The sequence below is a fragment of the Ochotona princeps genome, chromosome X (assembly GCF_030435755.1).
Source record: "Ochotona princeps isolate mOchPri1 chromosome X, mOchPri1.hap1, whole genome shotgun sequence".
Taxonomy (NCBI): Eukaryota; Metazoa; Chordata; class Mammalia; order Lagomorpha; family Ochotonidae; genus Ochotona; species Ochotona princeps.
In genome coordinates this window covers 43,599,659-43,671,747 of record NC_080865.1, presented here as the reverse complement: position 1 = coordinate 43,671,747, position 72,089 = coordinate 43,599,659, and the positions used below count along the sequence as shown (strand labels likewise).

The 72,089-nt window shown below is 44.2% G+C and overlaps 2 protein-coding genes across 2 annotated transcripts; one reads left to right on the top strand and one right to left on the bottom strand.

The window, feature by feature from the left end:
• Positions 1–46,715: 46,715 nt before the first annotated feature.
• Positions 46,716–47,490, bottom strand: ZCCHC13 (zinc finger CCHC-type containing 13). Its single transcript, XM_012929125.3, has one exon. It carries the CDS (start codon positions 47,380–47,382, stop codon positions 46,870–46,872), a length of 513 nt encoding a protein of 170 aa, XP_012784579.2. The 5' UTR covers positions 47,383–47,490; the 3' UTR covers positions 46,716–46,869.
• Positions 47,491–49,017: 1,527 nt separating this feature from the next.
• LOC101521498 (rho GTPase-activating protein 19-like) lies at positions 49,018–52,499 on the top strand. Its single transcript, XM_036497895.2, is given in 2 exon segments — positions 49,018–49,085; positions 50,662–52,499. Coding segments are annotated over 2 exon segments (1,518 nt in total). The 3' UTR covers positions 52,112–52,499.
• Positions 52,500–72,089: the final 19,590 nt, after the last annotated feature.

Here is a 72,089-nt window from a genome sequence, read left to right as displayed (position 1 = left end):
ATTTTTTCTTTTCATAGCACTCTAATTTTTCCTTTCACATTTTAAAACAATATATTTATTTTCTTATTTGTTTGAAAGGCAGACAAACAGAGAGAAGCATGCAGAGAGAATCTTGCATCCACGTGTTCACCCCCCAAATGGCCGCACACCTGGTGCTAGGCCAAGCCAAAGCCAGGAGCCTTCAACTCTGTCAGCATCTCCTATGTGCGTAGCAGGACAACCCAAGCATTTAAAGCATCTTAGATTGCCTTCTCCGGGACATTACCAGGGAGCTGGATCAGAAAGAGAGCAACTGGGACCCTAGCTGATCTAGAATAGCTTAACATGCTGTGGCACAAGGCCAACCCCAGCAATGTAATTATTTGCCAAAATTCAAGAAGGGTCTTTTCAGTTTGTCAGAGTACGCAACTGGAAGCATGAGTTATATTATAAAAACTTGGGCTGGAGAGTCCTATGTGAGAAGGATGTATATATCAAATATAACCAGACACTTTCGAGGAACTGAGATTTATAAAAGGCAATATCTGTAAAGTTCCTTGGAGGAACCAGTGTGGTACTTGACTTATAGACTTATCATCCTTACAGCTAAGAAAGGAGGGTCAGATCCCAAGAACCTCAGGATCTTTGGGCAACGTCAAGAAGAGAAGTATTTCCTGAATCTATAGACACCATATGAAATCTAATGACAAGGGCCCGGCAGCGTGGCCTAGTGGCTAAAGTCCTCTCCTTGAAAGCCCCGGGATGCCATATGGACACCGGTTCTAATCCCGGCAGCTCCACTTCCCATCCAGCTCCCTGCTTGTGGCCTGGGAAAGCAGTCAAGGACAGCCCAATGCATTGAGACACTGCACCCGCATTTGGGGGACCCGGAAGAGGTTCCTGGTTCCCAGCTTCGGATGGGCGCGCATCGACCCGTTGCGGCTCACTTGGGGAGTGAATCATCGGACGGAAGATCTTCCTCTCTGTCTCTCCTCCTCTGTGTATATCTGGCTGTAATAAAATGAATAAATCTTAAAAAAAAGAAATTAAAAATAAATAAAATTAAAATAAAAGAAATCTAATGACAAGAGTGTGGCGTGGCTTAATAGCCTTCAGAGACCTTTCAAAGTACACTCTCAGGTTCTTTTTGAAAATTCCAGCAGGATGGGATTGGCATTTGGCCTAGTGGTGAAGGCACTGCTTGAAACACCACATATCAGAGTGTTCAGGTTCAAATCGTGGCTGGACTCCCATTCCTGCATTCTGCTCATGTGCATCTTGACAGCACTTGATGACTCACGTAGCTGAATTCTTGCCTCCCTGATGGGATTATACTCCTAGCTCCCAAATGCTTTGGGCCGTGGCAAGTATTTGGGGGAACTGAAACAGCAGATGACAGCTCTCTATCTTTCAGTTGTTGAAATAAAATCAATTAATTCAAAAACATGGACACATGACCTCGTAGTTAACGCACTAGTTGAGAAACATCGAGAGGTACCTGGGTTCAGTGCCTGGCTCTGTCGCAGAGCAACAAGAAAACCTAGCTGGAATCATTGCTGTAGAATCCCTGATCCAGGTGCACTTGGCAGATGCCCAGAAAACAATCACAGACAGTGGGAGTAGTACAAGAAAGAGATATTCATTGCAAAGTGTGGAGTAAGAGCCCGGTAGCTATTGCTTCATTTCCAGCCACTAACACCTCCCCCCACCCATACACCACCCTACTAAGGAATTAGGGGTAAAGGTTTTTTACAGATTGAAATTGGGGATGAGTGGTATGTGATTAACTCATGTCCAAGTTCCTGGTTATTCAATAGCAATTGTGACTTTCCCTTGATTGGTCAATGATGCCCTGCTCCTTATACACTTTATGATAGGTAGGCTCCACTTGGTCTGGGCTTACTTGAAGATAGCAGTTTGGTTCTGCAGGGACCTGAAATTTCCCTACACAAATAATCCCAGGACAGCACTGGCCATCAAGGCTCTTATCTACTGGAAAAGCAAGTGACTCCTTGAGAGCAGTTATTAAAACCTTGTAATAATGCAGCTGGAACTCTCTCAAGCCACTGAATTTCACTTGATGAAGGACAGTGAAGGATGGCTTGAACTTAGGAAGACAGGCAAGCAGCTGGACCCTGCCTTTACATTACGCTGGTTCTAGCTCAAGACTGTGGGAGGCAATGGTCAGGGTTTCAGTAGTTAGGTTCCTGGCACTCACATGGGAGAGCTGATCTGAGCTCCTGGCACCCATTGCTCAGCTTCAGCCTGACCCAGTCCTGATCATGGACTCAGTCCTGATCGGGGCAGTCATTTTCAGTGTACTCAAACAGATGGGAATAACCCTCTCCTCTCAGTCTCTCTCTGTCTCTGTCTTTCTGTTTCAAACTTTTAAAAAAAATTTCAGGAGCCTGGTGCCGTGGCCTAGCAGCAAAAGTCCTTGCCTTGAACGTGTCAGGATCCCATATGGGCACCGGTTCTAATCCCGGCTGCTCCACTTCCCATCCAGCTCCCTGCTTGTGGCCTGGGAAAGCAGTCGAGGAAAGCCCAAAGCCTTGGGACCCTGCACCCATGTGGGAGACCCAGAAGAGGTTCCTGGCTCCTGGCTTCAGATTGGTGCAGCACCGGCTGTTCAGCTCACTTGGGGAGTGAATCATTGGACGTAAGATCTTTCTCTCTGTCTCTCCTCCTCTCTGTATATCTAACTTTGCAATATATATATATATATATATATATATATTTTTTTTTTTTTTTTTTTTTTTAAAGTTCAAGAACATGCATTGTGCCTCAGTGGGTTAAGCTGCCACTGCTGTCATTCGGATCCAGCTCCCTGCTGACGCATTGGCCTCTGCTACCCATATGGAAACCCAGGATGGAATTCTTGGCTCCTGACTTCATCTTGACTGAGACCTGGATGTGTAGGCAACTGAACAGCTGGGAGTCAACCAGTGAACAATCTCTCTCTCCCTCTCTCTGTCTCACTCCATCTCTCTCTATCTCACTCTCTTTGTCATTCTGCCTTTCCAATACACAAATCTTTTAAAAAAAATTTTTTAATTCCAGGAAAGCGAACAAAAGGTCAGTGTGGTGAATTACGAATCTTGCTGTATTTAACTAAATAAATCAGACCAGATTTAACAAGACCAGACTCATTTCATAAGCAAGCATCAAAAGAAGGGTTTCTAGAGAGAACTTTATGTCTCACTGAACTATAGTTATTACACTATCATCCTGTTCATTCCTTTGAGCTGTTTTTCACTTCTTGGTAAATGACATTTAATGTTCCACTTTGTTCTCTTCCATAATCTGGACTAAATCCTGCCATTGCTGCATGCTTTGCTAATCCTTACCAACTTATCAACACTATTTTTCTCTAATAGTTGTCTGCAAATCTTCAAATTAACATTTGCGATTTTTCTCCTTCTCCTGACTTGGCTTGACTGAGAACTAAAACCTGACCTCCCAAATTTTTATTGGAGACAACACATTTAGCTGCTGCCTGCAGCTTCTACATCCCATATAGGAGCACAAATTGAAGTTCTGGCTGCACCACTTCCCATTCAGTCCTCAACTAATGTGTCTGGGAAGGCAGCAGATGATGGTCTAAGTGTTCAGCCCCTGTTACCCACATGGGAGACCTTAAAGAAGCTGCTGCCTCTTGGCTTCAGCCTAGCCCAGCCTTGGCAATTGCTACCCTCTGGGGAATGAATCTAAAGATGCAAGATTCTCTCTCCCCCCTTTATGTAACTATGACTTTTACATAAACGAATGAAAAAAAAAAATAGGGGCCAGCATTACTGAGTAAAGCCATTGCCTGTGGTACCAACATCCTATATGGGCACAGGTTCGAGTCCCAGCTGCTCCACTTCTGATCCATCTCCCTGATAATGCACCAAGGAAAGCAATGAAAGATGGCCCAGGTGCTTGGGCCCTTGAAACCATGTAGGAGACCTGGAAGAAGCTCCTAGATCCTAGCTTTGGTGTGACCCAGCCCCAACTGTTGTGGCCATTTGGGAAGTGAGGATCTAAGCTCTCCCTGCCTTCCTCTCTCTGTCTCTCTCCCTCTATAACTCTGCCTTTCAAATAAAATAAAATAAATCTTGGGGTTGGCCTGATGACTCAGCAGGCTAATCCCCCTCCTGCCAGTGCCAGCATCCCATATGGGCTGAGCCCATGATGGACATCCTGTCCCAGATGCTCCACTTTTGATCCAGCTCCCTGCTAATGGTCTGGAAAAGCAGTGGAGGATGGCTCAGCTCTGAGATGCCTGCACCCACATGGGAGACCTGGAAGAAGCTCCAAGTTCCCAGCTTCGGATTGGTTTATATCCAGCTGTTTGTGGCCATTTGGCAAGTGAACCAGCAGGCAGAAGATCTGTCTCTCCTTTTTGTAAATCTGCCTTTCAAATAAAAATAATTCTTAAAAAACAAAATAAATTTTTTTTTAAAGATTTATTTTTATTACAAAGTCAGATATACAGAGGAGCGGAGACAGAGAGGAAGATCTTCCCTCCGATGATTCACTCTCCAAGTGAGCCGCAACAGGCTGGTGCTGCGCCGATCCGAAGCCGGGAACCAGGAACCTGTTCCGGGTCTCCCACGTGGGTGCAGGGTCCCAAGGCTTTGGGCCGTCCTTGACTGCTTTCCCAGGCCACAAGCAGGGAGCTGGATGGGAAGCGGAGCTGCTGGGATTAGAACCGGCGCCCATATGGGATCCTGGGGCATTCAAGGCGAGGACTTTAGCCACTAGGCCACGCCGCCGGGCCCTAAAATAAATATTTTTAAAAATAAAGAATCATTATGATCTGAAGCCATATGCTTCCATGCCCTACTCTAGGAAATAATTATGGCTGTGAAACTGATATCTGTACCATCATCAAACTTTCAAACTGCAAACCAGTAAACCATCACACTGCAAAACCTGTCTTCACTTCATAATCTAAAGATGCTCTGAGACCAATGCCTACAAATCCTGTCAGCTAAATGCTCTCTGCACTCAGGAACTGGGTTACAGTCCACTACAACCATTAGTCTTGCTTCCCATGGAGATTCCGCCTCACTTGAATAGTTGATGTCACATCATCCAGAACTCCACTACCACATCTCAGCAAGTCATTAAACTTGTCCTTAATGAGCAAAAGGCAATAGTATGACAAAAAGGACCTGTATAGTTTATAGAAAAGAAATACTTCTTTCCTTGAACAAGAGGAAAAATTGACAAAGATAGTCTCCTTGGCCAAACATTACTCAGATACCTCCAGGTCCTCTTTTCAACTAAGCCTCAAACTTGGGCTTTAGGATGGGTCCTTTTTGGCCTGCATTAACCAATTTTAGCAACAATCCTGCTAATTCAGTTTACAGAGAATCTTTCTATCCCCTAGTGTCTGATCACCTGGCCCTGTCTTCAAGAAGAAATATGTGAGATCAGTTTAATAAGAATTCCCTACCTTTGATGTCTCCTCCTAGTAATTTTCCAAACACCGCCTTGTCCCCTACCCCATGTATATCCCCACTCCTTGTGTTTCAGTGTGAGCCCAGTATTATACTGAGGGCTCATTTCTCCTATTGTAACAGTTCCTAAATAAAATCATTTAGTGTTTTAACTACTGTTCGGTTTAAATGGTCTCTAATAGCACATGTGGTCAACCACATCCTTCAATAATCCTTAGTAAGATTAGATTAAATAGGGCCCGGCGCGATAGCATAGCAGTTAAAGTCCTCGGCTTGAATGCACCCAGGATCCCATATGGGCGCCGGTTCTAATCCTAGAGGCCCTGCTTCCCATCCAGCTCCCTGCCTGTGGCCTGGGAATGCAGTCTTGGATGGCCCAAGACTTTGGAACCCTGCACCCATGTGGGAGACTTGGAGGAGTCTCCTGGCTTCAGATTGGCTCAGCTCCAGCTGTTGCAGCCGCTTGGGGAGTGAACCATTGGACGGAAGATCTTCCTCTCTCTCTTACCTCCTCTCTGTATATCCGCCTTTCCAATAAAAAATAAATAAAATAAAATCTTTAAAGAAAGATTAAATACACTTTTCCAGAAGAATATGATTTTTAAAAGTCCGCTCCAAGATAGTCTATCACATGGTCATGCTGTGATTTATTGTAACACTATTTGCTCTTGTTGATAGTGATGTAGTTTCAAATGTTTTATTATGAACAACATTATGGCAACCATTTTACCCATAACACATGGTACACATTTTCATTTTCCTTAGGTTACCTGAACATAGATGCTCATGAAGATGAATATTTCATTTAAAAAGACATTTATTCAAAGTTATGGTCAGTCTACTAACTACATTTAGCAATTGAGAGCAACAGTGAAAACACACACACATTAAAACCATTTTGGGGGCCACTGTGATAATTCAGTTGATGAACTTACTTCCTACAATGCCAGCATCCCTTATTGGGGCACTGGTTCAAATCCCACATGCCCCACTTCTGATCCAGCTCCCAGCTAATGCTCCTCAGAAGGCATCAGCAGATGGCCCAAGTATTTAGGCACATGCCACCCATGTGGAAGATCAGGATAGTGTTCTGGGTTCCTGGTTTCAGCCTGGCCCAGCCCTGGCCTTTGGGACCATTTGGGTAGCAAATCAACAAATGAAAAATCTCTCTAATACATATATTGCCCTCTCCATCTCTCTTTTCTCTGCCTTTCAAATAAACGAATGAACTTTGAAAAAATTTTTTTTTTGTTGGAATGTTATATACTCAGTCACAAACACAATGCTTGTTTTTTGTATTTTGTTTTTGCCTATACATATGGATATTGGTCTTCTTTGTAGTAGTATCTAAGCCGTGCTACCAAAGTGCTTGAGTGAATTCATATCTGTTGAAACTATAGCTTCCCTGTCACTCCTCTGGCTCTCCTCTGCTGCTAAGCTTTGTTTCCCAGCAGTAATTTAAACTTTCTGCCACTGTCCTGGCTACTGCTGCTAGAATCACCATGGCTGCCTTGTTTGAATGGTTTGGCAAGATTTTTACCTGAAATGTGATGAGGTGCAGCTGTTTGATAGCTAGAATTCCCACCCCACCCCCCATAGCGATGGTCAGGCCTGCCAGGTTAATTGACAACACAGTGTGGAAACATCCCCAGGCTCAGCACGTGCCCTACCCATCCTATCGTCTCCACACCATTGAGTTAATTGACTGTGTAGAAACAGGTTCTGGTAGCTCCCCACACATCCCACCACTCCTGCCTACTGTGCTGATTGGAGGATGAGAACTTAAAAACACCTGACATGGGCAGTTCAGCTTAAACAATAAAGACTTACAACTCTATATTTGTGTCCGGTGTGATGTCTCTAATTTTCTGCAGCATAAACACCATAGAGGCCAGAGCTTCTTTCATCCAGAGTTTCCTCTCTTTACGGGTTCAACATTTGAAAATCGAGGACAGGCATTTGGCAAGATCAAGATGTGCACCCTGGATGGCTCCAATCTGGCCCAAGTCCACACTGCTATAGGCATTTGGATGAACCAGTGGAAACTGTTGAAACAACAATCACCATAGCTTTAACAACCTCCAAAATTCTTTCATCATTGCCAAGTAAGTGTAGTCATATCCATAGCATTTATATCCACCAATACGTTGGCTGTTATCAATGCCACGATGATCACTGAAGGTTCCTCCACAATCAAAGTTGTTATTGCCACCACAACCACTTTCATATCCACTACCACAGAAGCCTTTGGCATCACTTAAACCTCTTGCGGAACTAAAGCACTGGCCATCTGTTCCTCTGAGAGGATTTTTGTAAGTTGTGACTCTGCACCACACAGTACTGCTGAATGACGGGCATCCTTACCGATAGAGTCATGGTCATCCAAGGTCACAAAAGCAAAGCCATTCTTCTCGCCACTGATGAAGTCAATTATGATTTTAATCACCTTAGCTTTCCCATATTGCTCAAAAGAATCTCTAAGGTACTGTTTTTCAGTTTCTTCTTTAAATGCCACCAATGAAATCCATTTCAGAGTTAAGTGGGCACCTGATCTGTGATAATTTTCCCTTGAGATGCCTCTATTCAGCTCCACAATTATTCCATTCACATTACATGCCATTGTATTCATAGCCGCATCTACCTCCTCCATAGTGACAAGCATGACAAACCCACTTGACATTTGAACCTCATTATCACACAGTCTGTGAGCATCCACATTGCTCAGAAGGGCTCCTCAGCTGCTCAAGGGTTATTTCAAAGCTCAACCTTCAAGTCAGCATCTGGCACAGAGAATAAGACATCACTTGGGACACATACGCCTCTGTGGTTTAGTCACAGCTTCACTCCCAATTGCAGCTTTCGACTAATGTTCAGGCTGGGAGGCAGCAGGTGATGACTCAAGCACTTGAATCCTTGCCATCCTTGCCATCCGTGAAATCTAACCCCCACACAAGTGCTTTGAATGCAGATGCAAGATGCCATCAGGTCCCAGTCTTCCAGCTTCCCACCATTAAAGTGTCTTGACCCTTCCTTTATGATTACTAATTAACCACTTACTAAAATTAACTCACTGAATTGAGTGGCCCAGTTGTACCTACAATATTCTGACCACCAAAATCACATGATTTGTCTAACAATTAACATCGTGATGGTTGGTATTCTTGCAAGAGGTTTCCTTTGAGAGAATTCCAGGCCCAGAGAAGAAAGCACCACCTGTATGCAAACTGATTGAAACCCACTTTTCTGGCATCAAGAACATGGTAAATGCGGACCAATGAAGAATGGTCATAAGCACCACAAACCAACCAGGATCCTGGACACCCACCATATACACACCTCCCATTCCAATTCCAATCCATAAGAACTATCACACCCAAACCCTTTGCCAGCCTGGCAATTAGTCAATAGCTACCTGGCTTCTTGCTCTGCCCATTGCCATAAAACCTCTTGTACCTTTTCCTTGTCTGTGAATGGTTTTACTGCACATCAAGTAAGCAGGTTCAGTTTTGGATGTTCTATAGCAATTCTTCCAACCAGTTTCGAGTAAGTTTCGCTGTTTCACCCACACAGGGGGCTGATTTAGTCCTGGGGTCCAGGCTTCGATTTGATTCAGCCCTGGCTGCCTCACACATTTGAAGAATGAACTAGTGGGAGATCTGACTATATTTCTCTCTCTCTTAAAATTAATTACATTTTTAAGAGCCTCATCCTGCCAATGAAGCCTTTGCACAACTGTTAGGGTTTTTATTCTTTTTTTTTTTTTTAAGATTCTTTTTTATTATTATTGGAAATGACGATCTACAGAGAAAAGGAGAGACAAAGAGAAAGATCTTCCATCCTTTTGTTAGTCACTCCCCAAGTGACCACAATGGTGAGCTGATCGGTAAGCCAAGAGCCTCTTCCGGGTCTCCCACACTGGTGCAGGGTCCCAATGCATTGGGCCGTCCTCAACTGCTTTCCCAAGCTACAAGGAGGGAGCTGGATGGGGAGTGGAGCTGCCTGGATATGAACCGGTGCCCATATGGGATCCTGGTGGATACAAAGCAAGGATTTAGCTGCTATCACACCGGGGCCAATTGTTAGGGCTCTTAAGGAGACTGTTGAGAAGAGAGATGATGCTCCCTCGGTAACATCCATGGGCAGAAAGGTAAGATGAATTTTTTAAAATTTCATATTAATACACTCCCTTCTGGAAAAACTGTACTGGTCTATTTTTCCAAGAGCAGTGACTAAGAAGACTTGTTTTACCAAACATATGCATACTGATATGTTTCATTAAGAGAAAAATTATCAAATTTTTGATGGGAGAAAATGAGAGAATGAAGCTGTACTAGTTGGAGCTAATGTCATTGAAACGTTTGGCATGTTCCATGAAATCCTACATAGAGTGGAACTGAAGTGGTTGCCTCTGGCTCTGCAGCCAGAATTACAAAGCACTTGCTAAGGGTAAGGGAGGAATGAAGCTTTCAGTCAGCGCTGCCTGCCGCTGTTATCTAAGTGGATAAAGAGCAGCCTCAAGTCCTTCAACAGGCGGTTGTGTGCTCCTGGAAATGGAGGGCAAAAATGAGCTCTAAATGCTCCCTATCCTGAGGGCAAATCCTGCCCAGGCTTGTCTGGAAAGAACAAGTGGCTCAGACTCACCAGAGGGACCTCGGGCCTTTCCTGGGGTTTCACAAAGGAGCAGTATTAGCATTCATTAGTGCTCTAATCAGCATCTGAATGGCCAGTCTCACTCCAGGTCTTTAGATTGAGCACCTGGTGCATATTCACTAACCACCTGCATCCTACAGCAAAGCTTGAAGGCTGAGCTCCTGGGCATCCAAATCCTGCCTTCTCTCCCTTCCCCCTCCAGCCAACTCAGGAAATAGGTTTTAATCCGAGAGGCTCCTGTTGCTTAGCAACGAGAGCCCCTGCTCCTAGCAACCAGGCGCCCCAAAGATGCTGCAGAAGGAGTGGGCTGTCTGGGCCCTGTTGCTTCTCAGTATCTGATTGCTGTCCTCTCTGACACATGTTTATATTCGAAGGCTATGGGCTCTCTCAGATGCCAGGTCCTAAAAGACTGATAGTGGGGTAGCTCCCTGGCCTCACCCTGATCCTGCCCACCTTCTAGATCCCCTTCCTGCCTGGTATGAGGCAGCTGGAGACCACAACAGGTCTTAGCTTCAGGAAATGACAGGGTGGGTGGACCAGGATCCATTCACCAGAGGAGGGCAATTCCCTGTGGAGTGGGGGTTGGGGAATCTCTGTTAATTCCAGCCTATTTGAGCCTGAAGATGTTACCTACCCAAAACTGAGGGCCTTCTTTCTGGTGAGTTCTAAGTAAAACACTAGAAGATGTCACCGAAAAGAAATTTATTCACAGCAAGTAAGAAGTTCATGGGAATAATTTCCACAGTTGCATCTCCAAGAACAGGAGAAATGGATATCTTTAATTTTGGGGGAAATGAATATATAAAAGCGGAATTCCATGTCATCACATGTAGCAGTGGATATAAGTTCATGTAGGCCAGGGGCAGTTCAGAAATCTGTTTCAACAAAAGTTTGTGTTTACATGGTAATAAAGTTTTTAAGCTTCTCCTAGGGGAAAGATCTTGGCTACCTTTTAACTATCTGCATAGGTACTGGTATTGCTCTTGGGGTAAGGGTTCTGGTCATTTGGCCAGGAACTAGTGTTGCATCCACTCGACCACTAAAACAGAACGTTACATTCATCAGTGTCAGTCACAACAATGTTTCATTATAAATTAGAGGCTGATTGGCCAGCCTGGACCAACACCCCTTATGGGAGTGCAGTCCCAAACAGCACATTCACAGGTTTTTTAGAGGGGCAATCCATAATAGCTTAAAAAGAGGCAATCCACAATAGCCTGCAAGGTGAGCAGGGAAATAACACACATTCCTTACCTATCTCTGCTGGACAGATAATGTTTGGCTCTTCTCTGGTCCAGCAATTAAGGTAACCACCCACTTAATTACTTGGAGCCACCTGTAAGATAACCAGATTTGGGCATTGATTCCTGAAAATGGGGGCCCATCGGTGCTAAAGGTCACATAGGCCCTTTGGCCTGCAAGCTCACATAGTTTCTTAGTAGCAATGAGCCATGTTTACTCCATCTTGTTTTCAATTCTACACTGGGTGGCTAGTGGCCACATTTTTCCCTGGAATATGACTGAAAGACAGGTTTATGCCTTTATGGTCTTGAAATAGAAGTGAGTCATGACAAAGAACTTCTTGGGCTTTAGTGGCATTTAACCTGCGACAAAGCAGGGGTGACTTACCCAGACAGGATAAAGCGACCTCCTGAAGCTTTAGCCCTTTGGGGAGCACCTTGTGGGCCTGGAGCAACACCACCATGCTGGGGCTCCTCAAAATAGTCCCCACCTATGACACCACCAGACACCACTGCGCACTAGATCTGTTGCCTCCTGACCCCAAGGGCAGTGAGCAGATTTTCCCCTGGATGAGCTACTCTGCTAGAACTTTAAAATGTAAGACTTCAAAAGTATGCAGGAGAGGCCTGTCCAGAGTTCTGACTCTGTGAACAGGTACTAATTGGTATTGTAGGGACAGAAAGGGGGGTGGTCCCATTCCCACTTATTACAAAGCTATTGTTAACATTTTGATTAAAAAAAAAAAACACCAAGAAGGGAAAAACATTGAAAAATTAATCATGGCCCTGGCATGGTAGCCTAATGTTTAAATCCTCACCCTGCACATGCCGGGATCCCATATGGGTGCAGGTTTGTGTACTAGCTGCTCTGCTTCTTATTCAGTTCCCAATGTATATGAGAGCTGGGCCTGGGGGCAGGCTGGGCTTGTGGGTATGCTAGGCTGGTCCAGGTTGCAGCACCCACCGATTGGCACAAAAACCAGGGCTTGGGGTGGGACTGAACCCACTGGCATGTGTGTTGGCTGGTGCAGGGAACTAATCCTGACCCTGCACCAACTGATGCACATGACAGTAAGATCTGAGGACCTCCTAGGTGATGTTTCTTAAGGGGGTTCCCCAACTAGACATGTGGTCCAACTCCAGAGCTACTGTTGCATGACTAGGCCACCCTAGTTGCTGATCTCATTCAAAAATGGAGAGCATACCCAGATGAGCACAAGAAGAAAAGAAAGCCAACAGAAGACTTTGAGTACCTCATCAAAAGATGGAAAGAACAGGGCCCAACACAATAGTCTGGTGGCTCAAGTCTTCGCCTTGCATGTGCCAGGATCCCATATGGGCGCGAGTTCTAATTCTGGCAGCCCTGCTTCTCATCCAGCTCCCTGCTTGTGGCCTGGGAAAGCAGTCGAGGACGGCCCAAAGTCCTGGGTTCCTGCACCCACATGGGAGACCCAAATGAAGTTCCAGGCTGATGGTTTTCAATTGGCTATGCTCCAGCTGTTGCAGCTGTCTGGGAGTGAGTCAACAAACAAAAGATCTTCCTCTTTGCCTCTCCTCCTCTCTGTGTATCTGACTTTGCAATAAAAATAAATAAATCTTTAAAAAAAAAAAGATGGAAAGAACAACAGTTTGAACAACACTTCAGGCCAGGCACCCAAGTCTGTCACTACAATAAAGAAGACAAAGAGAGCCAACATGCCTTAGAAAGAATTTTGCAAATTTGGTGTAATAAAGGCAGTAGCTTTTCAAAACAATTAAGACCAGTCAAATGACACCTTTAAAAACAAAACAAAACAAAATTCTCAGTAAGATGTGTGGTAAGGCTTCAAGGAAACCCAGTAGTCATAGCTTTAGCTGACAGACAAATCAAGTGGGTGCCCAACATACCACAGAAGCAATTATATGGCAGCAATTTTCTAACCCTAAGACCCAGGCAAGATTGTTCATTACATGAGAGTACTTCTAACCACTCCTGGAAAAGTAAAATGACAAGATAAATTTAGTTTGGTGCAAATCATAATATGAAATACATGCATAATATTTTCAAACACATATTTTCCATGAACCTTTTCAACATTGCTTCCTCTGAATGCATGTCAAATAATTTTATACCCAAATAAACTTACCTTGTTTTTTTTTTTTTTAAAGATTTATTCATTTTATTACAGCCAGATATACACAGAGGAGGAGAGACAGAGAGGAAGATCTTCCGTCCGATGATTCACTCCCCAAGTGACCGCAACGGGCCGATGCGCGCCGATCCGAAGCTGGGAACCTGGAACCTCTTCCGGGTCTCCCACGCGGGTGCAGGGTCCCAATGCATTGGGCCGTCCTCAACTGCTTTCCCAGGCCACAAGCAGGGAGCTGGATGGGAAGTGGAGCTGCCAGGATTAGAACCGGCGCCCATATGGGATCCCGGGGCTTTCAAGGCGAGGACTTTAGCCGCTAGGCCACGCCGCCGGGCCCAATAAACTTACCTTGTAAGTTCATTTTCCAAGAGCTTTTTGAAGCTCCCTCAACTCAAATGATGATAACAGAAAATATTTTTATTTTACTATTTTTTTGTATAAAGTTTTAATTCTGGGCCCTTTACAAAAGATAAGATTCATTTATTCATTTGAAAGACAGAGTGGCAGAGCAAGGCAGAAACATGGAGAGAAAGAATCTTTCATCCATGGGTTTACTCCCTAAATTACTGCAATAGCTGAGTTGGGCCAAGCAGAAGCCAGAAGCCTAGAACTCCCTTTGGGTCTCCCAGGCAAGTGGCAGGGAACCAAGTATTCAAGGCATCCTCCACCACTTTTCCAGGTGCATTAACAGGAAGAAATATTGGAAGGGGTCTCGCAGGGACTAGAGCTGGCAACCCATTATGGTATGCAGGCATCCCAAGTGGTTGCTTAACATGTTGCACCACAATCAACTATTTTTAAAAGGATTTATGTATTCTTATTTGCAATGCAGATTTACAGAAAGAGAAGGAGAGACACACAGAGAGAAATCTTCCATCCATTTGCTTACTCCCCAATTGACTGCAATGGCCAGAGCTAAGCCTATCCAAAGTCAGAAGCCAGGAGCTTCTTCTGGGTCTCTCCCAAGGAGTTCAGTCACTTTCCATTGCTTTTCCAACCCATAAGCGGTGAGCTGGACCGGAAGTGAAAGAGCCAGAACTTGAACAGGCACCCATATGGGATGCCAGCACCACAGACAGAAGCTTAGCCTACCTAATACGCCACAGTGCCGGCCCCAACAACGAATTATTTTTAAATCACTTTTATTTAACAAAGATGATTTCTAACCACATGAGAGAATTGGATTTGTTGTATTTTCCTTCAGTTATGCAACTTTTCTCTTGATGAGGATGTATATTCTAGGCTTACTCTGACAGCTGTATTAAAACAGCCACTCTCTAGCACAGCCCTAGTTCAGGTGTGACAGTGACGCTAGACAGGGAGAGGCTGAAAACAGATGGCAAAGAACAAAAACACATACAATTTTCCTACAGAATTTTACATGGAAATACACAGATGAGTCTGCCAGCAGATTGAATAATTGGTCGCCTGTCACTTCAGCTTGTTTCTTGGCTGGATTGCTAAACTCAGGGCCAAGTTTTAGACCGGAGAGAGATTCATCCATAACCTTGGGACTGTGTAAAGCAGAGACAGGGTCCTCCAAAGACGATCAGGCATATCATTTTGGTATTCCTCAAAGGGTCTCAGCATAACAACAGGGCGAATGGGCAAGAGCATATAAGAAAGCTTAGGTAAGAGGAGCCAGTGTGGGAGACTTAAAATTTCCCCCAAAAGCAGCTGCATCTCCAGGGGGTTGAGGAATGAATTCAGTGGACTGAGAAGTCTTTCTGGGGGAACTGGAATCCAGCAAAACAGAATACACAGGCCTTTAAAACATTTGTAGTTTGATCATCACATTTCGATTAAGCTGCTTCTTAAACAAAAAACTTTTTTAAAAAAAGTTTTATTTATTTAAAAGACATCCTTGGGCTCGGTGGCATGGCCTAGTGGCTAAGGTCCTCGCCTTGATCCCATATGGCCGCTGGTTCTAATCCCGGCAGCTTCACTTCCTCTCTATCTCTCCTCCTCTCAGTATATCTGACTTTGCAATAAAAATAAAAAAAAAATAAATAAATAAAAATAAAAATAAAAATAAAAAAAGACTCTCCAAGCACCTGATGTTGTCACCCCTCGCTTTATAAACAAAAAAAAAAAAAAAAAAAAAAGACATCCTTTTATCTCTCCCCTTACCCAAGATACAGAAAAAAAAAATGTGGAAACAATGGCCTTACCCACTTTCCTGTAGCCCCTGACCCTTTGTGCCCTAATCAACTATGTAAAAATTACCAAAATAAAATAATTACAAAAAAAAAAGGCATCTGAACATGGCACAGTACTGGAAATTATTCACTATTGCTCATGAAGTAACATTGATCTAAGTTGTAACTGAATAATTATAAATGAGAACCTGTAAATGATTGCTGGAAAAACTTATGAAATAGGGGCTCGGCAGCGTGGCCTAGTGGCTAAGGTCCTCGCCTTGATCCCATATGGCCGCTGGTTCTAATCCCGGCAGCTCCACTTCCTCTCTATCTCTCCTCCTCTCAGTACATCTGACTTTGTAATAAAAATAAAATAAATCTTTAAAAAAAAAACTTATGAAATAAATCCATGACTGATTTTTCAAGATTTCCCAGAAATCAACAGAGAAATTAGGGAAAGAGCAAGAGAAATTGATGGAAAATGCTGTGCCCATATGCTTGAATGAAGGCACAGAACACATTGAAGGCCCTTGAGAAGTTTTAAAAAATGAAAATTCAGGGCCCGGTGGCGTGGCCTAGTGGCTAAAGCCCTCGCCTTGAATGCCCCGGGATCCCATAGGGGCGCCAGTTCTAATCCCGGCAGCTCCACTTCCCATCCAGCTCCCTGCTGTGGCCTAGGAAAGCAGTCGAGGACAGCCCAATGCATTGGGACCCTGCACCCATGTGAGAGACCTGGAAGAGGTTCCAGGTTCCCAGCTTCGGATCGGCACGCACTGGCCGTTGTGGTCGTTTGGGGAGTGAATCATCGGATGGAAGATCTTCCTCTCTGTCTCTCCTCCTCTCTGTATATCTGACTTTGTAATAAAATAAATACATCTTTAAAAAAATAAATAAATAAATGAAAATTCAGAATAACTTTTTTAAAGATTTGTGTTTATTTATATGAAAGGCAGAATTACAGAGATCTTCCATCCACTGGTTCACTTCCCAAATGGCTGTAATGGCTGGAGATGCGCTAGTATCAAGCCAGGAACTCAAGAGTTTCTCCAGGGCTCCAACATGGACACAGGACCCAAGAACTTGGGCCATCCTCTGCTTCTTTCCTGGGTGCTTTAACAGGGAGCTGGATCTGTAGTGTAGCAAGTGAGACTCAAAATGGCACCCCTATGGAATATCAGAGCTACAGTCAGCATCTTGATTAGCTAAGCCACAAAAGTGGCCCCGGCAAGAACTTTTTGAGTCATCTACAGAGGATGACGATGAAGAAACTAAAACAGGGAGTGGGTATTGTGATGCAACAGGTTAAAACACTGCTTGGAATACCCACGTGACTTCTGCATGCAATCCAACTTCCTGCTAATGTGTTTTGGAGGCAACAGATAATTGCTTAAGCACATGCATTTCATTGGCTTTGGCTTGGCCCAGACTCAATTGCTTGAGGAAATTTGACTGAATAAAGCAATAGATGGAAAATTTTTCTTTCTGTCTCTTGCTCTGTGTACTGTGTCTATCAAACAAAACTTTAAAACAAGATATCATCAATGTGAACATTACCAAAATTTCCTAACATTTTCTTCTTTTGTTTTGCCTTTCATTGTTTCAAAGGGAGAGAAAAACAGAAATGCAGAGAGAGAGAATGAAAGCAAGATGGATCTTCCCCAAATGCCTATGTCCGCATGAGACTGGGTCAGACTGAAGCCAGGACCCCAAAAACTCAATCCAAGCCTCTCACATGGGTGACAATGATACTTGAGCTATTGGTGCTACCACCTAAGGCATGTATTAGTAGGAAGTGGGAATTGAGAAGGAAACTGGGAGTCAATCCTAGGCACTCAGATATGGCACACCTGTGTCCCAAGAGAGGTCATCACTGCTACCCCGGTGCTGGACTCAGCTCTGCTTAGAGCCTTCTTAGCCCCTCAACTGAATAATTTTTTCCAGGAACAGAAAATGCATTTCTATAATAAAGTCGTAAAACTCTTTAAAAGAATAATTTATTTATTTGAAAGGCAGAGTGACAGAGAGGGAGGGGGAGAGAGAAAGAAAGTGAAGAGAGAGAGAGAGAGAGAAAGATCTCTTATCTGCTAGTTCATTCTATAAATGGTCTCAATAATCAGGGCTGGCCCAGGATTAAGCCAGCAGCCAGGAATTCTACCTTGATCTCCCACACGGGTGTCAGGGGCCTAAGAGTTTGGACTATCTTCCTCTGGCTTACCAGGCACATTAGCAGGGACAGAGGATACTGACATTAAAAGCTGCAACTTAACCCCATAAAACAATGTGGGCCCCTAGGTCTTAAATATTTTAAAGCTGTCTATTACACGGAGAGGTAGGAGGCAGAGAGGAAAATTGGAGCAATATTTTTAGAGTTTTTCGTTGGCTTTGAGGGAAAGGGGTTCTGATTTATATGACCTGCCTTCAGGAAGAGGAATTCTGGTTACTATGGCTTACCTCCAAAGAGAAAGGGTGGGGAGGAAGATCAGAAGGGCTGCAGAACATGGAAGAGGAATTTTGCATCCGAGTCTGCTTCTGAGGCCTTCCATTTCCTGTTCTGAGCTCTGATGGTGTCTCGTTAATCACAGATCTCCACGACCTTGGCAGGAGGTACAGTTGCATCATTGTCCCCATCTCCTCACTGGGGATTCAAGTTCTGACACTGGGGCTGTCCCCCAGAAGTAAACCATGGGAAATGAAGGGGGCACAGGTCCCTAATACCCACTGGGAACCCCCACCATAACCATTCCTCCTCTGCACTACACTCTAGGCAGGAACAAGCCTTCCTGGACACAGACTCTTCCCTCTCGCTCCTTATCCCCTTCTCTCTCCCAAGAGCCAGGCTTTTGGCTTAGGCCTTCCGTTGCTTGGCAACAAGATCTGTAGCCTGGGCTGCCAAGAGCCTAAGAACTGATGGGGTTGCAATGAGGGCGCCAGAGCACTGACTCCAGACACAAGCTGCCAGCAGGAACAGAGCCACCGTCCCTGAGTGCGGCCCCGCTGTGTTCCTGTAAGGGAAGTGTCTGGTCATGCGACAAGCAGGTTCACCCCCCTGGGACTCCAGTCACCGCAGTGGTCTGAGGAGTAGATGAGCTAATAGGCAGTTAGGTCGGGGCCCTGTTGGAATGCGAAAATGGCCGGCTTCTCCCAAGAAGCTGCCTTTCGGAAGACGAACTAGGGATCCCAGTGCTCCGAGGTGCCAGTTGCACAAGAACACAGAGACAGTCACTCGCCCTCTCTTCTGATGACTTTTGCTTTATCCTGGGCAGGCTGGGCAGAACGGCAGTTCCAGCTCTGGGTTTTGTCCCTCACTCTGGTTGTCAGCTACCACTCTGCTCTTCCCCTGAACTGTGCTTAGAAGACCCCACTTTGACCACTGTCTCCCTTGTTCGCAGACCAGTTTCTCCCCTTTCTTCCACCAGTCTCCCTTTCTTAGAGACCCCTCCTGGCTGCTGGGACAGGAAGTTTCTGACATAAATAAATCTTGCTTCACTCACTTGTCCCGTCCACTTGGAATTCCTAGTATGTGAGACAAGAACCGAGGCCGCCTTTGTCACCATTTCCTGTTAGCAGTGGGACAGCAGGGTGTCAGCACCCAAGTCCAGGCGCTGATCCCCAAAGTGTTGAGCAGGCTGCAAGGGTCGCGCAACATGGAGAGGAGCAATTGTGCAATAGGCTGACTCCTTGCCTTCAACTAGCCTCGCCGCCCCCTTTTGCAACAAGCCCTGGGAACTTGCCCAGAATGACTCTGAGCCAGGCTGGAGAGTGTGGGCAACCCCCTCAGGACCCCCTCTTTCCTGGTGGTGGAAGCAGGGGAGGGGAGGGAGTAGGGAGAGCTGCAGGGGCTGGGGGTGAGAGATGGTGACAGGGAAAGCCAGTCCCCTGAGGAACAGAGTGGAGGTTTGAATTAAAACCAGATCCCCCAGTGAGCTCCTGGGGCCTCCTGGTAGAAGACAGGGCATGCACACTTACTCCCACACTCATTCCTACACTCATACATACACACGGCCCACTGAAGAGGTCAGAAGCATGCGTGACGCCTAGCTGCTGAACTTGGACTATAGCTTGACCCCCACTCAGCAGCCAGTGACTGCACAGACAGTGACTGAGTTGCTGGGGGCTGAGGGGTAGGTGGGAGGCACAGGGCCCCAGTGCCTGCAGCCTGGCCAGAGAGGCAGAGGCTCCAGAGCAGAGTCCAACCCAGCAAGCTCACCAGGGCTAAGGCACCGCTGGGGTGATGGCTGTGGGCACCCAGCAGGGCCTTCCTCAGGTCAGAGCCAGTGCGGTGCTGCAGCCACTGCCCTGGCTTCTGCAGGAGCCTCTGCTGAATGCTGGGGGAAGGTGGCCTTGGGCTGCCACGAGTCCCCCTGGTTAGTTCAGGAACTCAAGGATGTGAGTGACCCCCGGGCGTTCTTTGTCATCTCAGCCAGAATTGAGCAGCTTCTGAGACTCGGAGGAGAGGCTCCTCTTCATCATGCCAGGAGTTCTCTGCATAGAGGGGTGGACCCCCAAATCTCCCTGATGAGGCTTCCGTGGCTCCTCCAAGCAGAAGCTGCACAGGCTCTGGATGCCCTTTCTCTTGCTTGCTCCAGTGATGAGAGGTGTGTACTGTGGGTCTTCAGAAATGTCACAGGTTCAAGTGTTTTGAAAAAAGTTCTGATGCTGAGGACCTAAATGTTTCCTGCCTTAAACTTGTGTCTGCTGTTTAACTGCCACTGACCTTGACAGACAACATAAAATTTCATGAGCATGGCACTTTGTACAGCCCTGCTGCTCTTATCCCATATGTGTGTCAGGACAGGGGTCATGGGGAGGACGTGATACTGAAAGGAAATTGATGAGGTGGGGGAGAAGCAAAGGAAAATGTCTGTTGACTCTAAAATAATTATAGAGATCTAGAAGCTTCCATATGCTGGTTCATTTCCTAAATGCTCAGAATGGCTGAGGCTGTGCCAGAATCCTGGCACTCACAAACGATTTCCTACACGGGTCATTTCTTGTTGCATCCCACGGTGTACATTACAAGGAAACTGAAATCAGCAGCTGAAGTAGAGTCATGACTCGGGCTCTAGCACTAAGATATAGGATATGGAATTCCTAAGTGGTGCCTTTTCTACTAGGCCAAAGAGAGATATAGCGTCCCTTTCCTGTGGCTTCTGTCTTTACTGAGCTCAATGAAACACTATATAGTTTAAGTAAAAATTTCTAAGGAAAACTAAGGCTTAATTAATGCTTTGCCATAAACCAGTCATTCAATAATATTTTTATTATCTTTAAAGATTTATTTATTTTTATTGAAAAGTGAGATATACAGAGGAGGAAAAATAGAGAGGAAGATCTTCTGTCCGCTGATTCACTCCCCAAGCAGCCACAATGGTTGGAGCCAGGAGCCTTTTCCGGGTCTCCCGTGTGGGTGCAGGGTCCCAAGGCTTTGGGCCATCTTCCACTGCTTTCCCAGGGAAGAGCAGGAATCTGGATGGGAAGCGGGGCTACCGGGACACTAATCGGTGCCCATATGGGATTTCAGTACATGCAAGGCAAGGACTTTATCTGCTAGGTTAATGCATGGGACCCAATATATATATATATATATTTTTTTTTAAATGTATTCAGTTGTAGGCCCAGAGCAATGGCCTAATGGGTGAATCCTCGCTTTGCATGCTCCAGTATCTGATATGGGTGCCAGTTTGTGTCCCAGCTGCTCAACTTCTCTTCCAGCTCCCTGTGTGTGAAGGCAGTAGAGTACTGGACCAAAGCCTTGGGACTCTGCACCTGTGTGGGAGACCCAGAAAAATCTGGCTCCTGGCTTCAGATCGGTTCAACTCTGGCTGTTGTGGCCACTTGGGGAGTGAACCAGCAGACAGAAGATTTATTCCTCTCTCTTCTTCCTTTCTGTAAATCTACCTTGCCAATGAAAATAAATATATATATTTTTAAAAGATGTATTTTTTTTTCATTGGCAAGGCAGATTTAAAGATAGGAGAAAGGGGGGCCTGGCTTTGTAGCCTAGTGGCTAAAGCTTTGTAAGTGCCAGGATCCTATATGGTCACCGGTTCTAATCCCGGTGGCCCTGCTTCCCATCTAGCTCCCTGCTTGAGGCCTGGGAAAGCAGTCGAGGATGACCCAACGCCTTGGGACCCTACGTCCATGTCGGAGACACAGAAGAGGCTCCTGGCTCCTGGCTTTAGATAGGCTCAGCTCTAGTTGTTGGGGCCAGTTGGGGGTTAACCAGCAGTCAGAAGACCTTTTGCCTCTCCTCCTCTCTGTATATCTGACTTTCCAATAAAAATAAAATAAATCATAAAAAAGATTGGAGAGATTAATATCATCCATCTGTTGGTTTTTACGCCAAATGGCTATAACAGCTGGAGCTGAGTCAATCCATAGCTTCAGGAGCCAGGAGCTTTTTCCAGGTTTGCCCTGCAGAGCCAGGGTCCCAAGGCTTTGCGCCTTCCTCTGCTGCCTTTCCAGGTCATAAGCAGGGAGCTAAATTAGATTTGGAGTGACTGGTATGTGATCCTGTACTCGTATGGGATGCTGGTGCTGCAGTTACAAGATTCACCTGTGGGCTTGGCGGCGTGGCCTGGTGGCTAAGGTCCTCGCCTTGATCCCATATGGCTGCTGGTTCTAATCCCGGCAGCTCCACTTCCTCTCTATCTCTCCTCCTCTCAGTATATCTGACTTTGTAATAAAAATAAAGTAAATCTTTAAAAAAAAAAAAAAAAAAAAAAAAAAGATTCACCTGTAAACCACTACACTGCTTTCTTTCACCTTGCCCCTCAACATAATTTTTAATTCAAAAGAAACCAAGGGACTCTGCCCCAATAGTGCAAAGCTCAGTAGATAGAACATTCCATCTCCCATTATAGGCCATTCAGTACCCTACCTTGGTCAGAAAATTGCAAAATGGGAAAATATTTTGGTTAGTAAAAGATCTGAGATGTATAAATAAAACTGAGGGAGGTGAGGTTCTGTGGTACAACAGGTTAAGCTGCCACTTCGGAAACCCACAATCCATTTTAAAGAGCCTGGATGGAGTACTAGTTCCTCTTCTTCAGACCTGGCAGGCTGAAGCCAAGAGCTGGGAGTTTCATCTAGGTCTGTCACACAGGTAGAAGAGGCCCAAGTATTTGTGCCTTTTTCTCTTGCTTTTCCAAGGCTATTAAGTAAGGAGCTGGATTGGAAGTGAGGTATCCTGGAATTGAACAGGAGCCCATAGGGGATGCTGATGTCACAGGCAGTGGCTTTACCCATTATGCCACCATGCTAGCTCCACTGAATGATGTTTTTTAAAACTCTAAGGGTTGTCTCTACTCATCCCCATCCTTGATCTTGCCAATTACTGTCTGCTATTCCCTTGTTTATGTATGTATGAATGAGAAGGTTGAGGCCTTGGAATATTATCCCAGATGCAGAATGGATCCCTGAAATATTATAACTTGGCTTGAGGCACAGTAGCTAGGTTATACACCCTTGTTTTTGAGCTGTGGCTGTACCCACCAAACTCATCCAAGCTTAGTATTAGGTCATCTACTTAGCATAAATGTTTCTTATACTGTGAAGATACTACTGCTTAATGAGAACACCCAGCATGTTTCTATTTCTTGATTTAACTCCTTTTCTTTTTTCTTTCTTTCTTTCTTTCTTTCTTTCTTTCTTTCTTTGTTTGTTTCTTTCTCTTATTGGAAAGGTAGATATACACAGAGGAGGAGAGAAAGAAAGGAAGATCTTCCCTCCGATGATTCACTCCCCAAGTGACCTGAACTGCCGGTGCTGCACCAATCCGAAGCCAGGAGCCAGGAACTTCCTCCAGGTCTTCCACGGGGGTGCAGGGTCCCAAGGTGTTGGGCCGTCCTCCACTGCTTTCCCAGGCCTCAAGCAGGGAGCTGGATGGGAAGCAGGACCACCGGGATTAGAACCTGTGACCATATAGGATCCTGGCGCATTCAAAGGCGAGGACTTTAGCTGCTAGGTCACTGCGCCAGGCCCTTGACTTAACTCTTTCATGAAATTTTTTCTTTGCCTCCTCTCACATCACCCATACATCACTGTCAAAACTTTAGCCTTGCCACCTCACTGCTGCCTACCGAGCACTGTTATGATAGTGTCACACTATCTCATTATCTTATCCTAAGTTAGATCTGTCAGAAGGTCCTTTCTCCCAAATTGACCTCATTCTTTGTGTCCCTGACTCCTATCTCTGAAGAAGGAATGAAACATTTCAAGCAGGATATGCTATCACTGACCAACACAAACCTTTTGAATATCAAGTACTGACAAATGTTAAGACAACCTAGGTGGCCAAATTAGTTGTTCCTATTTGGACTTGCATAAGGTCATTGGAAATGAAGGTTAACATTTATATTGATAGCTGCTAAGCTTTTGGGGGTAGCATATGATTTATACATGTTATAGAAATAGAAGATTCATACAGACACGTGACATCCAGTCTATAATGGACCCTAAATAGCAAAATTTCTAGAATTTCTACCCCCAGCAGATTAGTATTATTAAAACTAAAACGGGGAGTAGCATTGTGACACAGTAGATTAAGCCCCTGCTTGCACTACTGGGATCCCATATCAGAGGACCAGTTTGAGTTCCAGCTACCTCACTTTCAATCCATCTTCCTGCTAATCACAGCGAAAGGGAGCAGAAGATATTATGACTGCTTGGGCTCCTGTCACTCACACGGGAGACTCAGATGGAGACTCAGATGGGAGACCCCTGGATCCTGACTGCTGTAGCAACTGAGAAATGAACCAGTGAATGGAAGGTTCTCTGTCTTTACCCTGCCCTATGTCTTTCACATAAATAAACTTTTTAATAACCAAGAAAAGGCAATATAATGCTAATCTTCCATTCCATTCATTTCTTTTATATATATATATATATTTTTTTAATTAATTACATTGCATTATGTGGCACAGTTTCATAGGCTCTGGGATTCCCCCAACCCCTCCCCGTACCCTCCCCCCATGGTGGATTCCTCCACCTTGTTGCTGTATTACAATTCAGATTCAGTCAAGATTCTTACATTGCAAGCGTATACCAATCATAGGGTCCAGCATCTTATTGTCCAGATAAATTCAATGGTTTCTTGGGGAGACCATCTCTGGTCTGAAGGCAGAGCTGGCAGAATATCATCTCAATCAATTAAAAGCCACAACATAACATCAACAACAATTTACAACATTATGGAATTAATTGACATGGTATTGAGTAACCAATATGTTTTTAAAAATGCAAGTTCTTTTTTTTTTATAAAGATTTATTTATTTTGTTTACAAAGTCAGATATACAGAGAGGAGGAGAGACAGAAGAAGATCTTCCGTCCAATGACTCACTCCCCAAGTGAGCTGCAATGGCCGGTGCTGAGCCGATCCGAAGCCGGGAACCAGGAACCTCTTCCAGGTCTCCCACACGGGTGCAGGGTCCCAAGGCTTTGGGCCATCCTCCACTGCTTTCCCAGGCCACAAGCAGGGAGCTGGATGGGAAGTGAAGCTGCCGGGACTAGAACCAGTGCCCACTTGGGATCCCGGGGCGTTCAAGGCGAGGACATTAGCCACTAGGCCACGCCGCCGGGCCCTAAAAATGCAAGTTTTTAACCACATCCTGTGACTACTTCATTGACATTGCAATTTTTATTTATACACAGAACCGGCTTCGATACACCTTAAAATGGCTATAGGGTACTATTCAGCTGTCTCGTGTCTATTTTCATTTTAGTATTTAGCAGTTTATAGTGTTGAAGCATAATTTTGCTGAACTTAGCAGATTTTAGGATAGTCTAAACTGGCTTATAACTCTAACAAGGCATATGTCAACAGTTTAGGTGCAGAACAGTTTTAGAAGGGGTGTGCAGAGAAATCTTCAATACCTTAGTGAGGAGTAACTAATCTTTGTGTCCTATCTAGTAAGGCATATGTGAGTCCACGCTGACCGTTTCCTGTCTGATTCTAAGCTTTCCTTGTTGTTCTCTGTCTATCTATTCTAATTTGTGTGTGTGTGTGTGTGTGTGTGTGTGTGTGTGTGTGTGTGTGTGTTTGGCGGGGGGCATTCCATTCATTTCTTCAACAGATATGTATTGAGTGCTTGCCACAGTTAGGCATCGTTCCGGGTGCTAGAGTAAAACAGTGAATAAAAATATAGAAAAATTTCCACCCACATAGATCTTGCCTCCTAAAGGAGGAAAACAGATACTAAATAAACCAACAGGAATTCACAGTATGTTGCTAGAATGGGAGGTAGGTGCATTTCTCCTTTATATAGTAGTATGAAGGAACACATATTTGAGAAATCAGCATTTGAGAAGAAACTGGAAGAAAATGAGGGAAAAGTGTTCCAGTAGAAGGGACAAAAAAGAGTGTTGTGAGAAGAGCCAAGAAGGAGGATTGTGTGTGCATGTAGCAAGGTGAGAGGGGGTTAGAATGTTGGAAGATGGGCCCAGCATGATGGATCTATGGCTAAATCCTCACACTGCAAACACCAGGAACCCATATAGGTGGACGTTCATGTCCCAGCTGCTGCATTTTCCATCCAGCTCCCTGCTTAATGCACTGAGAAAACAGTGGAGGACGGCCCAAAGTCTTGGGACCTTGCACCCACATGAGAGAGCTGAAAGATACTCCTGGCTCCTGATGAGCTGAGCTTTGGCCATTTTGGTCATTTGCAGATAGAAAATCTTTCTCTCACTTTCTCTCTGTAAATCTGATCTGCCTTTCTAATAAAAATAAATAAACCTTAAAAAAAATGTTAGAAGATGATTGAAGACAGGTTAGTGGAATGAGTCAGTGCACATATGTACAGTATTTTTGGCCATGAGAAAAACCCTTTTACTCACAGGGAAATGGTAAACTATTGTGGAGTTTCAAAAGAGGTGTAAAATTAGGTGATCTTGTCATTAGCTGAATCAGACAGGAATTGTGCCCAAAATTTGCCTGTTTTGCAGCAAGGACAGAATCTTTGAGATCACTCAGAATGCCACAGCCATGAGACATTTCTTGATGATCTGCTTCATAACAGACATATTAGTTACTGCCATTTCTGGATCAGCGGGTCATCTTCACTTGTGAGGGCATCTAGGCCAGTATTATAATTTAGATTCTAGCCCCGAGTCCTGTGCTTTTCCTATTATGCTACATAATCTTTCATTGTCATTGCCAGCAAGGAGAGGATAAAATAGTGGACTAAGAGAACATTAAAGTACTGGAATTGCAGCTTGTCAGAATAATACTTTAAAAAAAAAAAAAGGGTAGGGGAAGAGAAATTGCAGGAAAAGGTGGTAATTTTATTATCCTCTGTGAAGTATAGGACTTACTGGAGACCCAATATAAGAAATGATGATATTAAAGATATAATAATGTAAAAGATGAACATCTTTAGGAATTTGAAAGTCCTGGTGAGGAAACCAAATGATTCACTGGCACCTTACTTCTTGCAGTTTGAAGTTGAAAATCAGGGACAGGCCAAGGTAAAAACTTTCACTCAGAATTTGAATTAATGTTGGGAACTAGTATCTTCCTTGCTTATAGGAAGAAGGTAAAAAAAAAAATCTCCTAATAGTTTAACAGATGGAATGTACCAGACAGTTAAGGAGATGCTTTTATCCAAGCTATTGCAACACAGAAAATGTTTATTTCTGTAGGGAAAATGTCTCAAAAACAGGAAAAGGGCCTGATGTTTTGCAGAGACAAGCAATAAAAAAGCCACAGGAAGGGTGGACAGTAAATTTTATCTTTTTCTGAGGAAGAGTGAAGGGGAGTATTTGAGGGACAGGTTGTCCTTTGTGGTTAACCATTTTTTTCAAGAGTACAATAAGGATTTCTCAATCTCCTTTGTTCTCCAGTAGCACAGGGCTTGGGTGTACCTATAAAGTGACTCGAGGTTTCTCCTATCACCTTAATTTAGAAAAGGTTTTTTCAGAGTGCATTGTTGTTTAATGCCTTTGAGGTGATAAAGGAGACAAATATCTTTTCTTTTGCTATCTTGGGTTGAGATTCCTGGAACAAAACCCAGCTTTACTAGAGGAAAGCATGCAAGCTGTGGTGGTGGTGGTGGCAGGCACCACCGTCTGGGCCTTAACTGATAAGGGGCCCTGCAATAGGCTGGGAATTAGATAGGAATATATGAGCTGGATTTTTCTTCCCCACAATTTCTGTCTCTTCCTCTGCACCTTAATTCTACCCCCCTCCTCTTTCAGATCAATTCAGTACCCCTAGGATGTATTCACTTCTTCTACAAGATACAGCTGTTTCTTCTACAAGAAGAAGAGATGCCATTAAGAGCACATGTACATGCTCATCATGTACACAATGAGCTCTACGTGAAGACATCTTGGAAGTCCTAGAGGAACCCAGGTGCACTAAATCCTACCCAAATTTCACTACTCTCTGCCCCATTCATAAAGGGTACCATTGGGAGTTAAAAAAAAAAAAAAAACTACTATATTGAGGTTTTTTCTATTTTTAATTTTTTATTTTTTGATGATGTTTACATAGTTGTAAGGGTGGGGAGGGTCAAGAGTTAGGGGAATGTGGGTGAGATCATTGTTTCCACATTTTATTTTTCTTTCTTCATTTCTTTTTCTTTTCTTTTTTCCTTCTTGTATCTGGGGGCAGTGGGGAGAGATACAGGGAGAACCTGCACCCAGTTTTCCAACTGCCTCAGTACCCAGGGGTGGGGAACCCATCCACCCAATGTCATCCTAGGGTCCCCAGTGTTCTGCTCAAATGGTTTCAGTAGTTCAGTAGTTCTGAAACGCTGTTTGTCTCGCCTATCCAAGGATGAGGAAATCCTTCCAAGGTCCATTGGCTGACATAGTCCACCTCAGAGTCTCCATTTACCCAAATATTTGCTGCCAACACTTGGCTGGGGTAGTTGGCCAACTTACTCTGCCCTCCTGCCTCTGTTATGGTGCCAGATATCCTCTGTAGGCTCCAATGGACTGCCATATCCTCCATGTGCATCTGGGTATACTGGCACTGCTCCATCCAAGTCACTGAGGAGGCCCAGCTCTGACACATGCACTCCAGTCAGACCACGGAGCCTGTGATTCTGCCTGTGGTTGGAGTGGAGTCCAGCAGTTCAGTTGAGGGAATTCCGCCCCCCCCCAAAAAAAAACTTGTCTGGAGTGATCCCAGACCTGACTTTTATGTGTGCTTGCCAGTAAGGGGTCCAGCTCTATTCTTCACCCACATCAGCCTATACATACAACTGGTAGTTGCAGTTGCTGGGTCAATCCTGCCTCTAGCCCTGTCTCTTAGATAAACCAATGGATGCTGTGGCCCAGCCCGACCCTGCCCACCACACACTCACACACACCATCGAGAGCTGCAGCCTAATTGGAGCAACCTTTTTGGGTTCTATCCTTGCCCTCTTGCAAGCAACTCTCTGACCCTCTCATGGGGTATCTCTCATTTCCTGAGATGGCCATGCTCGTTCCTGAATGTATACTTACTCCCTTATTTAATTAAATCCTGTTTTTATTTATGCACCTGACTTATGCCTCTAGTTTGAATTCTTATCTCAAGACGAGATGATGAGATGGCAGGGTGGTGGGGTGTGCACGAATTTAGAATAGAAATTACAATACACATTTCCAGTATTAGGAGGAAGAGGATGCTGCAGGGCAGCTATGGAGGCCACAAGGGACACAGCAGAGCCACTGCCACCAGATCAGCAGCTAGATAAACTCATAGACATGTGTTTTTGTTTTTTTTTTTTAAAGATTTATTCATTTTATTACAGCCAGATATACAGAGAGGAGGAGAGACAGAGAGGAAGATCTTCCATCCGATGATTCACTCCCCAAGTGAGCCGCAACAGGCCGATGCGCGCCGATCCAATGCCGGGAACCAGGAACCTCTTCCGGGTCTCCCACGCGGGTGCAGGGTCCCAATGCATTGGGCCGTCCTCAACTGCTTTCCCAGGCCACAAGCAGGGAGCTGGATGGGAAGTGGAGCTGCCGGGATTAGAACCGGTGTCCATATGGGATCCCGGGGCTTTCAAGGCGAGGACTTTAGCCGCTAGGCCACGCCGCCGGGCCCCATGTGCTTTTTTTTTTTAATTACAAACATACTTTTTCTTTATGACTCCAGTAAAATAAAATATCAAGTAGATGAAAGTGGAAAATGGTCTATTTTTTAATTTATCTCACTTGTGCCTACATGGAGAAAAGTCTTTTTTCAATTTAATTTTATTTTTGGTGTTGTTTATACAGTGGACAAGAATGCACACTCATGAGGACCACTGAATATGATGGAGAGGGTCGCAATATGGAGGAAGGTAGGTGGGACAAATGTTTCCAGTCTTCCTGTTCCTCCCTTTTCTCCTGTGTAGGGGGAAGGGAGCAAAAGGAGGGCAGTAAGGGAGAGGTGGCTGCTCCCAGCTGCCAAACTACATCAATACCCCGGGAAGGGGGATGTCCACTGGATGTTATCTTAGAAACCCTGATGTGGAAAAAAATGTTCTGATGGTGTTGCTTGAGTGGTTCTGACATTTCCAAGACACTGTTGGTTTCACTGCTCCAAGGCTGAGAAAATACTTCTAAGGTTCTTTGGCTGACATAGTCCACCCTAATGCTTCCACTTACCCAGAAACTTGCTGCCAAAGCTTGACCAGGAGAGTAAAGCAATCGATATGCTGACATTGCATATTAGGCCATATTGTTCATGTTTCGGCTGTCTTACTTACAATCCTGTTAATGGACTGTAACCCTGTTAATGTTAACCCTGTTAACCCTGTTAATGGCCTAGGAAAAGCAAGAGAAGATAGCCAAAGTGGTTGGGCCCAGATGAAGCTCCTGGCTCCTAGATTTTGCCTGGCTCGGTCCTGGGTATTGGGATCATCTAGGGAAATAAGCCAGAAGATAGACGATATCTCTTTGTAACTGTGATTTTCAAATACCTCCCCCCACCACCACCATGCAGACACACACACACACACACACACACACACACACACGCTACTATGTGTGTGCCTTCTGAAAATGATGAAATCCAGGTGGTTTTTAGTCTTTACTGAATAAAGCATTCAGTCCCTTTCTCTTCCTAGAAACCCTACTTAACATTAGGCAGAGTGGCAAAGAACCTTTTTTCATAGATCAGTGGTAAAATGGTGTTATAAGAGGAGTCGTTGAAAGAATTTAGCTGAGAGTGCCCGTTATTCTCTTTCCCAAGGAAGGAAGAGAAAAAGAAGTAGTTGTAACAGCAACTTGCTGAAGGAAAGTGTGAGGGGAGAGAGAGGGAAGGGGAAAGGGAGAGAGGGAAGGGAAAGGGAATGAGAGAAGTAAAACATGATGGCACTATCCAAAATTCTTTATTTCTGAACAAGATAATAGATTCTTTTAAGACAGACTCAAGAATAAAATAGCATTAACTCTAAGTTAGAGTGTGGACTCCAAGAACTTTGAGCAATTCCATATCAAACCTAATCCCTTTTACATAGCATAAATTTTGTTGTTTGAGAAGAGAGTATATTTGTGTGAAAGCATTAGTATCAGTGCAGAGGAATGTATAAAGGAACATGAAACATTAACTTTTGTTTTAAATTACAAATTAATGCTAATTGTTCTCAAAATTAAAGCAATTTTTGTCTTTTGGCTGCAGTTAGATATGGTAAGAGATGTCAACCTGACGAAAAATAAATCCTGGGCCCTTTAAAGAACAACAAAACATATTTTGAATGCTCAGGAGAAAATAAAGTGCGTAGGCTTATTCAATGTAAGATTTACAAGTTAGGAGACTTAAAGAAACCAGGAAACTCTATGCTTAGGTTTGATAAGCAATGTACATTCGTGGGGAAACATGATTGAACAAAGAAGGGTGACCTAATGGTAATAAAACATGGCCAATGAGGGGGTGGAGGGCCACTTAGCAAGGCCTGGTTGTTCAGATGCCTCTTGACATGTCTGAGGCTTTGACTCTTTTCATTGGATCTATTTGATTGTTTTTAAAGATTTACTTATTTTTATTGGGAATGTAGATTTTTACAGAGAGAAGGAGAGACGTGGAGAAAGATCTTCCATCCACTGATTCACTCCCCAAATGGCCACAGTGGCTGGAGCTGAGGCTATCTGAAGCCAAAAAGCAGGAGCCTCATCTGGATCTCACATAAAGGCACAGGGTCCCAAGGGTTTGGGAGATGATCCACTGCCTTCCCAGGCTGCAAGCAGGGAGTTGGATAGGAAGTGGAGCAGATGTGATACAAACCCACACCTACATGGGATGCTGGCGCTTGGAGGTGGAGGATTAGCCAACTGAGCCAAGCTGTTGGCCCTGTACCGGGTTTAAAGAGGGTTCCTGTGAATGAAGATCTTAAGACCTGCTTCAGGAAAGAAAAGGAGACAATGAAATTGACCTTCCTGCTCTGATTTTTTTTTCTCTCAAATGGCAAGGGACTGATTGGAAGTCCTGAATTTCATCACTTTCTATTCTGTTCAAATATGTGTTCTGGCTATATGCATTTAGGATTTTTATTACAAAAATATTGTTGAGGGTGGCAGCAGTGGTCAGGCATTGTGGCCCAGTGAATCACAGCTTGGGACATCACCATCCTGTATCAGAATATTCAGCAGGAATTAACTATTCCTGCTATTTCACATCCTGGGGTACAGCAGATCAAAAACATATCTAAACATGGAAGCAGGGCTCAGCGGCGTGGCCTAGTGGCTAAGGTCCTTGCCTTGATCCCATATGGCCGCTGGTTCTAGTCCCGACAGCTCCAATTCCTCTCTGTCTCTCCTCCTCTCGGTGTATCTGACTTTGTAATAAAAATAAAATAAATCTTTAAAAAAAAAAAAAAAAAAAAAAACATGGAAGCATAGGGTTTTTTTTTTTTTTAGTTCTTCTTTATAGTTTTCTGCATTTAAAAATAAATTATTTTTTAAAAGTAACATGGATCAGGTTTTTCTGCAAACTTAGTGTGCTAAAAGCAACCCCAAGAGAAAAAGTTTCTGCTACCACAATTAATTAAATTGTCCCAGGGAAGAGAAAAAAGCCTAAGCCAAATACAAATTAAAAAGATGAAGGCAGATTTTATTGAGAAACTATTATAATCTGGGCTATGAGATCTCAATATAAAACTGGGCTCTCTTCTAAACACAATAAGAACACATGAACATTTAGAGTGGGATGGAAAGGTACTAAGGTGAAGGATAAAGGGATTTGGAGGATTCTGGCTAAAATGGTCCAACAGCATTCTTGTGGAAGGCAGACCAGAGTGATAAAATAGCAAGATAGGTAAATTGTGACCAACAGGATCCATGCTAAAACTAAAGGGAGATGACAGAGCCCAAAGGACAAGGTCTAGCCAACAAGAGGACTCAGAGGAACCTAAAAGGAAAGTCTTTGTACACTGGCCCTCTTCAGATGCATTTTCTCTGTTTGTGTACGTGAAGAGAAAAAAAATGATTCGAGTGTCAAGATTCCAAACTTGTCTCTCCTACCAGGAAGTAAAGAAATGCAGTCTTGCCAATTTAGCAAAGGGGACGCCAGCACCCTGCCAGGTGGGACTTTGTGATGCAGAATGGAGGATGAACCCAGGAAAACCATACAGGCCAGGACGGGCAAAGGCAGGCAAAGCAGCAGGAAGTATGTAAAAAAAGAGCAGCTAAACTAATCTGCATGATTAAGAATAAAAAGATGTCATGGGGTGAGAAACAGCAAGAAAAACAAGACCATTTGCAGAGGTTTTTGCAAATGAGACATTCCAGAGCTGTGGCAGGTGTCAGAGAATTGAAAAGATTTGGGGGGGAAAGAGGAGGTGCTGCAAAAATCCTCTGGTATACAAAAAACAAAAACAGGCACCTGGATTCCCATTTCATAGTTTGAAAAGGACATAACATAAAAATGGAAAACATTTTAAGCTTATTAAGCTATTTTGCATTTAATTCTTTGACTACCACTTGAAATGCCTGCATCACATGGATCCAGAATTCAGGCTGCTTCCTTTTCAGATACTTTTCAGTGAGAATGGATTTATGAAAACATGTCCAACTCAATCTAAATCTAAACATACCTTAGATCTGAGCCAAAAAAGTGTCCATGAAAAAATCATGCCAAGAATTTTAGCTAAACTCAGCATGAGTAATAATGGAGTTTGAATTACTCTTTTGCAGGGTGCATGGATAAGGAGAGAGCTGAGCTGAGTCATTTCCCTTAGTCACTAGTGCCATGACTTTTCTTTTGCTTTTAATTTTCTTTTCATTTCTTTTTGTTTCGTCGGTTTTAATAATAAATTCATTTTATTTTTGGTGATGTCTATGTAGTTGAGAGGGATGCGTGTCCATGTGGACCATCGATTATGATGGGAAAGGTTGAGGAATGAGGGAAAATGGATGAGACAACTGCCTCCATCTCCTTTTTCCCTTCCCATGTATGGGGAAGGTAGGGATAAAAGGAGAGAGGGCAAATCCTAAGCAGCCCAACCACATCAGTACCTGCGAATGGGGGACAGACACCCGATGTCATCCCAGGGTCCTCAGTGTGGACCATGCTCTGAGGACACTGCTCAAGTGATTTCAATAGTTCTGAGATTCCATTGATTTCTTTGCTCCAAGGTTGAGGATATCCTTCCAAGGTCCATTGGTAGTACACCTTAGAGTCTAAATTTGCCCAGATACTCACATCAAAGCTCGTACAGCTTGTCCTGCTGTGCTGTTTGTACTAGAGATCCTCTGCAGGCCTCAATGGACTGGTTATCACATTCCCCATGTTCATCTGGACATGCCGTCAACTACACAATCATCAGCATCCAAGGAGGCCCAATTCTGTCACATGCATCCACAGCCAGAATAGACCATGTGGTTTTTCCCCATTTTTGGAGTTCTGAGTACAGTAGTCCAGTCTGGTGGGGGGAAGGGGTAACCAAAGAAACTTTGCCAGAGGTAACCCCAGACCTGGCTCCTGTGTGGCCAGCCAGTGCGGGGTCTGGCTCAGTCCGTCATCTGCACATGAGCCTGCACACACACTGGTGGCTGCAGTCTCCCGGTCAGTTCTGTCCCTATCATGCCACATCTCCTACACAAACCAATGGATGTTGCAGCCCAGCCCAACCCTGTCTACCACACACTCAGTCCTCATGGAAACTGCAGCCTAGTCAAAGCAACCCCAATAACCCCCACCAGGCCACCCCCACACCAGTTCCTGTGCACACTGGTATGTGCAACAGGCTTGTCTAGTTTGTCCCGCATTCCATTTGGCTTTTGTACATATCAATGGGTGGTGACCTAGCTCAGCCCAACTGACATTACTATGCAGCCCAACTGTATGCTCCTGAGTGCTATCGCCTGTCCAGCCAGGCTCTCCCCCAGCCCTGATTCTCATGCTTACCAGTGGGAGCTGCAACCTATTAGAGGGTGCCCACAGTTTCCGTACAATGTCCATTTCTAGTCCCGGATCTTGCATTTTCCAGGTGTTTCTGTGTCCTAGCCTGACAGGACCTGCTTCCAGTCCCAGAAACTACTAGCTGATGAGGCAAAGCCCAACCAGCCTGCACTTATTCTGACTCATGCATATACCAATTGATATGATCACTTAGCTCAACCTAGGTGTCTCCCTAAACCAGCTAACACGCAGGCCATCAGGCCTTGTAGCCCTGCCCAGCCTGCCCTCCAACTAAGTTTGCCCCTCATCTGGGGTCTTGTGTGTGTTGATGAATGCTGTGACCCAGCCTGGCATGACTTGCCTCACCTCAGTATTCACCAGCAAATTCTGCGGCTTGGCTCAACCCCAAATCCCCTCAATTTCAGTCAAGGACATTGTTGTGCCAGATTTTGATATTCCCAGAAAATCATCAAGTCTGAAGTCGGTGCTAAGGCCTAAAGGTGGTTTATACAGGTTAGCCTAGGTCTCCCAGCCACCTCCCTGAGCCCAGCAGGGCTGGGCGGGGGAGGGGCAGCTGCAGCCCAGGCTGCTGCAAGATCAGCAGGGAGGCTAGGTTCTTCCACATTGTGGGCTAAAAGAGGCAGATCAGAGACTGGGTCCTGCCTTTACATTTACAGATTCTGTTTCAAGACCCTGGAAGACGGTGCTAGGGGTTCAAATTAATGAATTCCTTTTAATAGGAAAGTACACCTTGGGTTAAGGAAGATAGACCAGAGGCTATTTTTACATTAAAGGGGTTAATTTTCAATTTTCAGAAATAAGCAAAGAACTCTGATGTATTTTATGCTATCATTATTACTAACATTATTATTATTATAACTATTAAAATTTAGGTTCCAGTTTATGTTCTGACTTGCTCCTCTTTCAAACGAGCTCCCTGTTAACATACCTGGGAAATGCAGCAGAAGATGACCCAAGTGCTGGAGTCCCTGCCCCCTTTGTGTCTAAGACCTGGAAGAAGCTTCTGGCTCCTGGCTTCAGCCTGGCTTCAGACTAGTTTCAGACTGGCCCAGCCCAGGCCATTGGGATCAACTGGGGAGTAAAGCAGTGTATGGAAGTTCTCTGTCTCTCTCTCCATCTCTCTCTCTGTAACTCTGACTTTCAACTAAAATAAAATATCCTTCATGGACTTTCTGAAGGCCCCTCCTATTCCTTTCACAATGAGAAGCACGAGGGAAAGAGTAGTTCTCCAAAAGATGGGCTTGAATTTCAAGTGACATCTCATCTTAAGCAATGTTCGGAGAAGCAGTAAGATGAAAGGAAAGAACTTTGAGTCCTAGGGGCAGCAACTTGGGGAATGGCAAACAACTGCAAGATAAGGCTATTTAGCAAAGCTGGTTCCTGCAGATTCCTCTCCACACCCACAAATGACTGAAGTTGTCTTCAGAATTTAGCCTTTGTTCTCCCTAGCTGCTGGGTTGGGTGTGGAAGTGGGAGTGGGGATGAGTGGGGGGGGGGGGAGGAGTGTGTTACATACCTTTCTCTTCGTAAATCTTTTAGGCAAATAGAGGGACAGCATAGACCTTCTCTTCAATTAATCCCTTTTACCTCCTTTGGGGTGGCATATTCTGGCCTCCTCTATTTGATTATTTAAGTGCTGAACACGGGACAATTGGTTGGTAGCCTTGTGCTTGTAGGTGAGATTTCTAATTATGAAATAGAATTTGAGAAGCAGGCCCTCATGGTTACGCTCTTTTTTGTTTAGAAAATGATGTTGAGATCCAAGGATTCTGGTAGACTGCTCAGGGTCACCAACAAGGCTGTGGTTGTCACAAGCTACTCTAGGAATCTTGGACTCTGTCAATTCTTTCAACAGTACCATGTTGCTGCTGAACATACATGCATGTACAAATTAGACACATGTGTGCTTTTGTTTCGTGATGAAAAAAGCACACATGTGTGATTTTATACAAGGCTACTCAAAGAGAAATGGTTTGTGCGCAAAAGAAAGTAAGATGGCGAAGTGTTAATAACAGATATGAGGGACCCAGTGGCGTGGCCTAGTGGCTAAAGTCCTCGCCTTGAACGTGCCCCGGGATCCCATATGGGTGCCGGTTCTAATCCCGGCAGCTCCACTTCCCATCCAGCTCCCTACTTGTGGCCTGGGAAAGCAGTCAAGGGCGGCCCAAAGCCTTGGGACCCTGCACCTGAGTGGGAAACTTGGAAAATGTTCCTGGTTCCCGGCTTCGGATGGGCGCAGCACCAGCTGTTGTGGTCACTTGGTGAGTGAATCATTGGACGGAAGATCTTCCTCTCTGTCTCTCCTCTTCTCTGTATATCTGACTTTGTAACAAGAAAAAAATAATAATAAAAAAATAAAAAATGGATATGAGGTAGTCTTTCTTCACTGTTTAATTAACTCATATTTGGTTATCCAACACAACAAAAATTTTTTTAATTATTTATTATTTAACTTCATTAATTACATTGTATTATGTGACACAGTTTCATAGGTACTTGGATTCTCCCCACCCCTCCCCAAACCCTCCCACCATGGTGGATTCCTCCACCTTGTTGCATAACCACAGCTCAAGTTCAGTTGAGATTCCTCCATTGCAAGCATATGCCAAACATAGAGTCCAGCATCTTATTGTCCAGTCAAGTTCAATGGCTTCTTAGGTATACCCTCTCTGGTCTGAAGACAGAGCCAGCAGAGAAAATTTTTTTTTAAGATTTGTTTTTTTTTAAGATTTATTTTTATTGGAAAGACAGATTTACAGAGAGAAGCAGACTCGGAGAAAAACATCTTCTGTCCAGAGGGTCACTCCCCAAAAGCAGCCACAGGAGCTGGAGCTGAGCCTATCCGAAGCCTGGAACCAGGAGCCAGGAGCTTCTTCTAAGTCTCCCATGTGGGTGCAGGATTCCAAGGCGTTGGGCCATCCTCTTAATGCTTTCCCAGGCCATAAGCAGGGAGCTGGAAGTGAAGTTGAGCATCTGGGACACGAACTTGCACCCATATGGGTTCTTTACACTTGTAAAGACAAGATTACCAGTTGAATCATTGTTCTGTATTTTTAAAGATTTTTTTTAAATTATTATTTGAATGTCAGATTTTTCAGAGAGGTCTTCCATCCACTGCTTCACTCCCCGTAAGGCTACAATAGTCTTATACCCAAACGTGGAGCAGTCTGGACACCAACTGGCTCCCACATGAGATGCCGGTGCTTGCAGGTGGTGGATTAGCCTTTTGAGCCACCATGTCGGGCCCCTCCTTTTCTCTTTCGTGTGACATTCTAGAAATGTGTGCAGACTTCTGACAATGCACACATTCTTGACAATCTGTTTTATATTTTAACATTCCTTCCTCAGTATTAATTTAAAAAAAAAACAAAAGATTCATTTATTTATTTGAAAGGCAGAGAAAGAGAAATCTCCTATTCTCTGATTTACTCACCAAATGGCTGGAGCAACCAGGTCTGGGCCAAACTGAAGCCAGGAACCAGGAACTCCATGCAAGTTTCCTGCATGGGTGGCAGGGACCCAAGTACTTAAGGCGTCATCTATTGCCTTCCCAGCACACTTGAAGGAAACTAGATTTAAAGCAGAATAGCTGGGACTCAAGCCAGGTACTCAGTTATGGACGCTGGCTTTGCAAGTGATGATGCAAATCTCCTGTGCCACAACGCCTAAGAGATTCCCACTCTCTCTTAGTAAACTGTTTTTGCAATGATGTATCTGTTACAAGCACTTAGATTTTCTAAATAATTTCATCACAGAATACGGTTTTCTATTTTCTCTTCATCACAGAGCACAATGTGAGATTGGATAGTATCAAATATTTTAAATTGGGCCCTTCTTTGTGGTATAATGGATTAAGCCACAACCTGCTCTGCTAACTGTTCAAGACCAATTTGTTCCACTTCCTATCCAGATCTTTGCTAATGTGCCTGGGAGAGTAGTGGAAGATGGCCTAAGTACTTAGGCCCCAATACCCACTTGGAAGACCCAGATGAAGCTCTTGGCTCCTGGCTTCGGTCTAGCCCAGTCCTGGCTATTGTAGCCATTGAGGAATGAGCCAGTGGAAGGAAGATGTTTGATTCTCTCCCTTGTCTTTCTATAATTCTGCATTTCAAATAATAAAGTAAGTATTTAAAAATTTCAGATTATATCTGTTCCTGAATTATTAGAATAAGTAAAAAATAGCCCGGGGTGTTGCAGGTTAAGTCCTTGCTTTCTTTTTTTCTTTTCTTTTTTTTTTAAAGATTTATTTATTTTATTACAAAGTCAGATATACAGAGAGGAGAGGCAGAGAGGAAGATCTTACGTGCAATGATTCACTCCCCAAGTGACCACAATGGCCGGTGCTGCGCCGATCTGAAGCCGGGAACCAGGAACCTCTTCCGGGTCTCCCACACGGGTGCAGGGTCCCAAAGCGTTGGGCCGTCCTTGACTGCTTTCCCAGGCCACAAGCAGGGAGCTGGATGGGAAGTGGAGCTGCCGGGACTAGAACCGGTGCCCACATGGGATCGTGGGGCGTTCAAGGCGAGGACTTTAGCCGCTAGGCCACGCCGCCGGGCCCAAGTCCTTGCTTTCTAACACCAACATCCCACATCTGAGGGCAAGTTTAAGTCCTGGCTACTCTGCCACTGGTCCAACTTCCTGGCAAGTGCTTGGGCTCCTGCTAAGTATGAAGGGGACCTGGATGGAATTCCAGGCTCCTGATTTTAGTTTGGCCCAACTCGGACTATTGTGACTATTTGGGGAGTCAATCAGTTGATGGACGAAAAAAAATCAGCCTCTCTCTCTCTCCCTCTCTGCCTGTGGCTCTGTCTTTCAAATAAATAAATCTTTTTATTTAATCGCCCCAGTAAGAAACACAGAAGGAAAAAAACATGAAATAACAAAAAGAGTAAGAAAAAAAACAAAAAAAGGAAAGAGAGACAGAGAGGGAGCACGCTTCTATCTTTTAGTTCACTCCCTAAGTGGCTAAAACTGAGAACATGGAACTTACTCTGGGGTTTCACATGTGGTGTCAGGGGCCCAAGCACTTGGACAATCCTCTGCTGTGTTTTCAGGCACACTGTCGGGAGATGGATAGGAACTGGAGCAGCCAGGACTGGAAGAAACTAGTAGCTGACTCTGTAGGGTGATCTGATTGCTCCATTCCTTTGGGCAACTCCTCCATTTCAGTATCTTTCACCCTTATCTTTTGGGATGGTCAAATTCCTCATGAAATATTTCTGATCTTTCTCTTGTTTTAAGACTGCACAACAGTAGCCTCAGAGACTGGGATGAACCTGCTATTCAACCACATCTGGATACCTCAGACTGCACGTTGGTTTTATGCTCGTTGGAATAACTCTACAAACTTTTGCCAGGATAAAGAAAGGCAGCTGACTGCCTGTGATCAGTGAAGTGAGGATCAAGAGATATAACTGATTTTAATAAACTTTAACCTCTAGTATTCAGCATCATTTTTACTCATGCCTTTGTAAGTACCCAGGGTTGCCAGTTTCTTAGTCTTAGAAATTATGCAGGGTGAATTGCATTATTAGTTATTCTTTCAGCTTTTGGGGGATTCAGCTCTATCAGATGCATGAAGTCAGTTACATATATTCATTTCATTATTTTTGTTATTCTAAAATTATTTTGCTGTCGTGTCTCCTTTTCTTTAGATCCTACAGTGTTTGGACATTTGTAATGTCCTATTACTACCGGTTTGCGTGATTTTTCTGAAAAACTCATTTTATAATGTTTAACTGGAAATTCCAAGTTACTATCAATTTTCATTCATTCCTTCTCTAAGAATAAAACCAATTTATAGTTTGCTGTATAAAGGCAAATAAGCTGAAATTATTACAGAATCCTCCAAAATCAGCTCTAGGGTTCATGGAGCTAAGTCAAACACGGGCACTGGAGTGATGAAAGAAAACAGGAGTTTTTTAGGTTTTTTTTGTTTTGTTTTTTTAAATTTATTTGAAAGGCAGAGTTACAAAGTTTAAAAAAAAAACAACAAAAAACAGACAGAGAGGCCTTCCATTTGCTGACTCACTCAGTAAATGGCCTGGAGCTAGTAGTTTCAGCTCTCCCATCTGGGTGCAGGGGCCATTTTCTGCTGGAAAGTAGGAGTTTCTTTTGGGATGTGCTGAAGTTTTAGACTTCATTCTGAGATTATTTGAGGCAGCAAAGGCAGAGCTCATAGCCTTCCTTTGGGTTGGGATTGATAGGTGGGTGGCATGTTCTGAAGATGTTGCAACAGCCAGGTGAGGCCTGGCACTTCTGAGATCTATGGATGGATTGGTTCTTTGTTGGATTGGGGCCAGGAGTTTCTGTGCTGCCTCTTCAGAGCAGAGTCTGGTGTTAGGATGTCAACTGCAGAGACAATCACTGAATTCTGTTTCCTGTGGCCCAGAGTCTTGTACAGTTGGCCTTCCTTTGTACCAATGCCTTACTTGAATAAAATAATTTTTAGTAAGAAGTTGACTCACCATTATCAATGTGGAGGCAGAGAATCTGCAAGCTGAAGGAAAGAAACTCGGACTTGATTTAAAATAAAGCAAAAAACAACAAGAAACCTATGTCAAAGACGTTGGCGATAGGGGGACTCAGTTTTTGGGTCAAAGTGGTCAAGAAGTTATGGAGGGAAGAACGTCTTTTTAAGCTGGACCAGGAGTGGAGCATCTATGACTGAAACCACCATCTATATGGGATACTGATGTTGCAGCAAGAGGCTTATTTTGCTATGCCACAGTGCCACGCCCCCTTAAACTTTTTAAAAATAAATTTACTTGAAAGGAAGAGTAATGGGAAGGGAGGAAGAAGGAGAGAAATAGAGAGTGAGAAGAAGAGCATGAGAGAAAGAGAGAGCAATATCTTCCAACTGCTAGTTTCTGTCACAATATTCAGGACTGGGCTAGGCTGAAGCCAAGAGCCAGGTACTCCAAATGGAATATTATCATTCGCTGATTTCCCAGGTGCATTATCAGGGAGCTGAATCCGAAGTAGAATAGGTGAGGTTCAAACCAATGCTTTTCTGTGTGTGCTTACTGAAATTTCTGGAGCTGGCTTCTGAGATGCACAAGGCAAAATGAAAACCGAGGCAATCCACTACTGTGTGGCCCTTTGGGCACAGAGTTCCTTGGCTCACTTTCTTCCTGTCACCCTTTTATCTTCTTACGTGTGTCTATATGAAATGTTCAGAAGTTTTAGTTGTGCTTAGTAGGAAGAATAGGCAAAAGTACATCTTTTTCAGCTTCTTGGAGGCCAAAGCCTTCTTCACTCTATTTTAAATTATTTTATGACACATGCTCTATTTTGTTTTTAAATACAAAAGCAGCTTCAATTTCTAAAATATCTTCTAAAAAATGTTTTATTCCTTTACTTGAAAGGATGAGAGACCAAAAAAACAAAAAATAAAGGATAAGAGTGACAAAGAGGTCTTTCTTTCTTTCACCATCTTGTTTTTTCTGATTGCAACAGCCAGAGCTGGGTCAGGCTGAAACCACGAGCCTGAAATTCCATGTGGGTCTCCCATGTGGGTGCAAAGGCCCAAGCACTTGGGCCATCTTCTGCTGCTTTCCTGAATGTATTAGCTGGGAGCTGGATTGGAAGTGGAGCAGCTGGGACTCAAACTGGTGCTCATATAAATGCCAGCATTGCAGTGGTAGCCTAACCCTCTGCATCATAAGGGCAGCACCAGAAAATTCCTTTTTAGTCTCTATTGACGGAATGTGCTTGCCTATCATTATCTTATTAATCTGAGGATTTTGTAACAGCCCTCAAGCATCCCACAGAGATTATAGATTCAAGTATTTTGGAGGGGTTTGACAGAGAAAGTAAATGAGCCAAGAATGCTGTCTGAAGTCTGTGAGACCCTGCAGGGAATAGTGGGGGCTGGGATTGATAAAATGGGAATGAAGGATTATATAGTCACTCCAACAAAGGATCATGTAAGCATATGACTACAGTTACAAAATAAGTTGCATCTCCTGACCATTTGAATTTATGGGTCAAAGATCGTCTTTCCTGCACTAGTCTTATTGCTATAAATTCTATCAAAGCCTAGGTTTGGCATATAGTATTGCCATTGTTTTTATTTTCTAAACTTTTTTCCCATTATAACTTCAATTTTCTTTTTACAAAATAGTTAACCCTGCCCACTATAGGTTTTATTTGGAGTTTAAAAGTGATTTTATGGAACTTGTGTGGTAGCTTAACAGGCTTATCCTCTACCTGCAGAGCCGGCATCCCATATGGGAGCCAGTTTGCATTCTAGCTGCTCCACTTCTAATCCAGCTCCTTGCATATTGCCTCCAAAAGCAGCAAAAGATGATTCTTGACATCCTGCACCCATATGGGAGATACCAGCTGGCCCCCAGCTTCGGGTCAGTTTAGCTGGCACCATTGCAAACATTTGAAGGTGAACCAACAGATAGAAGGCCTTCTCTTTCTTTCTTTTTTTTCTTAAGATTTATTTATTTTTTTATTGGAAAGGCAGATATACAGAGGAGGAGAGACAGAGAGGAAGATCTTCCATCCAATGGTTCACACCCCAAGTGGCCACAACGGCTGAAGCTGAGCTAATCCAAAGCCAGGACCAGGAGCCAGGAGCTTCCTCCGGGCTTCCCACATGGGTGCAGGGTCCCAAGGCTTTGAGCCTTCTTCGACTGCTTTCCCAGGCCACAAGCAGAAAGCTGGATGGGAAGTGGGCTGATGGGATTAGAACCGGCGCTCCTAAGGGATCCTGGGGCATTCAAGGCGAGGACTTTAGCCACTACACTATTGCGCTGGGCCAAAGACCTTCTCTTTCTAGCTCTTTTTGTCTCTGAAAATTTGTTTTTCAAATAAAAATAAGTAAATCCTTTTTAAAAAGTGACCTTCAATGATTTTAATAAAGTTCAGCTATTTTTCAGATCTGGTTTTAAAAAACAGATACCAGGATATGAAACTCAGCATCCTTAAATTTGTGAAAATACATTTTCCCAGAACTCTTAAATGTAATTTTCACTTCTGTGAAGAATATTGGAGGATATTTTGGAGATTACTGAAGCCTCAAACAATGCTTAGGTTTAATGTTTGCATTTGTTACATTAAATATTTTAAAATATTAAGTCTGAACTTTACTATCAATGTCTGTACATGCACAACTTCCAACGATTTTAATATTTTTTACTTTTTTTTTTTAAAGATTTATTTTATTTTCATTACAAAGTCAGATATACTGAGAGGAGGAGAGACAGAGAGGAAGTGGAGCTGCCAGGATTAGAACCAGCAGCCATATGGGATCAAGGCGAGGACCTTAGCCACTAGGCCACACTGCCGAACCCAATATTTTTAATTTTTTTAAAGATTTAGTTTATTTTTGATGGAAAGGCAGATTTACAGAGAGAAGGAAACAGGGGAAGATCTTCTGTTGATTTACTCCCCAGGTAGCTGCAATGGCCCAAGCTGCACCAATCTGAAGCCAGGAGCCAGGAACTTCCTCCAGGTCTCCCACACAGGTGCAGGATCCCAAGGGTTTGGGTCATCCTCGACTGTCTTCACAGGCCACAAGCAGGGAGCTGGATGGGAAGTGGGGCTGCCGGGATTAGAACTGGCACCCATATGGGATCCCAGCATGTGCAAGGTGAGGACCTTAGCTGTTAGGCTACTGTGCTGGGCCGTATCTTTTTATTTTAAAGGCAAAGTATAAGAGAGGAAGAGAGAGAGAGATCTTTCATTTTTTTGGTTCATTCCCCCAACACAACAGCCAAGCCTAGGCCAGGCTGAAGCCAAGAGCCAGGAATTCTACCTGCATCTCCCACGTGAGTGGTAGGAACACAGGTACCTGGGTTGGCACTCATTGCTTTCCCAGGCACATCATCAAGAGGCTGAATTGGAAGTGAGCAGTTAGAATTGGAACAAGCATTCTGATAGAGCATGTGGGGTTCCCAAGCAGCACTTTAATATGTTGGATCACGATACTCCTTTCTGAAAGCTTCTCTCTCTCCAAGCTGCTCATACACATTAGACAATTTTTTTTTCTGATTAAACTTCATCACACTGTGTACTCTGTGAAGAGTCAAAGATGTCTCTCAATATTATGATTTACAAATTTATCTAAAAGGCAGGGAGAGAGGGACTATTCACTCCATGACTCACTTTCTAAATAAATGCAATGATTGGGACTGTTGTAGGATGAAGCCTAGATGTCTCACATTAGCAGCCCTAATACTTGGGGACCATCTTCAGTTGTTTTCCCAGGTGCATTAATGGGGAGCTGGCTCAGAAGGGGAACAAGTGGGACCAGAACTGATACTCTGACATAGGACCTAGTATCACCAGCTATGGCTTAACATGCTGTGCTACAATGCTGACCCTACATATTTATTTTTTTATCATGGGTGGCAGGGCTCCGCCCCCACCCTCCACCTCCGCTACCTTTCAGGGTACACCATTAGCAGAAAATCTGGATTGGATTCAGAGTTGGTATTCAAATCAGCACTCTGATATGGCACGTGTGTAACCTAAGTGATGGTCCAACCTGTTGCACCACAACACCCAGCCTTTTTTTTTTTTTTGGTTTTTATTGGAAAGGCAGATTTACAGAGAGCAGGAAAGACAGAGCAAGATCTTCCATCTGCTGGTTCACTCTTCAAGTGGCTGCAACAGCCAAAGCTGAGCTGATCTGAAGACAGGATTTCAGGAGCTAGGTGCTTTTTCCATGTCTCCCACTTGGGTGCAGAGTCCCAAGGCTTTGGGCCATCCTCTACTGCTTTCCCAGACTACAAGCAGGGAGCTGGGTGGGATGTGGAGCAGTTGGTACATGAACCTGAACCCATATGGGATAACGGTGCATGCAAGGTGAGGCGTTAACCATTGAACCATCATGCCTGGCCCTACTTCTCTTTGAAAATTTATTTAAAAAAATTTTTTTTTTTTTTTTTATTATTTGAAAACAGAGTCAAAGAGACAAAGATATCTTCCACCTACTTCTTCACTCTCCTAAGGACTGCAACGTGCAGGCTATAGCCAGGAGGCCTAAAACTGCACCCTGATCTCTCATGTGGGCGTCAGGAACACAAGAACTTGGGCCATCTTCTGTCGCTTTCCCAGTTTCGTCAGCAGGGAGCTGGATCCCAAGTGGAACCACTGGGACTCAAACTGGTGCTCAAATATGGTATGCTGGCTTTGCAAGGAGCAGCTTAATCTTCTGCAACACAACAGCAAAGACGCAACAATCGTGAAAAGCTAAGGGAGGAAAAAAGAAGAAGAAAAAAAAAAGTAAGGGAGGAGGGGATTTCACATAATTCAAAGCTATCAATACAATTAAAATGAGCAGGTCAAAGAGATTTTTAGAAACAGCTTTATTTGCATTACAGACGGATCTCTGAGGAATATTCCTCAGGGTGTTCTTGAGTTTTTAAAAGAGAACCACATTCTTCTCTGCCACTCCACATACAGATTTTCTGTTTCTATCCATTTGCTTGGTGTTCTTCTTTCCTGACGCACTGTATGCTTTACACTTTAAAAGGTTCTAAGGTGGCATTCCTCCACTTGTTCTAATTTGTTCACTGGCAAAGTTTTCAAGTTTTCCCTCAGAACCTTACACAATGCAATTTTTAATGAAAGTTGGTAGATCAAAATACACTGAAGAACCCAGAAACTGTCTAGTTCTCAGAATGACTATGACTGTCCAATAACTGGATTCATCCATAGTAGCATGGTAGTATTCATTTTAGAAGTAGCACATCAGCTGTGGTAACATTTTTTGAGGGTTTGTTTTCTTTCTTTTTTTTTTTTTTTTCTGTTTGCTTGTTGTTGTTTTCTTTCCTAGCCCTTTCCTTCTTCAGCATGGTACTTGATTGAAGATGGCTGGCCTGAGGATGACCCACAAGCTACCGAGTACTTAGTCAGTGAACTGATGTCACAGAAAACAATATATTAGCAAAGTGGATGGAGGGGAGTAAGCCAACGGACGAATGTTAATCGGAAATCTCGTTCTTACAGTCTCGGGCTAAATGTCCAAACCTACCACACCGGTAACAGTTCATTTTGCTTCCCTTATGGCAGTTGATGGCCACGTGTCCATTCTCGCCACATCGATAGCACTTAACTTGGGTGCAGTCTTTCTGGAAGTGCCCAAATTCACCGCAAGAATAGCATTTCTGTTCTTCTAGATGGGTGCAATCACGAGACAGATGACCCATTCGGCCGCAGATGTAACAGCACTGATCTTTCTCACGTTTAGGCTCCAGACAATCCTTGGCGATGTGGCCAGTCCTCCCACAGTTGTAGCAGATGTTTTCGAGAAGGTTACAGTTTTTGGCATAATGACCAGACTCACCACAGCGGTAACAGATGTCAGTTTGCATGGTGGAGGTACTCGGAGTGGCTCTACTGCGGCTTTTACCTCCTTGGCATCGGCTCCCTTTCCTCGGGCATCCCCGGGCCCAGTGACCAGAGCGTCCATACTTGGAGCATTCCTTATTGCTCATGGCTGCTGGTTGCGGTGAGATGTTGGGGCGAGATCTTCTAGAAAACCGCCACCGCTGCCCGGAGGCTCCGAGGCTAACGTCCTTACTGTTGGCTTACGGAGAAATGGCCGCTTTACTCTAGGGGGGGCTTGGTGACGTCACAGAGGATTTGCGTATGGCTGTCACGCAAGATTTACACATGGTCCCCTTCAAGCACCACGCCGCCTGTCCCCCTCCCCTTTTTCTTAGGGAAAAAAATAAACAAAGCCAAATAAATTAAATAAATTAAATAAATAAATAAATAGATAGATAGATAGATAGATATTTTTATTGGAAAGTCAGATATACAGAGAGGAGGAGAGACAGAGAGGAAGGTCTTCTGTCTGCTGGTTTACTCCCCAAGTGCCCGCAATGGCCGAAGCTGAGCTGAGCCAGGAGCTTCTTCCTGGTCTCCCACATGGGTGCCAGGGTTCCAAGGCTTTGGGCCGTCCTCGGCTGCTTTCTCAGGTCACAAGCAGGGAGGTGGATGGGAAGTGGAGCTGCTGGGATTAGAACCAGTGCCCTATGGAATCCCAGTGTGTGCAAGACAAGGACTTCACCTCCTAGGCTATTGTGCCGGGCCCAGCCCAATAATTTTTAATGGTTTTTGACGTTTAGCTCCTGAAGTCTCAGTTTGAATTCCATCCTGTTCAGAAAATGTGACCTGTAGGATTTCGCCAAGACCTTATGCTCCCTCTGTGGTCTAGCTCAGCTTCCTCTGTGATCTAGTTCATAGCGGATCTGCTTTTATATGTGCTCTGTGGACAGAGCAAGAGAGATCTAATCCACAAATGCAAAACAAAGAAATTATAACAAATTGGAGTAATCCATTTTAGTGATCATTTGAAAAAATAAGATACAATTGTCCGTACAATGAATAGATGCAGGATCCAGTATGTCCTGCAGTAGTACGAACATGATTGAGGTTCATGAATCACATTTCAGAGTGCCCTGGTCCAAGTACTGGCTCCTCTTCTGATGTCAGCTTCTTGCTACTTGGGCTCCTGGGAGGCATTACACAATGGCTCAAGCACTTGGGTCTCCTCTATTGACAGAAAAGGGAGCTGCAGACGGAGTTTCTCTGGTTCCTGACTTCCTGTTGATGTGCCTGGGTTTCAGTCCTGACTCTGCCTCCAATTCCAGCTTCCTGTTAATTTGCACCCTGGGTCACAGAAGGTGATGACTCAAATACTTGGGTCCCTACCAGATGTCTGGGAGGCCTGGATGGAGTTCCTGGTTTCTGGCTTCAGTCTGGCCCAGGCTCACACCGTTGCAGAGGTCTTTGACCTGCTGATCCACTCCCCAAGTGTCCACAGCAACCAGGGCTAGGCAAGGCCGAATCCAGGAACTCTGGGTCTCCTGTATGGGCTGCAGAAACCCAGGTACTTGGGTCATCATCCCTACTTCCCAGATGCATTGGCATAGGAAGCTGGATCAGAAGCAGGGAATACTAGGGACTCAAACTGGCATTCCAATATAAGATTTGGACACTGCCATGTGGCAACTCAACCTGCTGTGTGACAATGCCCCACTCTTCTGATTTTAAAGGCAATCTCATCTGTAAACACTGTCACAGAAATATCTAGAATAATATATGGTCAAAAATATCTTGGTGCCATGATCCAGAATTGGAACATAAAACGAATCCTCACAACCTATGAAAAAAAGTCAGTTTCCCAAGAAGAGTATGTAGGATGGGGTAGGGGTGGAAGAGGAAAACAAAGCCTCAGAGTGTTAGCCTAAGTTAAGCATATAGCAGAGGAATCCAAATGTATCCTTTATTACCCCTTAAGAACTGCTTGTGAACTGGGAAACTGAACCAACTGAGTTGGTCCTGGACTCTAAGTATTTTATGATGTTTCAGATTTTCAAGCTATGCCTCCTGAATTTTTCTTCAGATTAGATCATGATAGATTAGGGAAGTTTTTCTCTTCTTTATAAAATGCCAGCTCATGGTATTTTGTTATAGCAGTGTGGAATGGACAAAGACAATGCTAGTGGGCATGAAATTCCTTTTTGCAGCACTGAAAATATTCCAAAATTGATTGTGGTCTTGGTTGTACAATTCTATAAATATGCCAAAAACTTTAGGATGGTGACTAGTATGGTATGTGAATTACAGCTCAATAAAACAGTTATAACAAAAAAGCACGAAGAAATAAAAACATTTATTGTTAACAGTATTGTAGTACTCTGGATAAAATTCCCTTATCTGATATTTTAAACTTTATATAATGTAGGTGTCTAATTTATGAGAGAGGTTCTTCATGGTACTAAAGCATAATTTATTTCTGTTTCTCTCCATTTTTAAAACCTGCATATACATATTGCTTTATCATGTTTTTGTGCAAAGAATGTAAAAATACAAACATCTATTATTTCTCCAAATAATCTTTTTTAAAAAATTAAAAAATTTATTATTTATTTGAAAGGCAGAGAAAGTCTTCTAATCTGCTGCCTTACTCCCAAAAGGCTGCAACAGCCAGGGTTGTACCAGGCCAAAGCTGGGATCCAGGAGTTTCTACTGCGTCTCCCACAAAGGTGCAGGGACCCAAATACTTGAGCCACCCTCTACTGCCTTCCTAGGCACATCAGAAGGGAGCTAGATTGGAAGTGGAACATCTGGGTCTGGAATAGGTGCTCATGGGGGATGCTGGCACTAAAGGCAGTGGCACAGTCCTTCTGAATAATCTTAATATAGCATTTTTAAAAAGATTTATTTATTTTTATTGGAAAGGCAGCTTTTTACAGAGCAAAGGAGAGACAAAGGCCCTCCATCTGCTGTTTGACTTCCTGAATGGCCACAACAGCTGAAGGTGAGTCCATCCAAAGCCAAGAGCAGCAGACCTCTTCATGGTCTCCCATGCAGGCACAGGATCCCAGGCTTTGGGCCATTTTCTACTGCTTTCTTAGGCCAAATGCAGGGAGCTGGGTGGGAAGTAGTGCAGCCGGGACAGGAACCAGCAGCCATATGGGATGTAGTGCTTGGAGGTGGAGGATTAGCCAGTTGAGCCAATGCGCCAGCCCCTTAATATGGTAAGGAGCATGGGGATGTGGAAGTTTAAGAATCTCAGGATTTATGGATTCATGGGCTTTCAGTTTTTGGTATTTTCAAACTGGCTTTCTTAAAAAGGAAGAATTAGAAGCCAAAGTAAAATATACACAGAAATAAGCAAAGTTTTACTTTTTGTTCTTTCCTCATATCCAAAGAGGAATCTATTTCAAATCTTCTTGAATAAATGATATTGCTTTGAAAATCAGTCTTTGGAGCGATTCCGGGCGGAGAGATGCCATCTGCAGTTTTGTTATCTGCAATGATTCTTCCCTTCGAGGTCAGCCAATTATCTTCAATCCTGACTTTTTTGTGGAGAAACTTCGACATGAGAAACCAGAGGTGTTCACCGAGTTGGTGGTCAGCAACATCACAAGGCTTATCGATTTACCTGGCACTGAGTTGGCTCAACTGATGGGGGAAGTGGACCTGAAGTTGCCTGGTGGGGCTGGCTCAGCATCGGGATTCTTCCGGTCCCTGATGTCTCTCAAGCGCAAGGAGAAAGGAGTGGTATTTGGATCCCCACTGACAGAGGAAGGCATTGCCCAGATATACCAACTAATCGAATATCTGCGTAAAAACTTGCGAGTGGAGGGCCTGTTCAGAGTTCCAGGCAACAGCGTCCGACAGCAGATTTTACGGGATGCTCTCAATACAGGAGCTGATATTGACCTAGAATCAGGGGAGTTCCACTCTAATGATGTCGCCACTTTGCTGAAGATGTTTCTGGGAGAGTTGCCTGAGCCTCTGCTGACACATAAACATTTCCATGCACACCTCAAAATTGCTGACTTGATGCAGTTTGATGACAAAGGCAACAAGACCAACGTGCTAGATAAGCAGCGGCAAATTGAGGCTCTGCAGTTACTCTTCCTCATTCTCCCTCCTCCCAACCGTAATTTGCTGAAGTTACTGCTTGATCTCCTGTACCAGACAGCCAAGAAACAGGATAAGAATAAGATGTCTGCCTACAACCTTGCTCTTATGTTTGCACCCCATGTTCTATGGCCAAAAAATGTCACTGCAAATGACCTTCAGGAGAATATCACAAAGCTAAACAATGGGATGGCCTTTATGATTAAACACTCCCAGAAACTGTTTAAGGCTCCTGCTTATATTCGGGAGTGTGCCAGGTTGCACTATCTGGGCTCTAGAACCCAAACATCAAAGGATGACCTTGATCTGACACCATCATGTCATAGTAAATCCTTCCAGCTAGCGAAGTTTCAGAAACGGAACCGAGTCGATTCTTGCTCCCATCAGGAGGAGACCCAGCAGCGGACGGAAGAGGCCCTGAGAGAGCTGTTCCAGCATGTCCACAACATGCCTGAGTCCGCCAAGAAGCAGCAGCTTATTAGACAGTTTAATAAGCAATCTTTGAGCCAAACACCAGGATGAGAACCTTCTAGCTTTCGAGTGCAGAAGCGGACCCGTTCACGCTCCTTCAATGGGCTCATTAAGCGGAAGGTCCTTGGAAATCAGATGTCAGAACATAAGGACAAATATGCTACTCCAGAGGCCGTAACCATGAGCGAGTTGAAGAGAGCCAGTAAGGAGAACATGAACACATTCCTTTCTGGCTCTCCAACTGTCACAATGACACCAATGAGATTGAAATGGTCTGAGGGGAAGAAAGATGGGAAAAAAGGATTCCTCTGAAGAATCCAGAATTCTCCTGTCATCCACACAGAATTTGCTGTCTAGCAGGTCAAGTGTTACTACCACTCACAGTGGAACTTGGACTGGCAGCTTGCTTGCTGCATTTTGACTTGTAGACATCAACTAATACCATGACTGATACCTCTAACCCCACTCACTGGATGATGTGCAAATTGTGCCTTCTGAGAGAGTCTAGGCTGTCTCTCTCTCTAACTTCCGGAAGCAGCTCAGCGCCAGCCTATGCAGCATGGTCAGTCAGCAGGCCCTGGCAGGCCCCACTGTTCCTTCACTGTGTAGAGACAGATTCTAGTTTTTGAAAACAGAAAATCTGTGCTCAACGGCCAGTAACCTTTAAAAAAGCAATATCAATTCTACTGGACTGATTTTATTTTCAATTGATGTTTTGGACTCTATTTTGATAGTGTTGGGGCTGTTCATTGTTTTTGTGTGTGTTTATAAGCCATGTTTTGGGTTGCTGGTCTCAACAGGCTCCAAGCTAGCTGTCTTTGGCCTTTCTCACTTGGGGGTGGGGGAAGCTCTTTGTTTCCTGAAACTGCATTCTTTCTTATTCTATTTATGTCTAAAGAACTAACAGCTTTTTGGGGGGAATTTTAAATTATTTCTTAGGTCTGATATTGTAGCATATTTGACCTATGATATTGAAGAATTCAGAACGATATACCATTTTTAACAAATTTCAGTAATTAAACTGTTTTCCTTCCTTGCAAAAAAAAAAAAGAAAATCAGTCTTTTGAGTTTTCACAGCAGACAGGAACATGCCCCGAAGTTAGCAGTGAAAGATCCTTAACTTTTTTTCTAGATTATACACATAGTGCTAAGATTGTGAGGAGAAAATTTTTTTAAAGATTTATTTTGGGCCCTGCGGCATGGCCTAGCGGCTGAAGTCCTCGCCTTGAATGCACCCGGGATCCCATATGGGCACCGGTTCTAATCCCGGCGGCCCTGCTTCCCATCCAGCTCCCTGCTTGTGGCCTGGGGAAGCAGTTGAGGACGGACCAAAGCTTTGGGACCCTGCACCCGCGTGGGAGACCCGGAGGAGGTTCCTGGTTCCCGGCTTCAGATCGGCGCAGCACCTGCCGTTGCGCTCACTTGGGGGAGTGAATCATCGGAGGGAAGATCTTCCTCTCTGTCTCTCCTCCTCTCTGTATATCTGACTTTGTAATAAAAATAAATAAATCTTTAAAAAATAATTTATTTATTTTTATTGGAAAGGTGAATATAGAGAGAGGAGGAGAGACAGAGAGGAAGATCCTCCGGCCGATGGTGCACTCCCCAAGCGGCCCTAACGGCCAAAGTTGTGCCAATCCCGTAGCCAGGAGCCAGGAGCTCTTCCGGGTCTCCCTCGTGGGTGCAGGGGGCCTTGGGCCATCCTCTCCTGCTTCCCCAGGCCACAAGCAGGGAGCTGGATGGGAAGTAGGGCCGCCGGGACCAGAACCGGCGCCCACATGGGATCCTGGCGCGTTCAAGGTGAGGACTCTAACCACTAACCAATATGCTGTCGTGCCTGGCCCTGAGGAGAAATTTTGCTATGCCTCAAACTAATGGTTGAGCCCAACCTGACGGCAGCTTGGGAGAAGATGTGTGCAGTTAACTCTTAATTTAAAAAAAACATTATTTATTATTATTTCACAATTTGTAACATCAGGCATAGGAGCAGAGTAATGATTAATTGGGCTGCAGAAAGGCAAAGAGATTCAGGAATTTTAAGGGTTGCCGCTAAGGACGACAGGGGGAGCAAAGGTTGCCAACAACGGAAGGGGAGTCTAGGACGGTTGGCAGGATGGGAGTGGGATTAACGGAAGAAGGCTAGAGCGATAATCGGTGCTGGAGGTCCGGAGGTCTGTATGTCTAAGAGGAAAGGCAAGCGGAAAAAGCCGGGTGAGCTAGGGACCTGAGCCTTGGAAAATGAATGAAAATCTCTGCTTGTGTGACAAAGGTTAGACTCCCGAAGCCCGGAGGGGATGGCGGTGGATACAGGAGTGTGAGTGTGTGGTTGTGTGTGTGTCTGTGTGAGAGACAGACCTAGCGAGGGAGAGTTAGAGAGCGCGTGAGCTAGAGAGCGCGAGCGAGCCAGCGGGCACGAGCGCAGCGGGAGAGGAGGGGGGTTGGGGGATGGCAGCGGGCAGCGCATGCGCAGGAGGCTTACTGCAGCGCCTCTGGAGAGGCTGTCCCTCTCTGGCCTCAGTTCTGCGGCTGGAGGCATGGCCTGCTGCTTCCTCGCAGGCACCCCTCGCTCAGTCCTGCTTATGAATTTACCCTGCCTTGGGACGGCTGGCTATAGGACTTCCTGCTACGAGTGCGACATTCGATTCAGCCAGGAGGTAAACGGGCAAGTTAGGGGAAGATTATAATATGGAGGGAATTCGGGCCTGAGAGCTCTTTAATTTGTGCAATCTCTCGGTTCCCCGGAGGGAAAAAATGGGGGCTAGTAAGGGCCTTAGCCCTTCAACAGGATTGTTGAGCAATGCCTATTCTGAAAAGGGTGCAGATTCCTGTAACCAGAGTTGAAATACCTTAGCACCGGCATTTTCCATAACGTTCGTTCCCTGTCTAAAAAAATTCGAGGGTCTTCATTAGTAACAGGTGTATTTAAAGGGCAAGGATTTAGGATTAGGTTCATTTTGGAGTTTTTGTTTGCTTGTTTTTGCCTTGTTCAGGTTGGCTGTCTTATTACATGCATCTAATGATCTTGTATCCTTTCCCTGGCAGCCACGCAAATTCCATGTAGGTCTGGGCTATGCTCTGATAACCTGCAACGCTTTCTTTCGCGTAGTCAACTTCTCTAGTTTATCATATCTACCCAAATTGGGGAAGGCTGGTAATGGCTATACTTGGGCACTGGGATACCACTGTGGTGAGAAAACACGTGCATATGTCAGGCAAATATGCATATATACAGAAATACATACGTATTCAAAAACTGTGGACCTCGTAGCGAGAGGGGCGAGAATGAGGGACAGGCGCAGTGCTTGCGGTGTTTGAAAGGCTGGACGAGGAAAGTGGGGTCCGGACCGGCGGCGCTCCACTATTTTCGAGAAGGCCTGGAACGAGGGGAGGGGGCTCCGTGGCGGTCGGGGAAGAGGCGAGCGCGAGGCCGGGGGGGAGGGGCTAAAGCGGAAAGGGACGCATGCGTACTTACAGCAGATTTGCCGGCTGTCGGCGCGCTGTGCTCGCGGGCGGGTGAGGGCGCGCATGCGTATTTGAGACAACATGGTGATGGCTTCTGCATTAGGGAGAGAGGGGCGCACATGCGTATTTCATACGAAACGACTTGGGGCGGGGGGAGGCGCGTAGCGTACGCGTAATAAAGGTCGCAAAATGGCGAGGGGTTAGGTAAGTGGCTTGACCGTCTTGGGGTAGGAGCGTCTGCCGAGAAACAGGTCTGCCTTTATTAGTGAAGTGAAAGGTTTAGGCTGAATTGGATTAGTCCTCGGCTGTGGCAAAAGCGATGAGACCCTAACCCAGAATTTAGTTTCTCTGCGGCCTATCGATAAAGGAGGTTTTAAAAACGCTGTGGCAATGGCCGGGTAAAGCTTGAGGCAGCTGGCTGTGTGTAGGAGATGCGTGAAACGTCAGCACTTGGGAGGCTGGCCACGTTTGGGTAGCACACGGTCGGAGGTTTCACCGTTATCTGGCTTGCTGATCTTGGGCCGTTTGTACATATTTGGCTCTGGATACTTTGATACCGTCAGAATAGCAGCACACAGTGATTGCAGTGTGAGAAACCACTGCTGTGTTGGCTGAAAGCTGTAGATTTTCTTCCCTTGAGAACACCGGAATGAAGATTTGGCTGTATTTCCAAGTGCTTTTCATGCTTTTAAATTTAGAATTTGGATACATAAGTTATTGGGATTAAAGACAGGTGATAATGGTGGTATGAAGAGGACCTGGGCTTACACCGCTTCCTCAATTAATTTTTCTTCTGTAGAACTTTCAGCACAGCTTATTTGAGGGCAAAATTGGAATTTTTTGTTTTCTTTTTTGTTTTTATCTGAGGGCTGCCAGTGAGGATCTGATATTAGTCACTAAAACTTCTAATTTGTCACTGAGGTATCCGTATGTAATAGAAAGGGTGTAGGATTGAAGAAATGAAGATAAATCTTGCACAGTAGTCCTAGCTGTGACCTCATGCAGGCTCGTTCCCTTCTCTGGGCCTACCTTTCCACAACAACAGTGATAATCATTTACACCTCTGTATATTTATTTAACTGTGTACCAGGTACTGGCCTTTCAGGTGTGTTAGTACTTCTGAATAACCTATGAAGTAGAAGTACTTTTATTTATTTCTCACAAATAAAGAATTTGAGGAATGTAGGTTAAGTAATTTGCCCAAGGCATTACAGTGGCTGAGACGGAATTTGTATCCAGGTAGTATAGTTCCAGAATCCTGTGCTCTTAAAACACCATGCTTCACCCATCCTTTTGAGTTGTGTTTGTTATTTAAACCACTTAAGAAAAGAGACCTGTCTTCCTGGTTTTGTCTCAGTGCCTAGCACTGGGGTTAGAGAGGTAGAGAGGGAATTGTTCATTTGGAGTCTGGCAGGGTGGCTAACCTTATCTACTCATGTCTTCTGTGTTTTTCGTTCTGCAGAGGGTCTAAAATGGCCGACTGCAGCAGGCTGGACACACCCTTCTTGTTTTATCTGGTGTGATGCTTTGAGGCAACCAGCCATTTGCTGCAGTAAAGGTTTTTCTTTAAATATTAATATTTTGGTGTATTGGCCCAGTGTCAGGGTAAACAAAATATTGCCTTTTTTCCCCTTCGGAATAAAACATCAAAATCCAAGCATTTCTTATTTGGTTAGGATACTTTTATTGGCATGGAATTATTACATGCATCAAAGGTTATGAACATTTTTTACACTAAGTATTGCCAAATTTCTTCCCACCTAAAAAGATTGTGCCAAGTTTTACACAAGCACTCTAGTGTTTTTTGGTTGTGTTTTTATGGATAAAAGTCAATATTCTTTTGATTTTTCATCTCACAGATACTAGTGAGCTTGGATCCTTTTTTCCTTCATCTGTTTCTCAGCGGTTTTGTTTTCATGTGATGGTAGTTCATATTGATTTATGTTTTGGAGTTCTAAGTTTAGTGTTCAATATTGGTAATACCTGTTTGAATGTGTTTTGTAAATAAACAGTATCCTTCAGACTTTTGTGATACGCTGTAAATGCCTACTCTATAGTATTGTTTGCCTTTTTAGTTTTTGTTTTCAATTTTTTGTTAGTAGGGCTTTGAAATCATGTTAACCACATGATCTGTTTTTTTCTTCTTACATTTGAATAGCTCCTTCAGTTTAGAAATCGGCTAAACAAATATTCATTGTAGTTTTGAAGATAACCACCAGATGTGGGGAGAAAATTATCCATAATTTCACCAACCAGAGATAGAGTTAATGAATTTGTTCATTTCATTCTACCCACATTTTTTATAAAGTTGATCATATATATGTACTATTTTTTTTAAAAAAACTTGGTTTATTTTATTTTTATTACAAAGTCAGATATACTGAGAGGAGGAGAGATAGAGAGGAAGTGGAGCTGCCGGGATTAGAACCAGCGGCCATATGGGATCAAGGCGAGGACCTTAGCCACTAGGCCACGCTGCCGAGCCCTATATGTACTATTTTATATTGCATTTCATGTTTAACATAGTATACATAGTTCCACGTTAAATGGTTTTTTGCAATTGTCATTTCATGTTTTCATGGCACTGTGTTGTTTTGAATTATGTGATGAATATATCCTGACAGTAGGATGCTGGACTCTCTGACAATCTCCGTGCCTTCAGTGTTGGGAAACACTTCAATAGCGGTATAATGGACTATGACTGTTCATGAAGGACTGCCCATTGTAATAGTAGAGGGGAGATCAATGGGTGTGAAGGGAACTTGGGAAGGGGGATTGGAAATCCCAGAGCCTATGGAATTGTATCATAAAGAAATAATAAAAAATAATTTAAAAATTATCTGATGAATGTCTTCATTTAGTTTTTATTTCTTAATCTGTGTTTGGATTATTTCCTTACAGAGTTCCAGAACCGTCAGAAGAGTTGAATGTTATAAAGAGTTGCCATAATAGCTTTCCAAAACATAATGTCTATTCTTTTCCCACCCAGTCATTTAGGTATTAAAAATGTTTTATGTTTTTGCTGATTTCACACATAAAACAATATCCTTAGTTTTATGAGACATTTCTCTGATTTGATGAGGCTGGACTTTCAGATATTACTAGTTCTTCCTTTTGTGAATTATTGGATATGTGCGTGAATGTGTTTTATTTGTAAGTTGCAATGCCATTTGTTGCAGATAACACTTCTGGTGTAGCTTTTCTTTTTTTTTTTTTTAAGATTTATTTTTTTTTTTTATTAGAGAGTCAGGTACACAGAGAGGAGAGACAGAGAAAAAGATCTTCTGTCTGCTGGATCACTCCCCAAGTGGCCACAACAGCCTGAGCTGAGCTGATCCAAAGCCAGGAGCCAGGAGCTTCCTCCGGGACTCCCACGTGGGTACAGGGTCCCAAGGCCTTGGGCCACCCTTTACTGCTTTCCCAGGACACAAGCAGGGAGCTGGATGGGAAGTGGGGCAGCTAGTTACACAAACCTGTGCCCATATGGGATCCTAATGCATGTAAAGGGAGGATTTAGCCATTAGGCTACCATGCCCCACCCCATTTTTTTCCCCTGAAGATTGATTTATTTGAAAGGCAGAGTTAGATGGAGTAAGAGAGAAAGATCTTTCATCTACTAGTTCACTCCACAAATGGCTGTAATGGCTGGGGCTGGGCTTCCTGTGTAGGTGGCAGGGCCCCAAGTGGTGCTTGGGCTATTCATTTTCCACTGCTTTTCCAGGTGCATTAATAGGGAGCTGGATCACAAGACTTGATGTGGAGCTTCCATATAGCATACCAGTTGTCACAGGCTGTAACTTAACCCCCTGAACAATGATGCTGACCCCACTCCTGGTGTATGTTGATAGCGATTCAGAAAAAAAAAAATGATTCTAAACACAGTTGCTGTGTGGGATGTGTGTCGATTTCTTTGTAGCTATTTCAAGATAACACTGACCTATCCTTTAAATATCCATTTTTTGAAGTTTTTTTCTTTTTTTTTTCAGGTACTTAAAAGAAAGTGTGGCAGAGAGAGAGGGAGAGAGAGAGAGAGAGATACTGATCAATCCACCTCCCATCTTCTCATTCACTCTCCAAATGCTTGCAGCAGCCAAGGTTGGGGCAAACTGAAGCCAGAAGTCAGCAACTCCAATTGAGTCTCCCCCATCGGAGGCAGGGGCATTCTCTGCTGCTTCCTGAGCACTCTGGACCTTCATCTGCTGGATGGAAAGGCAGAGTGGCTTGGAGTTGCACTGCTTTTTTTTTTTTTTTTTGTAAGATTTATTTTTATTAGAAAGCCAGCTATACAGAGTAAATGTTCTTGCATGCAGGGTCCCAAGGCTTTGGACTGTCCGCTACTGCTTTCCTAGGCCACAGTCATGGACCTGGAAGGGGAGTAGAACAGCCAGGATATGAACTGGTACCCATATGGGAACCCAGGCTACCGCATCAGGTCCAGAATGCTACTTTTATATGGACTGTGGGCATCGTACATGGAAGCTTAAGCTGTACAATGCTTGTCCCTCTTTTTATCTGAAAAGAGTGCACTTGTGAGAGCTGCTGAAAATATTTTGTTACGCATGATCAGTCAACTTAGATAAGAAACAAAACAGTAATCCCCCTCTTCATCCATTCAGAGATTGAGTATATTTAAATATCAGTAAGTGATCTGAGAGAAGGCTATGGCCAATAGGGAAAGGGACACTTTATAGGTAAAGTCGAGTGCTTTGGGGATGGGAAATGGCAATAGAATCAAAGCGTAACACCTGGAGAAGGCATCTTGTGTGAACTGACAGTTGGTAGGAATGGAATAGTATAGCAAAACCAGTATAATGACTTCAAAGGAAAATGATATGATGAGCTAAAAAAAAGACTGCTCCCTGGGGCCTGCCATAGAGGGCTAAGCTAATACCTGCGATGTTGCCATCCAAAATGAATACCAGTTTGAGTCTCAGTAGTTCTACTTGCCATCCAGGTCCCTGCTAACAAGCTGGGAAAAGCAATGGGTGATAGCTCAAGTGCTTGGGCCCCTGCACCCACTTAGGAGATCTCTTTTATCTGTGTCTTTCAAATAAAAACTAACCAACTAAATATATAAATAAATAAATATATTAGGTTTCTTAAAATGCTGATTTCATAGAAACATCGGAAACCAAATAATAGGTATCTTGGTGTAACTGCCATTTACTGATGCCAACAATGCAGTTTGCCAATGCAGAGACACAAAGAGCCATAAAAATCTCGACCTTACTAAGGAACTGTATCATGAAAAAATAAAAAAAAATGAACAAAAATCTAGACCTTACTAAGACTGATATAAAACAGAGAAATATTCCAGCCTACCTTTGTCTGGATTAGAGGCCAGCATTGCTGTTTGTAGTGCATCTCATTGTGCTAGTGCCTAAGGAAAGGCAGCAGATGAGTGCCCAAATGCATGGGCCCCTGCCATTTATGTGGGAGACCTGCATGGACTTCTAGGCTCCTGGCTTCAGCTTGCTGAGCTGTGAGCATTGTGGCCATGTGGGGAGTGAGCCAGCAGATGGAAGATCTTTCTTTGCTTTTTCAAATAACTAAACAAATCTTAAGATAAAAAATCCTGAACCAAGTAAGTATAGTAATTTCGCCTCAAATCACTTACTGCCACTTACCCAATTTTGAAAAGGGCATGGGTAGAGTGTTACCTCTTTATTTTTAAAAGATTTATTTATTTTTATTAGAAAGGCAGATCAGATTTAGAAAGAGGAGAGACAGAGAAAGATCTTCTACTGATTTACTCCCCAAATGGCTGCAGCAGCCGGAGATGAGCTGATCAGAAGCAAGGAGCCAGGAGCATGTACTGTGTCTCCCACGTGGGTGCAGGGTCCCAAAGCCTTAGGCCATCCTCTACTGCTTTCCCAGGCCAATAACAGGGAGCAAGATGGGAAGTTGAGCAGCCAGAACACGAACTGGTGCCCCATATGGAATGCGGATGCTTGTAAGGGGAAGATTCACTAGTTAAATCATCATGTCAGGCTCTGCTTTGCATTTTTAAAGATTTATTTATTTATTTTTAAAGATTTATTTATTTTTATTACAAACTCAGATATACAGAGAGAAGGAGAGACAGGGAGGAAGATCTTCCGTTTGTTGATTCACTCCCCAAGTGAGCCACAATGGCCGGTGCTGTGCTGATCCGAAGCCAGGAACCAGGAACCTCTTCCGGGTCTCCCATGCAGGTACAGGATCCCAATGCTCTGGGGCGGTCCTCGACTGCTTTCCCAGGCCACAAGCAGGGAGCTGGATGGGAAGTGGAGCTGCCAGGACTAGAACCAGCACCCATATGGGATTCCAGCGCGTTCAAGGTGAGGACTTATCTGCTAGACCACGCCACTGGGCCCAAGATTTATTTTTATTTGAAAGGCAGATTTGCAGAGAGAGAGGTCTTCCACCCACCCCAAGTGGCTGCAATAGCCAGAGCTGAGCTGATCTGAAGCTGGCACCAGGAGGTTTTTTTCTCAGCATATCCACATGGATGCTGGAGCTCGGGATCCCACCAGGCCATCCTCCACTGCTTTCTCAGGCCATGAGCAGGAGCTGGATTGGAAGCCGAGCAGCCTGGTACCCATGTGGGATGCCAGAGCTTACAGGCAGTTATGCGACCACATGGTCCCCTGTTTTGTATTTATCTGCAGTTTTTTTATTAGAGGATTTTCTTATTGGAAAGGCAGATAGAGAGGAGAGACAGAAAGGATCTTCCATTCTGTGGTTCATTCCCCAAGTGGCCACAACAGTTGATGCTGCGCCAGTCTAAATCCAGGAGTCCGGAGCCTCTTCCATGTCTCCCACGTAGGTGCAGGGTCCCAAGGCTTTGGGCTGTCTTTGACTGCTTTTCCAGGTCACAAGCAGGGAGCTGAATGGGAAGTGGTGCAGTCTGGACACAAACCAAACCTGTGCCCATATGGGATCCAGGTGGATGCAAAGGGAGTATTTAGCCACTAGGCTGTTGAAGCAGGCCCACTTATTAAACCTTTCTAGCTTATTTTGTGATTGACATATTGTCCTTTTGCATTTCACAAGATCCTAATTGTTGTTTTACCAATAAAAAGTGAGTGTTGTTTATTATGATTTACAGGTGCCAGGTGAGCTGTTTCTTAATTGCTTTGGTTGCACAGTCACACTGGGTTACTGTCGTGAATTTTAAGTTCCCATTTTTCAGCATTTTGTCAGCTACAGGTATTAAACCACGCTCAAGTGTATGAAGGTAGTAAAGCTTGCAGAGGCACAGAGGTGTACAAACAAAAAGGAAAAGCACATGTTTTTGAAGGAGGTGGTATGGAAAGTATTTTATTGAAGACCTGTGCCTGTCTTCAGCAAGCCCGTAGTTAAAATACATCATCCCATTGTCTAGTTTCCAAAGGCATTTATGATCAGGGAGCACCTAGACGCCTAAAATCGCCTCAAAGCATTCAATTTTCAGTTTCTACCGCCTCTCCCCTCTCTAGACCTTATAGCCAACCCAGCAGTACTTGTAGCAGCAGCCCCAGGAAAGAAATTTACATCGGCCATTATAATACAACCTGATAAGTGTTGTAAGACTTACCAGATTGTATTGTAATTGTCTGTGTATATGTCTGTGTCTCTCTCTCTCTTTTTTAATCAGACTGTAAGCTCCTTGAGGGCAGTGATATGTCTTCATCTCCAGAGCCCAGCTTGGCACATTGGTAGGCCTCAATAAATGTTTATTGGATGAATAAATGAATGACTCATCAACAAGCATTTATTGTGTGCCTGCTAGAGTGATCTCCACAGGCTCTGGACTGTCAGTTGTTTCTTCAAATTTTGTATGGTCAGAAACCTACTATTTCTTCCCAATTGTGTCCTTTTGTTGTGTGTGTGTGTGTGTGTGTGTGTGTGTGTGTGTGTGTGTGTGTGTGTTTGTATTTTGGTCCTTGGTCTTTACAGATGCTGTGGCTGCTGACACTTCCTAAGGGGGGCCTGGGTGAGAGGTGCTAAAGCAGGAGCCTGACTCCTGTATTAGAGGTGCCATGGCCTGCTGCTCTTGGCCGATACCCAGGCGTGATGGTTTCTGGTCCCCATTACAATTACCCTTTCGCATCCCATCTCTTTAGCGTACCAGACACTTCTGTACTTGGTTTTTGTACTTCCTTTTTGTTACGACCAGTGTTTTTCCTGTTTTCAGATGGGCCTAGTAGAATTTAAAATAGAGGATAATAAGGCCTTCTCTAGGGTTATGCAGTCCATTGTACATGTCTTTCAATGTCAAGTTTTGGCTTCCAGCTGCAGAAATTCCTTTGTTATAGCCTGATGTGAAGCACTGGACATAGAACAACTTGGTGCCTTTTCTTCTTACCCCCCGCTTTTCTTTAAGATTCATTTATTTTTATTGGAAAATCAGATATACAGAGAGGAAGAGGCGGGACAGAGACAAAGAAACTCCGTCCATTGATTCACTCTCCAAGCAGCCACAGTTGGAGCTGAGCTGATTCGAAGCCAGGAGCCTCTCTCGGGTCTCCCATGCAGATACAGGGTCCCAAGGCTTTGGGCCGGCCTTGACTGCTCTCCCAGGCCACAAGCAGGGAGCTGGATGGGACGGAGGGACACTGGGATTAGAACTGGCACCAATGTGGGATCCCGGCCCATGCTAGGTGAGGACTTTAGCTGCTAGGCTACTGCGCCTGGCCTGGCCTGGCCCCTTCATTCTTACAAAACTGTTTGCAATGAGAATATGGAAAATAAGAAAAATAATTTGGGATTAAACAGAAATGAAAGATAGGCTAGATAAAGTCCTAATGGGTATTTTTAAGTGAAAATGGAAGGTTTTTGAAATATTCTTTTGTTCAGACTTAGGAACACAGGGAGCCCTGTCCTCTATCACCTTTCCTGCCTTTTGTGCACTTCCTTGGTAACCCACTTAAAAATTCGTTTTGATTCATATTGCTTCATTTGAAAATTAGAGGTCTCCAAGTCAAATGGAAGAAAGTTACATCTAAAGAACCAAGATGGAGGGAACACTGGGTAGGCATCATTCTGTTCTCGGGGTAAGATGGAGGTAAAAAAAAAGCCTTATAGCCTCATTTTTCAGGCTACTTGCTGGATTTTCCCAGTATTTTACAAAAGTTTTCAAACATGCGTGCAGAGGAGTAGACAAAATTATACAGTGTCAAAGTATGTGCCATCCACATGGATTATGTAATTACTAAAATATGTTACTGTTTTTGTTATAGCACCTTAACTTATCTTTGAGTTTGTTTTAAAAATACGTTTGTCATTATCCATTTTAATCTCGGATATATATGGCTTACATTGGTGTTGGAAAATAATTTCTTCTGATGCTTGAAAGTATTTTCCAACTTGGCATGAACACCGTTTCAGCCTAACTGTAAATAAATACATCTGCCCAAGAATGAGGGGTCGCCAGAAAAAGAAGCCATTTTGTCTCGGGGCAAAGAGGCTGCAGCTCACTGTTTATTGGAAATAGTAGAGGGAAGCAAAGAGAAGTCGAGGTACAGTGTATATACTCTACTATATTTCATTCACTACTGTGGCTTTCTGAGTTGATTCTGCTTGGCTCTTTTTTTTTTTAAGATTTATTTATTTTAAGATTTATTTTTATTATAAAGTCACATATACAGAGAGGAGGAGAGACAGAGACATAAAGATCTTCCGTCCAATGATTCACTCCCCAAATGACCGCAACGGCCGGTGCTGCGCCAGGAGCCAGGAACTTCTTCCGGGTCTCCCACATGGGTGCAGGGCCCCAAGGCTTTGGGCCGTCCTCGACTGCTTTCCCAGGCCACAAGCAGAGAGCTGGATGGGAAGTAGAGCTGTCGGGACCAGAACCGGCACTCACATGAGCTCCCGATGCGATCAAGGCAAGTACTTTAGCCGCTAGGCCACCGCACCAGGCCCAAGATTTGTTTATTTTTATTAGAAAGTCAGATATACAGAGAGGAGGGGAGACAAAGATCTTCCATCTGCTGGTTCACTCCCCAAGTGGCTGCCAAGGCTGGAGCTGAGCTGAATTGAAGTGAGGAGCCAATAGCTTTTTCTGTGTCTCCCAGGTGGATACAGGGTCCCAAGGCCTTGGCACATCCTCTACTGCTTTCCCAGGACACAGGCCGGCAGCAGGATGGGAAGCCGAGCAGCTGGGACACAAACCAACACCCATATGGAATCCCAGTGTGTGCAAGGCGAGGATTTAGCCGCCAGGCTACCGCGCTGGGCCCCCCTTTTTTCAAGCATCAATGTCATTGAAATGCCAATGAATTAATATGCAGCATTAGCATAACTCTTTAGAATTCTTATAAATAGATTTTTTTGAAAAAGATTTTTGAAAGCCTGAGTTATGAGATGCCCTATCCTCTGGCTCACTTCTCAAATGGTTACAATGGCCAGAGCTGGGCCAGGCTGAAGCCAGGAGCTTCAATTGGGTTTTCTAGATTGGCTGAGGGAAAGGAGAGGTAGAGTTAAGATTACTGTCTCCTGGGCCTGACACGGTGGCCTAGCAGCTAAAGTCCTCGCCTTGAACGTGCCAGGATCCCATATGGACGCCGGTTCTAATCCCGGCAGCCCTGCTTCCAATCCAGCTCCCTGCTTGTGGCCTGGGAAAGCAGTCGAGGACTGCCCAAAGCCTTGGGATCCTGTACCTGCATGGGAGACCTTGAAGAAACTCCTGGCTTCTGGCTTTAGATTGGCTCTTCTCCGGCCGTTGTGGCGACTTGGGGAGTGAATCATCAGACTAGGATCTTCCTCTCTGTCTCTGTCTCTCCTCCTCTCTGTGTATCTGACTTTCCAATAAAAATAAATAAAAATCTAAAAAAAAAAAAGTTTACTGTCTCCCAAGATATGTTAGCAGTAAAGTTGGTTTATAAGCAGAGGAGTCAGGGACATGGGCATCTCAAGCTGTGGCCCAGTCTGTTGGGTCACATTACTGTTCCTAAGACTACTGTCTGAGAGGTATCAGTTATCCCTCGTATTCTTATATCTTTAATGCAGGCATTTTGTGAATCAGGATTTATATTTAATATTTGTTTCCTAATTAGTTCCTCCACACATTCCTTTTGTACTCTTGTTCCTCGGGGTCTTTATCTCATTTTGAATATTTATTATTTCAGGGACTGGCATGATGGCTCAGTTGGCTAATCATCTGCCTGCAAGTGCCAGTATCCCATATGAATGCAGGTTTGTTAGGCTATCTTATGCCACTTTCCCCGGCACATTGGCAGAGAGCTGGATCTGAAGTGGAGTAGTTGGGATTTGGACAAATGCCCATGTGTGATCCCTTTGATGCAGGTGGTAACTTTACTTGCTGTGCCACAAGGCCAGCCTCCACTCTGGGTTTTAGTAAGCCACAATAACTGCTGATGGCAGCCACCGCTTCTGGTGTGCAGATCTTGCTTTAGTGAATGGCTGCTTCAGGGTTATAGTTGCTTCAAAAAAGAGATGTATCAAACCTAACAAGGCTCCTACTTGTGTTATCTCCCAAGCTAAGCAGCACCAAGTGTGCCTTCCCACCCCCACCCCAATCCCACCACCTAAGCAGGAGAACTACTACTGACTCATGGTCATTAGTAGATTAGAGGGACAGATCCTTTCCTGCTGGGGGGTAAGTTCAACAGCTAAACATAAGACTGGAAAACTATTCCATAGTTCTTGGGATTTGAGGTGAGAGTGAACCTGCAGGAATTTTAGCCAACATGTATTAGTAACAGTTGATAACCTGGGCTTTGGGGCATTGCTGAACTGCCAGATTTCATGGTGAACAGCTAATAACAGAGACTTCTTTGCAAAGAAAGGATTCTTGGGTGTCTTTGGATTGTCTGTGTGATTTTGCATCTCAGAGGCCTGCTCCCCTACTGACTGAATCATAGAGGTAGCAAATTAATCACTGGTCCCCCTAGTAGCCTAGTTTCTTTTTTTTTTAAGATTTATTTATTTTTATTACAAAGTCAGATATACAGAGAGGAGGAGAGACAGAGGAAGATCCTCCATGTGATGTTTCACTCCCCAAGTGAGCACAACGGCCGGTGCTGCGCCGATCCAAAGCCAGGAACCAGGAACCTCCTCTGGGTCTCCCACACGGGCGTAGGGTCCCAAAGCCCTGGGCCGTCCTCAACTGCTTTCCCAGGCCACAAGCAGGGAGCTGGATGGGAAGTGGAGCTGCCGGGATTAGAACCGGCGCTCACATCGGATCCCAGTGCGTTCAAGGCGAGGACTTTAGCTGCCAGGCCACAGCGCTGGGCCCAGGCCAGCCTAGTTTCTTAGGATTGGTTTGATAGCCCAGACAGGTAAATACGGCAACAGATAGTGTTGAGCTCCTCTTCACCAATGGTAAGGCAAGTATTAGTGGGAGTTGAGATTGTAAATGATATGACATAGTCTAGAGCCCAGAGTTACATTTGAGTTTAAATACTTTGGTGTAGTCACTGTGTACCTATGTACCATGATAGCCCCTTAAAAATCAGAGTAAGAATCCTTTACAAGCATTAATTATAGGCTTTGGAATAGATGATGCCAGATGAAGCACAAATTGTGATGCTAATCTAAACTAAGCAGGTGCAAAATCTGAGGTCTATGGTATGACTGGCTCGATACTTAACTAAGATAGATCACAGCTGTATTTCAAACTGTGACTGGTCCATCTTAACACTTGTTCTTTGTCCTATTCTGCAGGCAACACCAGATGCAGTCAGATACCATGCCATGGTGAAGAGATATATTGAGAGAATTTATGAGAGAATTGAAAGGTTATCAAATCTTTGGGAACTCTTGGTAAGTAGTTAGTGGACTTGCACAGCTAGAGGGATGGCATAGGACAGGTGGTCTTAATAGGCACTTGACACCTGATATTTTCCCCATTATGATGAGAAAACAGGTCTTAAAATATGCAGATTATAGTCTAATCTTGCTCTTTCTCTTCCCATTTTTTTTGGATGAGAAAATTAGAAATCTCAGTGATAGCTGGTTGATACACAAAGTGGATTTAAGCTACTGCAATACTGTGACTTCTCCCTAATTAAAGCTCCCTAATCTAAAGAGACCATGGAAGATGGAAATGTATTTTATTTTTCATTGAAAGATCTTTTTCATGGTTTCTGGAATGGTGGGAATTTTCATGGTGTAAAATTTTACAATGCAAGATATCATCTGGGATGCTTTTGATACGTGCAGATTTCTGGGTAGCCAGAAACCTTGTTATTGGTCAAGAATGGCAAGAAGATCTATGCCTCATGGAGTTCCCTGAAGAGCCAGGATGACTCATTGTTGCCATGGATGGCTTTTGGAAGTATTCAAGAAGCTTTGGTAAGTTATCAGTGGTTTGAATGGGTTCTTTAGTTGGTGGTAGAGAAGAGGAAGGGAGAAGCAATTATGATGTGGCATTCTAGGCCAAATAATTGGACAGACATAAATAACTTATAAATGTATAATGTATCATGAGTGTTTTGTTGGAATTTTTCCCCATTATAATATAAGAACTCGCTTTAAAAGTGATTGGGTTAAACAACAGCTTGTATTTTCTCACTTCTTCCCATTATGCCTTTTAATATCTGCCATTGCTTCTCCAGCTGAGTGTGGGGAGAGTCACAGATGATGCAAATGATCATTTTCCTATTCTGAGTAGGCTGGATTGTGAAGGGTAACTTCGAAAAGTTTTACAGTCAACCAGATCTTCATGGGAGTGAGGTGCAGCAGAAGAGAGAGTTACCTTTGAATGATGAAGGTAACACAAGTGGTTAAGGTAAGTAAGGGATTAGAAAAGGCTGACTTTGCCCTCACTCATATTAGGGAGGCTTTTTAAAAAAAGATTTATTTATTTTTATTGGAAAGTCAATTGTACAGAGAGGAGGAGAGACAGAGAGGAAGATCATCTGTCTGCTGGTTCAGTCCCCAAATGGCCGCAGTGGTCGGAGCTGCGCCAATCTGAAGCCTGAAGCCAGAAGCCAGGAGTCTCTTCTGGGTCTTCCACATGGGTGCAGGGTCCCAAGGCTTTGGGCCATCCTGTACTGCTTTCCCAGGCCACAAGCGGGGAGCCGTATGAGACGCAGGGCTGCCAGGACATGAACTGCCGCTCATATGGGATCCCATCACATGTAAAGCAAGGCTTTAACCACTACGCTACCTCCCCTGTGCCCCAGGGAGGCTCTTAGAAATGCCATTTCCAGAGCTTGTGTGACAGACTACTACTTTTAAAACCTGCTACTCACTACAGTATCTCCTTCTGAGAATAAGAAAAACTATTGATAAGAACAGAAATGTTTTCCAAATAGTCTAAGTGGCAAATGTTCCTGTTTTCATAAATACCAATTGTTGGAACATAGCCATGGTTCTGTGCCACATATACTGTGCCGCAGTATACATGAGTAGTTGCAGTTCACAGAGTCTGCAGTTCACAGAGATTACAGTTAAACCATTTGCCCCAGCACAACAAATTTGCTAGTTCCTGACTGGGGTAAGTCTACTATTTCCTCCTGTCTTGTTTTTCTATTTTCTTTTTCTTCCTTCTTTCTTTATTTTAATGATTTTATTTATTGTAATCTAAAAGGTAGTTTTTACAAAGAAAGGAGAGACAACTCGCCTACACTGCTGGTTCACTCCAAATGGCCACTATGGCCAGAGCTGAGCCCATCCAAAGCAAGGAGCCAGGAGCTTCCTCCAGATCTCCTATGTAGGGGATGGGTCCCAAGGACTTGGACCATCCTCTTTGTTTCCCAGACCATAAACAGGGAGCTGCATTGGAAGTGGTCCAGCCAGGACACAAACTGGTACCTATATGGGAGGCCGGTGTCAGAGTGCAGAGGATTAACATTGTGTAGCACCATCTCAGCCCCTCTTCTTCCCCCCATCTCCCGAAAATAGTTTATTTTCATCTATTTGAAAGGTAGAGCAACAGAAAGAGAGATCTTCCACCTGCCAGTCTACTCTCCGAATGCTCACTGCAGCCAAGGCTGGACCAGGCTGAAGCCAGGAGTCCAGAGTGCGCTGTGCTTCTCCTATTTGGGTGCTAGGCAGCCGTGCACTTGAATCGTCTGCGCCTACCCAGGCACCACTGCCGAAAACGGAATTGGAAATGGAGCAGGCAGAATTCTAACTGGCACTCTGACAGTGATTGAGAGCATGCATTGCACTTGGGAGCGTAACTCATCACATCACAATACCTGCCTCTCCTGCGCCTCCTAGTTTTCTTTTCTTTTTTTCTTGTCTTTTCCTTTGTGTTCACCCTTCCCCGTTTTTTGTTTATATAAAGATTTATTTCTTTGAGAGGCAGAGTTACAGAGAGAAAGGGAGAACCAGAGTGAATTCTCCAACCACCTGTTTACTTCCTGCATGGTCACATTGCCAGGCAAAAACCAGGACCCAGGAGCTTTTTATTTATTTTTTTTATTTTTAAAGATTTATTTATTCTTGGGCCCGGCGGCGTGGCCTAGTGGTTAAAGTCCTCGCCTTGAATGCTCCGGGATCCCATATGGGCGCTGGTTCTAATCCCGGCAGCTCCACTTCCCATCCAGCTCCCTGCTTGTGGCCTGGGAAAGCAGTTGAGGACGGCCCAATGCATTGGGACCCTGCACCTGCGTGGGAGACCCGGAAGAGGTTCCAGGTTCCCGGCTTCGGATAGGCGCAGCACCGGCCGTTGCGGCTCACTTGGGGAGTGAAACATCGGATGGAAGATCTTCCTCTGTCTCTCCTCCTTTCTGTATATGCGGCTCACTTGGGGTGTGAATCATCAGACGAAAGATCTTCCTCTCCAGACAGATGATTCACTCTCTAAGTGAGCCTGGATGGGAAACAGGGCTGCTGGGACTAAAACTGGCGCCCATATGGGATCCCAGCGTGCTGAAGTCAAGGACCTCAGCCACCAGGCCACACCACCGGACCCCCATTTTTTATTTTTAAAGATTTGTTGGGTAGCACGATAGCCTAGTTGTTAAAGTTTTCACCTTGCATGCGCCGGTTCTAATCCTGGCAGCTCCACTTCCCATCCAGCTCCCTGCTTGTGGCCTGGGAAGGCAGTCAAGGATGGCCCAAAGCCATAGGACCCTGCACCCGTGTGGGAGACCTGTAAGAGCTCCTGGCTCCAGGCTTCGGATTGGCTCAGCTCCAGCTACTGCAGCCACTTGGTGAGTGAACCATCGAATGGAAGATCTTCCTCTATGTCTCTCTTCCTCTGTATATCTGCCTTTAAAAAAAAAAGAAAAATAAATAAAAGAGTTGTTGTTTTTTATTGGAAATGCAGATTTACAGATAGAAGGACATAGAGGAGAAAGATCTTCTATCCTCTGGTTCACTCGCCAAGTGGCCACAATGACTGGAGCTGAAAAATAGACAGATGCATTGACCATCTGTTTGCTAGTTCATGACCCAGATGGCTGCAATGACTAGGGTTGCCCAGACGGGAACCAGGGGCTTCATTATTATCTCCTATGTGTTTGGCAGCAGTTCAAACAGTTGGACAATATTCCTCTTCCAGGGGGCTGGATTGGCCATGGAGCAGCTGAGACCCCAGCCAGTGTATGTATGAGATACTGGTATTTATCCTTTGTTTTCCTTACTTTTTCCTGGTTTTCAGGGATAGCTTTTTTTAAAATTTTTAAAGATTTATTTTACTTATTTGAAAGGCAGGTGTGTGTATGTGTGTGTGTGTGTGTGTGTGTGTGTGTGTGAGAGAGAGAGAGAGAGAGAGAGAGAGAGAGAGAAACAGATAGACAGAGAGATGGATAGTTCTCTTAGTTCACTTCTCAAATAGGCACAATGAGCCAGGAGTTTTTTCGAGTTTCCACATGGGTGACAGGCCCCAAGGACTTGGGCCAGCTTTCACTGCTTTCCCCTGCACTTTCTGTCCAAGGTACTTTCT

Excerpts from the sequence above, each read along its gene's own strand:
- ZCCHC13 (XM_012929125.3), bottom strand. The coding sequence starts at position 47,382 with ATGAGCAATAAGGAATGCTCCAAGTATGGACGCTCTGGTCACTGGGCC.